Below are 72,089 nucleotides of genomic sequence, written 5' to 3'. Positions count from 1 at the left end.
GGGTTTAACATCGTGAGTGCATGTGTTTCTGGAGCAATGCTCATCTTGGGCTGGGTGGTGCCTACACAGAGAAAGACTCTGGCCTCTTCTCACCCACATGTATCTGTCTTGTGCCTGGTTCACATTCCCAGATCCTTGCTGAAACAGTGAAGGGTGATGGGCACCTCAGGGCAACTAAGTTGCTCCCTAAACATCTTCCCCCTCCCAAATGCTCCTGTGGTCTTTAGCATTTAAGAGGAGTCTCTCACACTCTCAAAGGGTGATCCTCTCATGGAAGGCCAGTGGGGAAGAGGCTGCGGGAAAGGTCAGGCTCTGTGCACTTCCCTGACAGCTGCAAATGGTTCTGTTTCCAAGCCCACAGGTCACTACAAAGAAGGCAATGTGTTTGATATAATAATGTCATTCTTTGGTGCCTCAGTCCACACTGGCATTTTAATACTCCTCGAGTGGATTGCATGGTGGTTGATTAAAAGATATGTCTAACTGGAACTTGTGAATGTGCCTTTATTTGGGAAACACTCTGCAGATGTAATTAAATCCAGCACCTTCAGATGAGGGCATCTCATCTTGGATTAGGATGGGCCCGAAATCCAATGACAAGTATCTTTATAATAAAAGCGGCAGGTAGGGCCCAGTGGCTCACACATACAATCCCAGCACTGAGGAAGGTCCAGTTGGGAGGATGGCTTGAACTGCAGGCGTTCAAGACCTGCCCGGGCAACATGGTGAGACCCTGTCTTTCCAAAATATGTATAAAACATAATAGCCAGGCATTATGGCACCTGCCTGTAGTCCAGCTACCAGCTAATCAGGAGGCTGAGGTGAGAGCATAGCTTGAATCTAGGAGGTTGAGGCTTCAGTGAGCTGTGATCATGACACTGCCCTCCAGCCTGGGTTGCCCCTGGCCCCTCCACAACCTGCGCTAGAAGAGCTGGGCCCTGGCTTTGGGAACCATGCGGCCTCTGAGGTGGGGCTGAGCGCCAGTTCCCTTCCCCCTGCAGCTGAGGACCAGCACCCTGACTTCGGTGCCCTGGAGGCTTCTGGCCCAAGGGACCGCACTGCTGGTGGCGCTGGCAGGGTCGGAGTTTGCCACAGCTGCTGCAGGTTGCCACTGCAGCTGAACCTACAGCAGAGGCACGCAGAGTGTTCCCAGACCGCCTGGGGATCGCTGAGGGCACGGCCCTTTCACCATAGAGTCAGCTCTTTCTTGCAGGCACCCAGAGCAGGGTGTTCATGCGTTGGGCATAGGGCAGCCTCCAGGAAATGGTTGAGCAGCCGGTTCCCACCCTCCTGCAGCTGAGGCCTGACCACCCGAATTAGCCGCTGGGCGGCATCTGGCCCTGGGGTCCGCCTGGCTGCTGTAAGAGCATGGTCTTGGGTGGCCACCAAGGCTGTTGCACCCATGTGCAGTGGCTGCTGCAGCTGAGCCCATGACGGAGGCTGGCAAGACGTTTCCCAGACAGCCTCAGGGTCATGGAGTGGACCACTATCCCAGCCTAGGGTTCGCGGTTCCTTTGCCTGCGCCCAGAGTTCCGGGTCACGGGCACTGGGAACTGTGCAAACAGGGGGACTGGGCCGAGGGCAAAGGTTTCTGCCCTTCGGCAGCTGCAGGGCTGATTCCTGAATTCGGTGCTGAGATGGCGTTGGCCCCGGTGTTAGGGCTCTTGGTGGTGCAGGCAAAGTGCCCGGTTGCGGGCGAGGTGGCGGGCGCCTTTAGTCCCAGCTACTCGGGAGGTTGAGGCAGGAGAATGGCATAAACCCGGGAGGCGGAGCTTGCAGTGAGCTGAGATCCGGCCACTGCACTCCAGCCTGGGCGACAGAGCGAGACTCCGTCTCAAAAAAAAAAAAAAAAAAAAAAAAAAAAAAAAAAAGTGCCCGGTTGCTCTGCTGCTGCCGTGCCCTTGTACAGGTGGCAGCTGCAGCTGAGCTCTCAGGAGAGGCCGGCAGGGTTGGTCCCATAAAGCGTGAGGATCCCCCAGTGCACCGCTGTCCCAGCCTAGGGTCCATTCTTCCTTGGCCCGCGCCCAGAGCTCGGGGTTTCAGGCGCTGGGCCCTGTGCGGCTGCCTAGAATAAGGCAGAGCGGCAGGTTCCTGCCCTGGAAAGGCCTCCAGCCATGGAATCCTCACTGCTGTTGGCAGGCGCTGAGCACAGTGCAGGCGACGGGATGGGGCTGAGCTGCAGGTTCCGCCCTCTGGGGGAAGGTTTCCGCTGCTGGGGACCCGACCGCCTGAGTCAGGTGCCTCAGAGGCTTTTGGTCATGGGGTCTGCACTGCCAGTGGCTTGCACAGGGTCCGCGGCTGCCACAGCTGCTATAGTTCACTGTGTGCACTTGGCAGCCGCCCCTGACCCCACCGCTGAGGCTGCAGGGCTGGTCCGGTCCCAGATGGCCTCAGGGTCATTTGCCTGCACCCAGAGCACCGGGTGGCGGGCGCTGGGCACTGTGCAGCCTCCAAGAATCCGCCGAAGGGCAGGTTCCCACTCTCCTGCATGACTTTGCCACTACGTGGCATCTGGCTCTAGGGTTTCGGGGCCGCTGGTGCGGCGGGCAGAGGCCGGGTTTGCCACTGCTGGGCGCCACGAGCAGGTAGCAGCTGCAGCGGAGCATTAGACCGAGGCTGGCAGGGCTGGCCCCAGATGGCCTGAGGATCTGAGAGTGCAGGGTCTTCCCACCCTAGGTCCGCTCTTCCTTTGCTCTTATCCAGAGCGCGTTGTGCGGGCGCTGGGCTCTGTGCAGCCGCCAAGATGGGGCTCAGCAGCGGATTTCCGCCCTGCTGCAGCTGGAGGAGGAACACCTGAATTAGCCGCTGAGGGGGCATCTGGCCCTGGGGTTCCTGCTGCTGGTGATGCGGTCAGGGTCAGGGTTGGTTCCAGGTGGCAGCTGCTGCTAAACCCATTGCTAGCCTTAGGGTCACCAAGTTCACCGTCCTTTCATGGTAGTATCTGATCTTTGGCCCGTGCCCAGAGTGCAGGGTCGCCTCGCTGGGCATTGCATAGCCTCTGGGAGCTGTGTCAGCGGCAGTTTCACGTCCTCCTGCAGCTGCGTGGCCTAAGGTCTTAGGTGCGGAGGCACACTCTGGCCCTGCTGTCCACGCCGCTGGTGGCGGGGACAGGGTCAAGGGTTGCCACTACTGCTCCCATGCGCTGTCGGCAGGTGGCAGTTGCAGCTGAGCCCACAGCTGAGGCTGTTGAGGCTGTTCCTAGATGGTCAGAGTGTCACCGAGTTCACCGAAAAGCCACCCTAGGTTCCGCTGTTTCTTGGCTTGCACCCAGAGCGCCCGGTCACGGGTACTTGGCCCTGTGCAGCCACGGGGATGGTGCTGAGTGCAGGCTCCCGTCTTCCTGAGAAGTGAACCGACTACTGGAATTAGGCCCTGTAGTGGCATCTGACCCTACGGTCCGAGCGGCTGGTGGCGTGGGCAGGGTGGAAGCAGCCTCCCTTGCTGCTGGGCGCCATTTGCACTGTCCTCCGGAACAGGCTGGTCTGTGCTGTGTATGGTCAGTGGAGTCTTCTCTGGACATTCTTCACTGATATCTGCTGACGTGGCTCATCTTCTCTTTGATTTTGCATGTATTGGCACCCACTGATGCAGTTTCTGGTCACCCAATGCCATTTCCCTCTAGCCTCCTAGACGTCACATTCTGAGGACAGCATGTCCCACCGGGGGCCTCCACTGGTCCAGTCAACCCATTTATGAGTCCCCCTCCCACTAAGCTTGGAGAGACTGGATTTTCAGGCAGCACTCACAAGCTGAGAGTGAGGGAATTGATCTCTAAGGCACCTCCCGCTGTCCTGCCACTCTGTCATTCCTGGACCACCCTATGTGCACTAGAGAAGACACCAGCCTCCATATTTTCTCATCTTTCTTGGTCTATTTTTTCTTATCTATCTCTTTGAGCGAGTCCCAGGAGGATGCTGGGGCTGAATACCTGATCAGAGACACAGGCAGAGCCATAGTCACTGAGAAAGTTCACATCTCCTGGGAACTTTCTCCTTCCTGTGTAGTTCAAAGCTCTTCTCTTCCTCTTGTTCATAGAAATTCCCCTTACATTAAACCTTTGACTAAAACAATCCCTTCAGCTTGATAAAATTTTAGACAGGATTATTTCTGATTCTAGGCTCCTTTTCTTTTCTTTTTTTTCTAATATCCTAGAAATGTTATCATTGTAAATTCTTTCTCTGCCTCTTTGACATAGACATCTTTGTAAGAGCTCACTTGCCAGTTTTACACTTCAGAAATGTCCATTTCAAGAACCTCAGTGCCATCCCTTTGAAATATAATTCTCAAGAAAGATAACACCATTATCTCCCAGACTCCATGAGAGAGTAAGAGCAAAATTTTGGTGGGCATATTGATCTAATTTGTAAAATTACCTTCTGTCATAAAGATAAAAAGATAGTTTCGCATTCCTTTGGAAAAAGACAACTAGCAAAGAAAGGTGGTCTATGATCTCCCCCTCATCCCAACTCTTAAAATCTCTACTGCTGTTTGTTTCAGTGGAGCTGAGTTCAGACTAAGTACTGGCCTCTTTACCCTTTTGCGATAACCTTCAATAATAGCTTTTTTATGTGTTTAACTTTGTCTGGTGCAATTTTTTTCTTTGACAATTTCCACCCTAACTAGAACTTCCATTAAAGTCATAGTAGGATTCAAGGCAGCCAAACTTGACTCACATACGTAAAAAATCTCTTTAGGATTTAGAAGCCCACATTCTCTTCAATAAATTGTTTCTTGAGACTATTGCCTTATTAAAACTGTCTAGGTCTTATTTTGGCATTGAAAAGGAGAATGCCAATTTTTAAATAAGTCTCTGCTCACTTTTAATTTCTGCTATCACAATTTTATTGCTTTCCATGGCTGAACAAGGAGAAGAGTAGAACACAATTTTAAATTAAATTTTATTTAATTTTTACTATTACAATGGTTTTGCTTTCTGTGACTGGAAAGAGAAAACTCGAATAAAGCAGTCTAGTCTATAAAGAGACTAGAACAAAGAATCACATCTCATTAATACATTTCAGAAAGTTACTTCCATTTAGCATCAATGGTGTCATTTAATATTCTTAACCTTCCTATCAACTAGACACTATTATTACCTCTATTTTATAGGACATTAAGTCTTATATATCATATCTAATCAACTGAAGGTCATGTAGCATAGTGGATATGATAGGTGTACAAAGAAACAATGACATTAGAAGCAGAGGAGGGAGAAGGATTAAAAGATTAAACTTGGTCGGTTAAGAGAAAAAGAAAAACAAGGAGGAGACAAATTCTTGTTAGAAAAAAATGATCGAGGCTGAGCAAGACAGTGGTGCAGACCTCTCCTGCTATCACACCCCTATAGAAACATCAATATGAGCAACTGTCTACATGTGAAATTACCATTACGAGAACAGAACCTCAATGCATGAACAAGGTTATGAAGCACGTTTGGACTGTGAAGATGAGTAAAACCATGGCTTAGACAGTGAGCGAACCAACTCTGTGACTGTGATACTCCTCCCTCAGGCCATTATGGTACCATCTGCAGAACCTCCCACAGGGCTTATAGTTTTACATTGAAAAAAGTCAGCAAGAGGTTGATATTTGGTTTTTTCACTATACTGAGTGCCTTCACAGTAGACTCACTCCTGTATCAGCCCACAAGTGGCATCATGACTGCCAAAAGGGATGAACCATGTGAGGATGCTAAGGACATAAGAGGAGGTGAGGCTAGCAACAGCCTCATGTGAAACAACACACAGACTCTACAGGCTTGATGGCCTTACGTGTTCACCCCATAGCCAGGGGACTCTGTGGATCACCCGTGGGCCCATTCAGCAAATGGTGCATCAGTGGTGCAGCCATCGCAAGACTTACGTCTAATGCGGGATCTGGGCTATCTCTAATGCTGCAATGGAATACAATTGCGAGTCCACTCAAAATTTCTTAATAAGTCCACTGAAAAGTAGTCACAAAGAAACCCAAACTGAGAAGACTCAAATATCTAATTCATCAATGTGTAGACGGAGATGTATATCTAAAAATATTAATAATAGCTTAGGAAAGTTGCCTCACCAAATGGAAAAAGCAAGGTGCCAGCAACTGACCTTAAAGACATACAGATGAATGATCTGGCAGGCAAAGAATTCAAAATGGCTGTTTTAAGAAGAACCTGTGAACACTGAGAAAGTAGAAACACAATTCAGAAATCTACCAGAGAAATTCAACAAATAAATCAAAATAATGGGAAAAAATCAAATGGAAATCATGGAGCTGGAAAGTTCATTGAACACATTGAAAATCCAATGGAAAGCATTAATAGTAGAACTGATCAAGCAGAAGAAACAGTGAGCTCAAAGACAAGCTCTTTGAAAATACATATTCAGAGTAGAATGAAAATAAAAGAGAATGAGAAGAAACAAAGAAAGTTTATGAGATTTGGGGGACAACAACAAAAGAGCAAATCTACATATCATTGACATTAAAGGGGAACTAAGAATGAAAAAGTGATAGTTTATTCAAATAGATAACAGAAAACTTTTTAAACCTGGTGAAAGATTAAAATGTTTAGGATGGTCAAAGTCACCAATCGTATTTAATCTGAATAAGGCAACCAAGGACATATTACAATTAAACTCTCAAAGGTAAAAGACAAAGAGAAGACCCTGAAAGGACTAAGAAAAGGGAAACAAATAACACATAAGAGAATTCCCATATGCCTGGCAGCAGATTTATCAGCAGAAACACTACAGGCCAGGAGAGAGTAGGATAATAGATTCAAGTGCTGAATAAAAAAAACTGTCAACCGTGAATACAGTATCCAGCATAGCTATCATTTAGAAATAAAGGAGAGATTGAAACATTCTCAGACAAACAAAAAGTGAATGAATTCATTGTAATCAAACCAGCCTTACAAGAAATGCTAAATATTGTTCTTCAAACTGAAAGAAAACGGCAGCAATATGTAACATAAAATATCTGAAGGTATAAACCCACAGGTAGAAGTGAGGATTCAGACAAATTTGGAATGCACTAATATGGTAATAATTGAATGTAAACCACTTATATATCCTTAGTAGGAAGGTTAAAATACAATACAAATAATAACAATTACAATAATTTGTTAAGAAAGAAGCAATATACAAAGATGTAAATTAAAACATCAGAAATGCAAAATGTGAGGGATTGATGGAGTTGAAGAGTAGAGTGGTTTCTTTTCCCCTTGTTTGAATCAAAATTAAGTTGCTATCTCTTTAAAATAACTTATTGTAAGCATAAGATGTTCTTTGCATGCCTTGCGGTAACCACGAAGCAAAAACTTGTAGTAGATACTCTAAAAATTAAAAAAATAAAACAAGAAACCAAAACACACTGATAGGGAAAACTTAACCACAAAGGAAGATAGTGAAATCAATCAACCAATCAATCAATGAAAGTATAAATTTTAAGAAAAACATGAAAACAAGTAATAATGTGGCAGTACCAAGTCCTTGTCTATCAGTAATTACCTTGTATGTAAATAGATTATCCCATTTAAGACATATAATGGCTACACTGATTAAAAACAAGACCTAGCTATAAACTTTCTACAGGAAATTCACTTCATCTGTAAATATATACATAAATTGAAAGCGATCTGATGGAAAAATATATTTTATAAGTATGGAAACCGAAAGAAAGCTGGGTATAGATATATTTATATCAGATAACATATACTTCAAGCAAAAATCTATAAAAACAGACAAATACGGCCATTATATAACTATAAAGGGGTCAATATCACAAGATAATATGATAATTGTAATTGTATATGCACTCTATATTGAAGCACCTAAATACATAAAGCAAATGTTAATAGATCTAACAGGAGAAATAGCAAGCAAGAAAATAATAGTAAGAAACCTTAACATTCCACTTTCAGCAATAAACAGATTATCAAGCCAGAAAATCAACAAAGAAACGGCATATTGAAACTGAACTCTGGACCAGAATAACTTAGCAGTCATTTACGGAACATTTTATCCAACAATTGCATAACTCACAGTCTTCCCAACTGTGCATGGAACGTTTTCCATGATGGGTCATATATTAGGCCACAAAATGAGCAAATTTAAAAAAATCAAAATTATATCACATGTCTATTCTGACAATATAGAATAAAACCAGAAAGAAACAACAAGAACTTCAGATATTGTGCAAATAAATACAAATTAAACATGTCCCTAAACAACCAATGGGTTAAAAAATAAATTGTTTCATTTTAAAAATTCTTAAGACAAATGAAAATGAAATCAGAACATATAAAAATGTATGAAATACAGCAAAAAAAGTCCTCAGAGGGAAGTTTGTAGAAATAAATTTCTACATGAAAAACAGAACACTCTCATTAACAATTTAAGAATGTATTTCAAGGAATTAATAGAAATGTGAACAAACTAAGCCCCAAATTGGTGAAAGAATATAAATAATGAAGACCAGAGCACAAATAAACAAAATGGAGACAAAAATATGAAAGATCAATGAAATAAAGTTATTTTTTGAAAAGATAAACACAATTGATATATCTTTAGTCAGATTAAGAAAAAAAGAGAGAAAAGTCACATAAGGCCGGGCGCGGTGGCTCAAGCCTGTAATCCCAGCACTTTGGGAGGCCGAGACGGGCGGATCACAAGGTCAGGAGATCGAGACCATCCTGGCTAACACGGTGAAACCCCGTCTCTACTAAAATATACAAAAAACTAGCCGGGTGAGGTGGCGGGCGCCTGTAGTCCCAGCTACTTGGGAGGCTGAGGCAGGAGAATGGCGTAAACCCGGGAGGCGGAGCTTGCAGTGAGCTGAGATCCGGCCACTGCACTCCAGCCCCAGCGACAGAGCGAGACTCCGTCTCAAAAAAAAAAAAAAAGAAAAGAAAAGTCACATAAATAAAGTCAGAGATGAAAAAAGACACCAAAATGGTTACTACAGAAATACAAAGAATCATGAGAAAGTACTACAATTATATGCCAATAAATTAGAAAACCTAGAAGAAATAAACAATTTCCTGAACACATGTAACGTATCAAAATTGAAGAATGAAGAAATACAAAATGCGAACAGACCAGTAACAAACGATGAGACTGAAGCATTGTTTGTCAATACAAGAAAATCAGGAGGGCTTGGCACAGTATCTGACACACGTAAACTCACACTTTGGAGGCCAAGGCAGGAGGATTACTTGAAGCCAGAAGTTCCAGATTAGCCTGGGGAACATAGTGAGACCCAGTCTTTACAAAAATAAAAATAAAAATTAGCCAGGTGTAGTGGTGTGCACTTGTAGTCTTAACAACTTGGGAGGCTGGGGCAGGAGGACCACTTAAGACCAGGAATTTGAGGCTGCAGTGAGATGTGACTGCACCACTGTACTCCAGCCTGAGTGACAGAGAAAGACCCTGTCTCTAAACAAAAATATTTAATAAGAAGAAAAAGAAGGAAGGAAGGAAGGAGAGAAAGAAAAAAAAGAAAGAAGGAAAGAAAGAAACAAAGAAAGAAAGAAAGAAAGAAAGAAAGAAAGAAAGAAAGAAAGAAAGAAAGAAAGAAAGAAAGAAAGAAAGAAAAAGAAAAAAGAAAAGTTCAGGACCCGAAGCTTATACTGCTGAATTCTTCAAAACATTTAAAGAGGATCTTATACTAATTATTTACAAACTCTTTCAAAAAAAGTGAAAAGGAGGAAACTCTTCCAAACTCATTCTATGAAGACACAATTACCTTATTCCAAAATGAGACATGAACAGTGAAAAACTAAACCACAGGCCAATGTCACTGATGAACATGAATGCAAAAATTCAAAACCAGCAATGCTAGCAATCGTAATTTGAAAGCACATTGAAAAGATCATTCACCATAATCAGGTTGTATTTGTTCCAGGGAGGCAAGGAGGGCTTATGATATGTCAGTCAATAAATGTGATACACCACATTTGATAAGGGAAGATAAAAATAATATAATCATTTAAATAGATACAGAAGAAGCCTTTGACAATATTCGATGCTTTTCGTAAACATAAGATCTCTTAACAAATTAGTTATAAAAAGAACATAACTCAATAAAATGAAGGCCATATATGATAACCCACAGCCAACATGATACTGAATAAAGAGTAGTTGAAAACCGTGTCTCCAAGATCTGGAAGGAGACACGGATGTTCACTTTACTAACTTCTCTTCAACACAGTACTGGAAGTCCTAGCCAGAACAATTAGGCAAGAGAAAGAAAAGACATCCAAATTGAAAAACAAAACGAAAGCCAAATTGTCCCTGTCTGCAGATGACATGATCTTATGTATTAAAAAAACCTAAAACAGAAACAGTAAACGAATACAGTAGTTTTAGAAAACAAAATCAGCATAGAAAAATCAGTCGCATTTCTACACCCAACAGCAAACCATCTGAAAAAGGAATCAAGAAAACAATCGCATTTAAAACAGCTATAAAAAAATGGCTGGGAATAAACTAAGCAAAGAAAGATGTCTAAAATGAAAACTATAAAACATTCATAAAAATCAATTAAACATAGACATAAAGTTATCCCATTTCTATGAATTAGGAGTATTAATACTGTTAAAATGACCATCATACTCAATCTATAGGTCCAATACAATCTCTAACAAATTTCCAATGTAATTCTTCACAGATGTTAAAATAGATTTTAAAGATTGTTCTGCGATGTTAAAAAGATTTTTAAAACCGTTTTTTTCGTTCTTGAGAGGAAGGCTGTGGCTGCGCTCCCGCCGGCCAGTTCCCAGCAGCAGCGCATCGCCCCTGCTCCGCGCCTTGGCTCCAGGCCCGCAAGGTCACAGCCCCGCGGGGATCGGCACTGGGCCGGTCTCGCCGCAGCCCCAGTGTTCAGGCTGCGACTGCGGGCAGCCGATAGCCCAGCGCTTGGAGGAGGGCGACGAGGCCTTCCGCACGGGGAGTGCCACATAGCAGCCGGGCTCTTCCTCTCCAGGCTGGCCCCGCTGGCGCAGCCCGACCGCGGCCGGTGCCTGAGGCTGGGGGACGCGCTGGCCCGCGCCGGCCGCCTCCCGGTGGCCCTGGGAGCGTTTGCTGTCGCCGTGCGGCTGGAGGCGCTGCGGCCGGAGGAGCTGGGGGAGCTGGCGGGCGGCCTGGAGCGCCCTGGCCTGAGCCAGCGGCCACTGTTCCCTGGGAAGCCGGCGGCAAGCTGGAGACGCCAGGCTAGGCAGGGCCCGCCCCAGCGCCCAGCGCGCCCCGCGACCGGCTCTGCTGCCCAAGGCTGCTGCACAAGCCGGTGATGCTGCCCTGCGGGACTGATGGTCTGCAAGCATTGCATGGAACTGCCCCCCCCCCCCCCCCCCCCCCCCCGCCGCCCAACCACAGGCGCGGCGCGTGAACCTGGTGCTGAGCCGCCTGCTGGGGAGGTGATTCCTGGCCTAGTGCCCGCTGTGCAGGCTGGAGGGTCAGGCGTGGAGCCTGCAGCCCAGCAGCAGCCCCAGGCCGCACTGCTCAAGTGAGACCAGGCCCTGGAGTTGTGACTTGGCTGTGGGGCTGGCCCGCCTCCCTGACCCCTGTCAGGCCGAGTGACTGGAGCTGACCGGTGGGCCTGGGCTTTCCAGCGCTTTGTCCAGGCGTAGGGGATCACTTCGCTTGCTAAGGATGGGAAGGTGAAAGGTGGGGGCGGCCACATCCTGCAGTCAGGGTGGCAGGTGTCAGAGGCCACATGCAACCCACTGGTTTTGTCTTTTCCAGGATGCTGATAAGTTTCCCGCGGCCCCAGAGCAGCTCTGTAAGGCCCTGTAGTTGCCTTTGGTTCCCTTCTGTTCTATTGAGGGGTGGGAGGATGACAAAGTGTTTTTGCTCACCCCGAAGGAAAATTGCCATGGAAGGACACGCCGGTTAGTATTTGACTAGCCCAAGCAGGAGACCCGTGGTCTGCTCCAGCCATGAGACCACCTCAGGTGAAAGTAGCCTTGTGGTTGTTTTACTTCTTTTCACCAAATGGGTCTTTTTGGGGTTTGTGGCGTGTCCCATGTAAGGATGATCTCTTGGTTCTCCTTTCTCATTCACACCCGGGAGCTGAGGTGGATGGGTGCGGGGCGGGGAGGTGAGTGGCCACCTGCGCCAGGTGTGAGAGAAGCCGCACCTGAGACCAGCCCCTCTGTCCTCCTCCTGCCTCTGCATCCAGCATCCCTGCAGGAGGCAGAAGGGATGAAAAGTAGCCTCGATGTGAAAGTGCTTGTGTGTCCCTGAGGGGAGAGGCAAGTCACAGTCGAGACACTGATTGCTATCATCAGGTACAGCACAAAGAAGGACCCCAGGACATGGGGTGCAGACGGGAGCACAGAGAGGGTGGCTGCTACTGGGGTGCACAGGCAGCTTGAGGAGGATGGAGATGGCAAACTTCATTTTGTCACACCAGGTTCACGTTTAGGGCCGGAGGACCACCAAATCCCCAAAGCCCCCAGTGCTTCTGAGGCAGAGGAGAGGCAAGGCCGGTGGCCATAGGCATCCAGGGACCTGGCAGCCACCACTGAGGCCCACCTGCTTGTCCCTCAGCTGGATGCCCACTGGCGGCCACAGTTCAGGTCTCTGGGCTCTGCCTAGGACTTGTGTTGGGGCTTCTCTCCCGAGCAGAAGTCATCTGCGTACCCTCTGCATCCCACGGATTTGCTTTGTTTCTGAGGGAATAATTATGGAGTCTTAGTATGATATCAAAAATTAGATAATTATGGCAAAGAGCTAACGGGACGATCTGGGAACTTGTGGAGCTCTAGTTAGTGATGACAGAAGACGAATATATTTGACTGTTTTGTGCTCCACCCAGGTTCTCAGGAGGCAGCGAGGGAGGAGGCTTGGCAGTGTGCCATGCTCAGAGCCCCTGGTCCCGGGGACTCTGTTTCTCTGTGGGGGTTTAGAGGAAAGGTGGTGGGCTGAGAAACTCAGGATGGAGTGAGGAAAGAGAACGACTTGAGGTGCTTGGGTTGGAGAGTTCTAGTGCCCCAGGCAGGACTGGCTGTGGCCTGCACTCACCCCAAACTCACATATTCTGTCATGCTCACACACAAGCACACACACACTCATAGGCTCAAGCTCACACACCACACTCACATGGCTTATTCACACACACACACACACTAATACACACACACACACTCATATTCACACTTTCACACACAGTTATATTCCACATACACCCTCATACTCCCATGTTCAAACACACATTTCTCCACATTCACTCAATAACTCACATACACACTCTCACACATGTACACACTCACCTACACACTCTCCATTACACACATTCACCTGTCCGCTCTCACACACATGCACAAACACACACACTTCAAGCCAAATTAGAGCCCCTTTCCTGGTCCCACAGAAACAAAAATGATACCTCAGTTTCTTGGTCTTGACCAGAGCTGGGCGCGTGATTCCATCCATCCACAAGGTGGAGCAGGAATGAAATCCTATCACGTCCTCAGATCGTGGAGAACAACACTATGTCAGGCCGCTCTAATGGCTACCACAAATGAGCAGGAGGGGTTGAAACAGAAAAGAGGTTCCTCCTGACGTGTGGCATTGACGGAGCCCGGTTCTGCCTCATGCCAAGCACCACCTTGCCCCTCGATGATGGAAAATGGTTGTGTCTTGTTTCCCGGCCCCTGTCTCTGTCTTGGTACAGAGTAGAGACTTGAGTCTCGGCTCCAAAGCCAGGAGTCCCGCTGAGCTGACCTGCCAGCCCACAGATGAAGTCTTGCCATCTGTTGACCAAGTTCCCCAAGGCCCCTTGAGACACAATTTCTGAAGAGGGTCTGCCCAGAATTCCCTGTCCCCGTGCTCTGCCCAGCTGTCAGGACACTTGTGAGCCTAGTCTGTGGGGAGTCCCTTTTCAGCTCAGTCAGCAGGTGGCTCTTCTCTACAAAGAAGCAGGGGATGAACCTCCTGTCTAGTTTTGGCAGCAGAGGCCAGAGCTGTGCAGGTTGTAGGAGGTACCACTTCAGGGATTTCAAATGGAGGAAGGTACTTTCCAGAGAGTACTGCAGGGGACCAAGCCATATCCACCATAGCTGCAGTGAAACCTCTGAGGCTCAGCTTAACCTTGACCCTAGAAATGATGTCCCAGCACAAGCTTTGCAGGAGAAGCAAAATTTAGAGAAGAGAAAATGCAGACCCAGGCAACGATAAACATAAGTCATCTGGACCAGCACAGAGCAGATACAGTACCTTCTCCAGGTGCAGTGAATGATGTTCTCACATCTGTTAGTGTGTGGAATTGAACATCAATATCAGAATCATTCTGTGTTACCTACAGCTGATTTTATGTTGTTATGCCTGTCACTTGATGAATGTGTATCTTCACCCCAAAGCTCCTGCCCCAACCCCTCCTCCTGGAAGTGCCCATCTCTGGTCTCGGCAGGAGGCTGTCCTTCCCAGCCTGTGGGGTGGCCACCTTGCAGTCTGTAACCCTCTACAAGGAATAAAGTCTTCTCTCCTTTTCCAAATTTCGATATTCGCTGAATCCTTACCTTCTATTTTTTCAAGCTTTTAAGCTGCTTTTAGGTCGTGGCCTCTTCTCTGTAGGGTCTGGAGGCCGAGAGATGTCCAGCGGGAAAGAGCTGCTAACTAAGTCCGGTAGCGCTGCTTTTCTGCCTAACGGAGGTGTTTAAATGTTGATTATGAAAAAAATCTATGAGCAGGTTGCTCCCCCTCTCCCGAGATCTCTCACAATACTTTGTAAAACTCAATTTAGCATCATCTGTGAGGGCAGCTTTTACTGGTTCTGCAGCAATGTTCCTTACTCAGAATCCTTTGGAATATTGGAAAGCGATGCAGATTTGTGGCATGTGAGGAGAGTGTGTAGACCCACGCTCCACTGTCATTCAAAGTGCCCTAACACCTTCCTCTCCCCTGCAAGTTGTGATAGGAGGGTGCTCCGGGTCACTGAAGAGAGGGAGTCATAAAGGAGCAGAGGCCCTGCGTCGTGAGTGCCATCTGACCTTGAGTGTGGCCTCTTGTTCTAGCCCATGGGCTCGCCATGGCCTGACTAAATGCTGGCACTGCTCATACATCCACTTTTAAAAGTTGGGTTGAATATGAGAACATAATCATTCATATTTTGTCCATTTGCATGTATTTGATAACATCCTTTCTCTGTTCTTATCTCTACTTTACAGCCTTTTTCTTTAAAGAATGAATGTTTCCATGTTTAAAGCCACAGAATTTCTGGTTTTTCCTTTTGGAGCCCAAGGAGCAATGACAGAATGAGGAACATGCTGTTCCTTACAGACAGTTACTCATAAGGCCGCAGCACAGAAACTGCAAGAAATGTCAGTCATAAAGTGTCCCAGTGCATTTTAAATTGATGGTTATTAAAATCCTTCTTTATCTCTAGGGGATCTAAAAAATTAAACAATTCATCATTTAAACACAGTTGCCAGGTAGCCTGAGTCAAAAATCAGGAGAGGCTCCATGGTCTGAAGTCTCCTAGTGCTCACCTTGGTGAGGGTCTAGTTGCCTAATGGGTTGGCGTAATGACGTCATTCTAACACAAGCAAAACACAACTCTCTTAGAGTTGTTCAAAAAATCAGGAAATTGAAAAAAAAAATGAGGGAGAATAAAGTACTGACAGGAGAGAAAAAGAAGAGTTACTTGGAGATTTGAAGGAGGTGAAATGGGCAAAAAGTAAATTTAGCAATTAGATTTTAAAGTCAACGGATAATTAAGTCAAATAATTTATTCTTATGTCCATATATTTTGGTTTTAAAGTTTTGATTAATACTCACGCAACACTAATTTATAACAAATTCAAATATTTTCCCATTGTCTATTTTTACTAGTGAGTTTGTAATAAAGATCCGCTAGTAATTTTAGTACACCATAACCCTTCAAAAGAAGCCCATAGAATAAACTAATTTTTAAAGAGTCACATTTTATTCAATGTCTATTTATACATGTTATTAGCAATAAACTCTTTTATCTTTAATTTTGAGAAGCTTTACAAATACAGAAAAGTAGAATGACCAATAGTGCCCATAGCCAGGACTCAGATCTGGAAAAATAGGTCTAATCGGTTGTTATACTGTGTTTATATCATACATTTCACTTATTTTTATCAAATAAAAATTAGAATTTATAAAATGTTGATGAAAAGGAAAACATTCTGAGTAAAGTTTAGTCCCATGTTTCTTCCTCCAAATCTCTTTGTTCTACATTAACAGGTCAGGATAAGTATGAATGGGGAGGCTGCAAAAGGGGTATCCTTGCCCATGTGGTCCCCAGAGCCATCTTCTCCAATCGGGACTTGGGGAACATCTTTCTCCATCCAGGACCTAGGGGACATCCTTTCTCCATCCAGGACCTGAGGGATGTCCTTCTCCACCCTGGACTTGGGAGGTGTCTTATCCACCCAGGACTTGAAGGGGATCCGATTCCATTCAGGAGTGGAGGAAATTCTTCTTCATCTGGACAGGGGGTCATCCTTCTCCATCCAGGACTGGGGTTTGTCCTTCTCCATATAGGACTTGGGGGACATCCTGCTTCATCCAGTACTGGAGGTTATCTTTCTCCATCCAGGACTGGAGGTTGTCCTTCTCCATGTAGAACTAGCGGGCATCTTTCTCCATTCAGGAATTGGGGAGCATCCTTCTCCATCCATGACTTTGGGGACATCTTTCTCCATCCAGTAACTAGGGGGCATCCTTCTCTATCCAGGACTTGGGGGGCATCCTTTTCCACTCAGGAACTGGGGTGCATCCTTCTCCATCCAGGACTTGGAGGACTGTCTTTCTCCATCCAGGACTTAGGGGACCATCTTTCGCCATCCAGGACTCAGGAGACATCATTTTCCATCCAGTAACTAGGGGGCATCCTTCTCCATCCCAAAAATGGGGGGCATCCTTCTCCATCCTGGAACTGGGGGGCATCCTTCTCCCTTCAGGACTTGGGGGACATCCTTTATCATCCAGTAAACTAGGGGACATCCTTTTCCTTCCAGGACTGGGGGGCATCCTTCTCCATCCAGGACTGGGGGCATCCTTCTCCATCCCAGAATTAGGGGATATCCTTCTTCATCCCGGAATTGGGGGGCATCCTTCTCCATCCAGGACTTGGGGGACATCCTTTATCATCCAGTAACTAGGGGGCATCCTTCTCCATCCATGACTGAGGTGGGCATCCTTCTCCATCTAGGACTGGGGGGCACCCTTCTCCATCCAGCATTGGGGGTCTTCCTCCTCCATCCAGGACTTAAAGGGTGTCCTTTTCTGCACTTCTTTGGATGGCAGCCTTTCCTGTGCAGTCATTCAGAAAGTCAGGCTGACACATGTTGTCATCTTGAACTCTGGCATCTCATCTCTATTCTGGGTGAATCCCTTTATGTTTACAGTGATTTATCATTAAATCACTGTGCCATTTTTTCCTAAAATATCTGGGGTGTGTTTTTGTTCTGACTTCTGTTAGTCCTTTGGTTCCCTGCTCTGGTTTTTTGTAATTTCTTTTGCAACCGAATATGGGTCTCATTTGGTAAGTACTACATATACTAGAAAATGATGTATGTTCAGCATTTGTTGTGATTTTATAACCTTTTATAAACACATAGCATCTTTGTCTATTTCCCATTTAAATTCAGAAGTATGGGTTCCAGTGTCCCTCTCTAGACCTGCTCTATCCTGTTAGTTTCTTTGTATGTCCTGGAGGTGAGGCCAGCATTGGACTTGACGTTGCTTCACCTACACGGTTCTATTGTCCGTCCATGTGCAGTGTCTCTCCTGTTGTTTATGATTTCTTCCTTACATTTTATTTGAACTAAAATTGATTTTGTGATAGCAGCTTGCTTTCTGTGAATATTTACTTAAATTTTTATACAGTATTTATTTTATTTTTTTTCTTTAATTTGAAAGTGCTGCTTTATTATTGATACTTTTGTATTTTAATATATGAGGTTAATCCCTCTATGTTTGGTAGGAAACAGTGATATATTTGAACTTATTTCTATCATTTGATTTTTGAATTTTGTATTTGCAAAGTTTTATCCTCAATTCTCTTTTCCTTCCTTCAGATTTCTTTTCTTTTCTTATTTTTTGGGGGGGGACAGAATTTTGCTCTTGTTGGCCAGGCTGGAGTGCAATGGGGAGATCTCGGCTCACTACAACCTCCACCTCTCGGGTTCAAGTGATTCTTCTGCCACAGCCTCTGAGCAGCTGGGATTGCAGGCATGCGCCACCACACCCAGCTAATTTTGTATTTTTAGTACAGACAGAGTTTCTCCATGTTGGTCAGGCTGGTCTCAATCTCCCGACCTCAGGTGATCCACCCACCTTGGCCTCCCAAAGTGCTGGGATTACAGGCATGAGCCACTGTGCCCAGACTTTCAGATTTATTTTCAATCAACGTTTCATTTTCCACTTCCTTCCTATGCTGGCTTGTAGGTTTTCCAGGCTATTTACCTTTATCTAGTGTCAAAAATTCTTTTGGGCTCTTTTGAGTTGTCACCCAGTAGTTGTAAGTATATTGGATATTGCTGTTTATCTCCCGGTGCTCTGGTTATAATCTCCCCTATTAATACCTTGTAGTCTTATTGTTGTATTTTTTTCAATTAATTTCTGAGATATAAGAATTAGAATTGTCATATTGTGGATTTATGCATTTATCCTTTTAATTCAATAACTTTTGCTTAATGTATCTTGTTATTTTTCTTGGGTGCGTGCATGCTTATGATTATTAGGTGTTCTAAGCAAATGGACTCATTAGTATAAAACATCCTTCTTTATCCCTGGTGATGCTTGTCTTTCTTGTAATCTGTCATATCTGCCATTAACACACTGGCTGCAGTTTTTGATAACAAAGATTTGCATGGTGTATATTTGTCCATCTTTTCAGTTCGAATCTATTTGTATCTTTATATCATAAGTGTATTTCTTTTTAAAAGCAGATATTGAGGTTTCCTTTTTACCTACTTTGACAGTCTCTGTTCCACCTTCCTGGTCTTCTTCTGGATTATTGTAGTTTTGGTTTGTTTGTTTGTTTGTTTGATGGGGTTTCTTTCTTTCTTTTTTTTTTTTTTGTATGGATTTTGTACTTTGATTTTTTTTTTAAACTATCACTCCTTGTTTCATTTATTTATGTTTGGTGAGTTCTTTAGAAATTAAAATATGAATACTTAACATATATTAAATACCATAACACTTATATAAAACACAAAAACCTTACCTTACCCTCCTCTCATCTTTTGTGCCATGTTGTCTTGGATTTTTCATCTGCACATGTTGTAATTCCTGGAGGATGTCATTAAAATAGTAATTTCCCCTTCACATATTTACTATTTTGGGCACACTTTGATCTTTTCTGTGAACTATAATTTCCAATTATTGTCATTTCTCTTCACCCTGAACAAGTTTCTTTTGCATTTATTATGGTTTGGGTGTGATGGCAACATAGTCTCTCAGACTTTCTTTAACTGAAAATGTACTTTTCTCATCTTCAGTTCTGAAGGCTGCTTCAGCAGGTTCATAATTCTAGGGACTCTTTCGACTTTGAACAGCATGAAGTCTCTGCTCAGCAGTGCTCTAGGCACCATCTAACACATTATCATAGCCAGTTGTGTCAAATCCATCATGGGTCATAGAACCCTTTGACAGGTGCTTCTTGTTGCTTAAGTTCTAACATTTCATAGTCTTCAGAGACATGGAGAAGTAGCAGTGCTAGTAGCAGTACTAGCAAAACCAGGTTAAGCCCTAAAAATAATTAAGAAGCCATTGCATGCACACACATGAATGTTTAACTTCAGCTAAAACGCTTTCAAATGTACTATTTTATCTTTATACAAGGTTATAACACAAATTAAAAATTTAAAAATATGTTCACTTTACATATGTGAAAACTGCAGCTCAAAGAATTTAAAAGACATGATTGAAACCCCATAACTAGGTAAAGATGGTCAGATCTGGAGCCCGCGTGTCTGGGTCCCCCCACGCCCTGGTACAGAGCGTGTGAGGCTTCACCAGGAAGCTCTTTCAGCTCAAGGATTAGCTCTGGGGAAGTGCAGCAGGCAGGCCCGCTTTGCGCCCTTTTTCCAGCAGAAATCCAATGTTTGTTCAAGTTTCTAGTAATTTGTTTTGTTCTGTTTCTTACCAGTATGGCTCTGAGAGTTATTTATAAAATTTAGTTTTAAAAGAGACAGTCCCATCATTAGGGTTCCTTGCAAACTTATGCAAAAACAAAAGAATACTGGTAGATGAGAAACTTATGCAAAATTGTTAGTTATACATAGATATACATATATAATTGTAACTAAAGAAATGTATATCACAGTAATAATTGAATTTATTACTGTCATTTTTTGGCCAGATTTGAGGGCAATTTTTTAAGCTCTCCACATGTGGTTTACTGTGGACCAAACACTGGCATACTTCAGGCTGACAATCTGCTGACAACCCCTTCTTAGTTTCTTCACTTGAAAAATGTGAGCGTGCCTTGTTCATGTGCCTGGCAAGCTCATAACCCACTCAGGAGAAGGACAGTGGCCACTCAGGTCATCAGGTGAACTTGTGACGAGGCCATCAAGAGGCTGCACATGAGCTCCAGAAAATGAAATTCCCACTGTCTACCTATTCCCCATTTCCAATCAATGCCCCGCCCCTGCTCCAAAGCAAGGTCTCCACCTCCTAGGCTTGATTTTCAATATTGCTGAACAGGGGTCATAGAAAACAAACTGAACAAAGAAACAAATGAAGCCTTTAACTCAGTGAGCAAAGACACAGCACCTCCCCACCCCCACAACAGCTCCAGAGCCACACAGCTGCTGCCAGAGCCTGAGCACAGGCCTGAGCTCTGGCCCGTGGATCTCACCAATGCATTTCTTCCCTCTGTGTCAAAAAATGTATCCATACATGGGATTCGTTTACTTTGGACATAAAATAATGTATACCTATAATTTTGTCCCAGAACTGTGTAAACCGGCCTGCTGTCTGCCACAATACAGTCCTCACCCTGCATCAGGGGCTTAGATGGGGGAAGCCAGCAAGGTTGGAGGCCTGGGAGTCACAGGTGCTTGGACAGGAGAGAAAAGCACCACAGAGAGCCAGGACTTGCCTACAAGTCACATTTGTAGGGGTCTAGTGGTCTGGGCAGGCTGGGAGATGCTCTCTACAGGAAAGGCAATAAATATTGCCCCACATCTCCCACCACCAAACAGAAAGTGCAGGTGGTCAGCCCCAGGGCTCAGCTGCCGTTTGCCAGGGTCACAAGTCAGGCCCAGGCTGTGCCCTCCACGCTACCCTCAAGGGGACTTCCTGCCAGGCTGGGACAACTGCACCAGGCCCTGATGCCCTGGGAAGGACAGGGTTGTGTTTAACAGAAAGAGCTAAACCTGTCGGGATGAACTTGCCTCTCCCCGGGGCCATGGGATGATTTATAGAAAGTTCTACCCATCAGGACAAGACTTCACATGACACCATCAGATGAACTGATTTCATGCCACAGAGGGAGGAAGAGGGCACATGCCATAGGTCTGCTGGTCACAGCACACACACGCTCCTGAGAGCTTCAGACCCAGCAGTGTGGCTCAGGTGCCAGGTCCAGATGTGGGAGGACACCGTGTCCAGGTGAATCTATCACCTTTGCTAGCTGCCTTGTTTCACCAGGTAGAAGATGTGGCAATGAGAGCATTGTAGCAGGAAGTCCAGTGTCCCCCAACCTTCCACATCACACCCAGGACCTCTGAGGTGCATCTATATCCTGCACATCTGGGCTCTGAAAAGTAGGAGGTCCTGGTTTCCACAGCTGTGGGGCTTCTAGCCAGGGCAGGTCCAGGTTCTCTGAAAAAAACAAGCTCTGGGTGCTGCTTTGTCCTCAGGCTGCTCCTCCATGGGACCTGCGGGCAGAAAAATGAGTACCACCTGGACCGTGGTGTCAGCTGGAGCAGGACTGTGCTGCCTGGGGAAGGAGGGGCTCCACACAAGTGCCTCTCGGTACACAACATTTGATGGCATGTGGACAAGTGCGGGAGCTCTAGACCAAGGACTCTGTGGTGAGCAAGGCTCAGGGCCCCTTAGGAGTGAGGGCCTGGGTTACACCACCAGGGGGTCACCCGGACCCTCAGCAGAAGGTGGAGGGGGTGGTGATCATTACCTGTGCGACCTTGAGATGGGTGGCAGCCACAAGACAGAGGGTTCATTGAACCCACATTTTGTAACTAGCACCCAGGAAAAAGCCCAGAATTTAATAAAGACGAGGCCCCTGTCAGTGCAGTGCTGGCTGGGGTGCACCCCCTGGTGCACACCTGATCCTCCCCCAGGGCCTCAGCTGTGAGCTTTGATTGTAGACACACTTATGCCACGGCCCCTTCAGACTGTAGGGATCATGGTGCTTTCCATGCAGTGATTCTGCAACTGTAGGCACCTGCCTCTCAGAGGAGGAATTTTCAAATCTGTCACAGCTACACTTGCAAGGGTGTCCTTTGTCACTTTTTCTGATGGAGAACTCAGTTGTTGTGAAACATAAAGTTTCTGATATTTTGATCCTCACACTTCCCACACTAAACAGCGGCACTGCATTCTGTCCCCCAACTTTGAAAGGAGAAGCAAGAGGATAGGTCCTGTCTGAATCTCGAGGTACTCCTTGAGGAATGTCCAGCGACTGCTGTGGCTTGGGACAAGCAGTGTCTCACAAGACCAAAGAGTTGTCAACCAATAGTTGTAAGTATATTGAATATTGCTGTTTATCTCCCGGCGCTCTGGTTATAATCTCCCCTATTAATATCTTGTAGTCTTATTGTTGTAGTTATTTTGTTTTCTATTAATTTCTGAGATATAAGAATTAGAATTGTCATATTGTGGATTTATGCATTTATCCTTTTAATTCAATAACTTTTGCTTCATGTATCTTGCCAGTTCACAAATGGACGGATTCTTAGTTCCACAGACCTCGTGTCTACAGTTGCGGTAAGCAAGACTGAACTCAGCCAGCCACGCTCACCTGCAGACACTGAGATGCTTGCCAGGAGGCTGTGGAGTGGAATACAAGACACGAATGCTGACAAGGATGGGAAGAGCCTCCCTTTCCTGGCTGGGGGGAGGGGGAGACTTGGCCAATTCAAAAATAGATAACATAAGGTCTCAGAGCTCCTGAGGCAAGAGCTACTTAGGCATTCAGAGATACTTGGATGATGGCATTGTCTTCATTAGAACCCTGAGAAAGCACCAGAGACTCCCAGGCAACTTAGCTTAAATCTCTCTTGAGTAGAGCTAGTCTTTGAGATCTTCATCAAGTGGAGGAGCCTTCACCACCATGACAGCACATAATAAAGTCGGCCTTGTTAGCAGCAGGGACAGGCCTGATGTCACTGATCCTGAGGCAGGAATCTTGTAAACCCATATACTCTCTTGCCTGACTGCCCTGGCTAGAACTTCCAGTACTACATCCAACAGGAGTGGTGAGAATGGGAATCATGTTTTGTTCTAGTTCTCAAGGGGACAGCTTCCAGCTTTTGCCCATTCAGTATAATGTCAACTGTGTGTCTGTCACAGATAGCTCTTATTATTGTGAGGTAGGTTCCTTTGATGCCTACTTTATTGAGGGTTTTTTTTTTTCTTTAACACCAAGGGATGTTTAATTCTATCAAAAGCTTTCTTTTTTGCATCTATTGAGTTTTGTTTTTAATTATGTTTACGTAGTAAATCACATGTTTTGATTTGCATATGTTGAAACAACCTTCATTCCAGAAATCTACAGGGTGACGATGAACTTTTGGTTGTGCTGCTAGGTTAAGTTTGCTAGTATTTGGTCGAGAATTTTAGGTATATATTTATCAGGGATATTGGCCTGTAGGTTTTTTTTTTTTTTTTCTTGTGTCTTTCCTACGTTTTGATATCAGGTTGACACTGGCTTCACAAAGTAGTTAAGGAGGAGTCCCTCCTTAACTCAGCGGGCCTCAAGAGGTTGCTAGGATTCCCCCGCCTCGCCCCCAGATTCCTGAGAGTTCAGCACAGCCTGTGCCCTGGGTGTCACAGAGAGGGATGCGGGTCCCTCTCTCCGGGAATGGGCGGGCCTGGGTCCTGTCCACAGGGCCCCTCGCAGGCGCTGATGCTGGATGGATCATCGTGCATGAGGTGGGGGCAGCGCTGGACCCCAGAGCCCCTACCTGCCTCCTGGGGAGCCCGGATGACCCAGGCAGCCCTGGTAAGGCCGCAGGTGTCTGGGCCCTAGAGAGGCCCCCGGGCTCCCACAGGACAGATGCGGACAGTGGGGCCGGGGAGGCCCTGCTACCCTCGGGACTGTCCCTCCAGCCCCAGCTTTCTGTGATTCTCTGGGCCCCCTCTGCAGAGGGGCAGGGGATCCACCCTGGATCCTGAGGTGCCGAGCTTGAGGGACCCCAGAGTTTCAGCCAGGCCGCTTCCTTTGGGGATGGTGAAGCTGAGGTTCAGAGGAGGGCAGGGGCAGGTCCCGGGGGCTCCCCAAACAAAGGAGCCTATCTCGTGGCCCGGGTCACAGGGAGCGCTCCTGCGACCTCTTGGGCCCTAGAGCCAGGGAGGATGAGAGACTAGGGGCCTTTCGTCGACCCCTGGGACTGGGCAGAGGCTCAGCCTGTGCCACAACCCTAAGCTGCCTCTGGCCCGTCTGAGCCGCGGGCCCTTTAAGAGGGGGTGGTGCTTCAACCTGGCGCGAGGGACGCTGCCAGCGTGCATGTGCCCGCGTGCATGTGCCGCCCCTACAGAAGCCGAGACTACACTTCCTGTGAGGCCTCGGCAGCGGCGGCGGAGCGGCGTGGTCAGAGAGAGCTTCAGAGAAGCCGTGGTGGGTTCGGCGTGACGGTGGAGGAGGAGGCGAGTCTCGGTAAGTGTCCGGGGCATGGACCCCACCGGAAACCCTCTGGACCTCCCTGCTCCTCCCCGGTCACTCCTTGCTTTTGGGCCCTGACTTATTCTGGGCATCTGGGCCCAAGTCGTCTGCATGTAGGCAGTTGTGGGGTCCCGGCCTTGTCAGCGTCCGCCCCCCTGCCGCCCCTTGGCCCAGAGCCCTGGCGGTGAAGCGCGGGTCCTGGGTGCCTCCGAGCCCCATGGGCTTCTGAGCTGGGGTCTAGGGTTATTTTTGATGCCTCAAGACCTTTAGCAAGAGACCTCCCTAGGGCAGGGGACACGTGTAGTTTCAATTCTTTGAGGAGTCTCCAGCTATTTAGCTGTTTTCCATGATGTATATCCTGATTTTCAGTTCCACCTACAGTGTATGAGTTCCCCTTTCTCGAAAACCACACTCGCATTCCTATGTTTTTCTTTTCGTTTGCTTTGTTTTCTGAGACACAGTCTTGCTCTGTTGCCCATGCTGGGGTGCAGTGGCGTGATCTCGGCTCACTGCAACCTTCGCCTCCCCGGTTCAAGCAATTCTCCTGGCTCAGCCTCCAGAGTAGCTGGGACTTTGGGCACCAGCCACCACACCCGGCTAATTTTTGTGTTTTTAGTAGAGACGGGGTTTCACGATATCAGTCAGTCTGGTCTCAAGCTCTTGACCTCAGGTGATCCACCCACCTTGGCCTCCCAAAGTGCTGGGATTACAGGCCTGAGCCACCGCTCCCGCCCCCCCCCCATTTCTTAAAAGTTTTTTTAGGAATATTCAGTAAGTGTGAGATTATCTGGGTGTGGTTTTGAATTACAGTTTTCCAATGCATAGTTAATTTTGAGGACCCTATATCGTATCCGTTGTTCTTTTTCATGAGTGTACAGAATTGTCCAGGTTCTTTGCGAAATATTTGTTTGCGAAATATTTGATTGGATTCTTTTGCTACTTTGCAGTGTTTTTTGTGTACACATCAGATGAAAACTCGTGAATTACAAGATTGCCTGAAATTTTTTCCTAATCTATAGGACGCTTTTTTATTTGGAAAGTAGTTTTCGTTGATGTGCAGAAACTTTTGAGGTTGATATAGTCCCATATGTTTATTTTTGTGTTTCATGTATGTAATTTTGGTCGCCCTTATAAGAAAATATTTATCAGTGACAAAGCATTTAGTTGTTATTGAGGTTTTTCTTCAAAGGTATTTGTTTGTTTTCCTCTTTGCAAAGGTGAGCAGAGATTCAAGTAACCCAAAATACATGTTCATCCTGTGTTTTAAAAACCTTTTTGTGGTTTATGGTCTTTTGGCCTTCAATTTGGGGGAGGGGGTTTTGTTTTTTATACGTCGTGTAAAACAAGGATCCTGTTTCTCGCTTCTGCGTCTGGATATCATTTTTCTCAAAGGTATTCATTGAGCAGACTCTGCCTTCCGCATTGTAGTGTTCTTTATGAAAGTCGGTTGACTATGTCCATATTTGTGTTGATTATGTTTTTGCTCTCCCTGTTTTTTCCCACAGTTCTAGGTATTTTTATTTATGCAAGTACCATATTTCTGCTACATAACTACAACTTGGCCATATAATTTGATATTGAGGATTGTGGTTCTCACTTTGATTGTATTTCTGAGGGTTCCTTTAGATATTCATTGCCTTTGTGGCTCTTTGTGATTTTTAGCAATATGTATTTATTGCTGTTAACTTTATTTCACAACACAAAGGTCTATAGTTAGGGGTACATTTTCATACATATAGATGGGGTAATGATCAAATCAGGGTACTTGGGAGCTCTATTGCCTCACACAGGTATTATTTTTGTGTGGAGAGAACATTCAAAATTATCCCTTCTTGCTCTTTAGAAAAATATAATATTGTTAACTCCAGTCACCGGGGCTGAGGAGAACATTCAGATGTATTCCTTTAATGTTAAGATAACTTTGTTTCCATAACCAATCCTTCCCCATTCCCCCTCTAGCTCCCAGACTGTGGTAATTAATATTGTGCTTTCTATTTCTTTAAGATAAACATCTTAAGATTTCACTGAGTGGTATCATGCAGTGTTTGTCTTTCTAGGCCTAGCTCATTACATTTAGCATAATGTTTTCCAGGTTCATCTGCGTTGCTCTAAGTGACAGTGTTTCATTGTTTTGATGGCTGAAGAATGTTCCCTAGTGTATGTATATGAGAGTTTCTTGATCTCTGTATCTGTGGATGAACAGGTGGGTTGAATGATACCCAGTAGTGGGACTGCTAGATGGTTTGATGTTTCTTTTTTTTCCTATTTGCAGGACACCTCAACTGTTTTTTATAGTGTTAATACTAATTTATGTTTCCACAAACAGTTCCCCTTTCTGGAAATTCATACCAGGATTTTTTTTTTTTTTTTTCTCTGAGACAGAGTCTAGCTCTGTCACCCAGGCTGGAGTGGAGTGGCAGAGTTCAGCTCAGTGCAAGCTCCACCTCCTGGGTTCATGCCATTTTCCTGCCTCAGCCTCCCGAGTAGCGGGGACTACAGGCAGCCGCTACCACGCCCGGCTAATTTTTTGTATTTTTAGTAAAGATGGGGTTTCACTGTATTAGCCAGGATGGTCTTGATCTCCTGCCCACGTGATCCACCCACCTCGGCCTCCCAAAGTGCTGGGATTACAGGCATGAGCCTCTGTGCCCAGCCTAGTAATTGTCTTTTTAAATACTTTAATCTTTTTGTAATGTTCATTCTAGTTGGAGTGAGATAAATTCTGAGTGTGGTTTTGATCTACATTTTTCCCACGAGTAGTAATGTTAACACCATTTTTGCAAACATTGGTTCAGTTTCCTGTCTTCTTTGCAGAAATATCTACTCAGGTTATTTGCCCAATTTTGATCTGGTTATTTTTCTGTTGTTTTGGTTTTTTTTTTTTGCCAGCTGGCAGTGTTACTAGCTTGTACATTTTCAAAAACAACCCCTTATCCACTGTATGTTTGCCCAAACTTTTCTTATAATTTTCAGTATGCTTTTTCATTTTGTTCATTGTTTTCTTTGTTGGGCACAAACTCTTCAGTTTGACATGGTCCCACACGTGTAGAATTTCTTGATTAGCTGCGCTGTTGGTTACTAATCAGGAAAAAACAAAATTGCTACCAAAGCAGTCCATTGTCAATGATTTTTTTCCTTGTATTTTTGTTGCTTTTTGCAAACTATGAGCATACATTCAAGTTACCCTACATATACACACACCAGAGGTTGTCTTTATAGGAGCTTTATGGTTGCAAGTTTGGTGTATAATCTTTAATCCTTTTGAGTTGATTATTGTGTATCTAGTACCATAAGAGTCCTGTATTGCACATGGATATCTAGTTTTGGAAACCTTCCCCATTGTGTCATTTTGGTGGTGTTTTGAAAAATGTGTTCACTCTGTAGAATTTTGTGTTGATTCTTGAGCATCCTCATTTTTCTCACTGGTCTGTGTTTCTCTGTGTATGCCAGTAACATATGGGTTGGTTAACCAGGGATTTTCTAATAATTAGAACTCAGAGAATGTGATGCATCCCATATGGTTTGTATTTCTCAGGATAGCTTTGGAAATTCAGCATGTTTCACATTTTCACATACATTGTGGCATTATTTCTATTTCTTAAAACACTATTTGCCATATACTAAATGTATGTGATCAAAGGGTACAAGGAAAATTTTGATACATGTATATGTTGAGTAATGATAAAATCGGGTTATTTAGCATCTCTTCACCTCATATAGTTTTTATTTTTTGAGTGGTAACAACATTCAGAATCTTTCCTTCTAGCTACTTTGAAACATATGATACATTTGTGTTAAGGCTAATCACCCTGCTATGGAATAGAAGACCAGATTTGATCACTCTCATCTGAGAGTGACTTTGTACCCATCACTGATTCCTTCCCAGACCGCCTCTACCTCCCCTGCAGACTCTGGTGACCCCTATTGAACTTGTTACTTCTAGGACGTAAAGTTCTTTTCAGTCTACATCCCTGAGATCACATGGCATCAGTCTTTCTCGACCAGGCTCATTCATTGGACTTGATGTTCTCCAGGTTTCTTCATGTGGCTGCAGATGGCAGGATTTTCCAAAGCTTTGTGGCTGAAACATATTCTGTGGTGTATCTATACAGCAGTTTCCTCATCCCTGCAACTGCGTATGCATAGGTAGGTTGGTTCTGTACCTTGGCCACAGTTACAAGTGCTTTAGTACTCCTGGGAAGGCAGATAGCTCTCTTCAACCTAGGATTTCAACTGCTTTAAATGTGGAACCACTGGTGGGGCTGCTAGCTGACATGGTAGTTGTACTGTGAATTTGTTCAGGAATCTCTAGCTGTTTTTCAGAGTGTGTATACTAATTTACATCCCCACCAATAGTGTTTAAGAGGTTACCCTTGTGTAAGTCTATACTGGATGTCACTTTCAAAAAATCTGTGTTTTGTTTGTTTTGGGTAGTATTCATTCTGAGTGGAATGAGACGGAATCATAGTGTGGTTTTCATGGACTTTTTTGTGAGGATTAGTGATGTCAATAAAGTTATTTGAGAAATCCCCACATTGCTCTCCATGGTGTCCAAACTAGTTTTCATTTCCACCAACAGCTGACCAGCATCCCTTTCCTCCCGTGCCTCACTGGCATTCATTCTTGTGGACTGTGTCACAATCATCATTGAGACCAGTGTGAAATACTATCTCGTGGGTCTTTTGCTTTACATTTCTCTGATGATTACTGAGGTAGAGAAATATTGTCCTGTCTGTTGGTTGCTGTAAACCTTTTTTGAGATGCTTGTTTTCATGCTCCTTGCCCTTTCTTCATTGAGTTTTTGTTTTGCTGATTGATTTGCTTAAGGTCTCTGAGGTAGATCCTGGATATTAGACTTCATCAGATGCATACGTGGAAACATTTTCTCTCACTGTGTAGGCTGTCCGTTTACTCTGTTGGTAATTTCTACTGCTGTGCAGCAGCTGTTTTGTACATTAGGCCCCACTTGTCAATAGTTGTTTTAGTTGCACTTGCTTTTTACACATTTTGTAGAAGAACACCAAAAGACACAACAAAGAAGGGGGAATCTGCTTAATAAAGTGTTTTAAAAATTGGATATCCCTATATAAAATAATAAAATAGAACCCCTATTGTGTAAAAGGCACAAGAACCAACTCAAAATGAATTAGAGACTAATACACAAAGCAGGGACATAGGCATATCCGTGCTGTGCCAAATTCTCTGTCAAGAAGGGCATTTCCTAGGTTCTCTTGCAGGCTTTTCATAGTTTGCAGTCTTGCATTACATCTTTCATTCATCTTGAGTTAGTTTCGGTACACAGTGAGACACAGGGGCCCACTGCCTTTCTTCTGCAACTGGCTAGCCATTCATCCCAGCACCCTCTATTGAGAGGAGGGAATCCTTTCTCCGAAGCTTATTTTTGTGGATTTTGTTGAAGATCAGATGGTGTTAGGGGTGCGGGTTTACGTCTGGGTTCTCTAATCTGTTCCACTGCTCTGTGTGGAACAGGGTCCCTAACTTTTCAATGGAATGTAAAATCAGGAAGTGTGACACAACTGGTGTAGTTTGTATTTCTCAGCGTTGCTTTGGAAATTCAGGGTGTTTTGTGGTCCACATGAACTTTAGCATTGTGTGTTTACATATTTTTTAAAAGGTTGTCCATACAGTAATGGCATACAATGGGGGAAGTTAGAGCGGGGCATTTTGGTTAATGCAGATACAGAGAAATGTTAAAATCAGGATATTTAGGATCTCTGTTATCACCAACAGTTGCTAATTTCTTTGTGATGGAAACATTTGGAATCTTGCATTTACAAGAGTCTCTATTATCACAAACAGTTGTTAATTTCTTTATGGTGAAAATGTGTGAAATCTTCTTTTCCAGATTTTGTGAAAAAGGTGTGATGTTGTGTTAATTTACTCTAGTCACTGTGCTGTGGAACAGAGAGGAACAATTCATGCCTCTCATCTAAGTGTAACTTTGTACGTATTTCTGATCCCTGCCCATGCCCCCTCTTCCCTCCAACCTCTGGTAACCAGTATTGTGCTCTCTAGATTTATGCAATGAAGCCTTTTATTTTGGATTCTACATGAGTGAGATGTGGCAGTGTTTTTGTTTCTCTGCCTGATTTAGGTCATTTACCATAATGTCCTCCAGATTCAACAGTATGGCTCCAAATGATGACATTTCATTCTGTTTTTCTGGCTGAAGACTATTCTATTTGTGTACATCCATCGCAGTTACTTTATCCCTTCATCTGTGGCTGGACAGGTAAGTTTATTCTTTATCTTGGCAGTTGTCAGTAGTGCTGCAGTCCACATAGGATGGCAAATATCTCTTGCATGGACTGATTTCCTTTGCCCTGAAAGTATACTTAATGGTAGAATTGTTAGATGAAGTGGTAGTTGTAGGTTTAATATTGGGAGGAACCTCCCACTGGTTTCTGTAGTTTGTATACTAATTAACATTCTTACCAAATGAATTGCTCTCTGGAAATTTACACCCACATTTGTGTCTGTTTTAATGTATATTATAACTTTGATAACATCCATTTGAATTACAGTAAGATGATGTATGTGTTGTTTTGATTTACATCTTTCTCCTGATTTGTGATGCTATCCAAGTTCTTAAAACTTGTTTTCAATGTTATGTCTTCTTTGCAGAAATGTCTATTCAGGTTCTTTTGACCCATTTTGTTTGGTTATTAGTTTCTCATTTGTGTTTTTGCTAGTAAGTAGTGTTAGTGACTTAGACATTTTGAAGACAACCTTTTATCAGATGTATGTTTGCCGAAACCTTTCTCGTAAATTTGAGGATGATTTTTTTATTTTTTTCATGTTTTTTTTTTAATCTGCTTGGGCACAAACTCTAGAGTGGGATGCATTCCCACGTGTGTCTGTTTTCTTGGTTCCCTGTGACATAGGTGACTGATGAAGAAAAACAAAATCATGTCCGAACTAATCCATCTCCCATGAGTTTTCCCCCTGTATTGTTTGTTTGGTTTTGGCACACTGTGAACACAGATCCACATTGACCTAAATATACCCACACTGTATGTCTTCTCTTTGTGGGAGCTTGATGGTTTCAAGTTTTGTGTATTAGTCTCTAATTCATTTTGAGTTGATTGTTGTGCCTTTTACACAATAGGGGTTCTATTTTATTATTTTATATGGGGACATCCAATTTTTAAAACAATTTATTAAACAGATTCCCCCTTCTTCATTGTGTCTTTTGGTGTTCTTTTACAAAATGTGTACACTACCAAGGAGTTTGGGTTTGTGATTAAGCTCCCTCATTCTGTCTGTTGGCCTGGGTGTCTTGGTTAATGCCAGTCATCTGTTATTTAGAAAACTAGCTTTTCAATATAATTTCAAATGGAGGACAGTGATGCATCCCACATACTTTCTATTTCCAGAAATGCTTTTGAAGTTTAGGGCATTTCATGGTTCCATGTGAATTTTAGCATCGTTGGCATCCTTTATTCTTTTTTTTTTTTTAAATAAAAGAAATTGCCCTAAAGTATATGTACATAAGTAGAGGATGCAGGGGCCATTTTGATATAGTTACTCTTAGCATATTGATGAAATCACAATATTTTGCATCTGTGAAGTCCTCTGGGTATTATTTGTCTGTGGAGAGGATATTCAGAATCCTTTCCAGCTATTTGGAAAATTCACTACAATATTAACCCTAGTCTTTTTATTTTTTTATTTTTATATTAACCCTATAGAAGAGAAGGGTAGGATTGAGTTCAGTTTTCTAAGTGTAACTTGGTAACCATTACCAATTCCTACCCAGGCCCCTCTTCTCCCCAGCCTCTGGTAACCACTGTTGAACTTTCTACTTCTATGAGATCAAGTGTTTTAGATTCCACATAGGTGAGATTATGCAGTATATGCCTTTCTTTGCCTGGCTCATTTCATTTAACATAATGTCCCTCAGGTTTTTCCACATGGCTGCAAATGACTAGATGTCACCCATTTCTATGGTTGAAGAATACTCTGTTCTGGATGCATATTGCAGTTTCCTCATCCCTTCATCAGTGAATGAACGGGTAGGCATATTTCGTATCTTGGCTATTGTGAGTACTACAGTACACAGGGCAAGGGAGGTATCTCTTCCACTTAGGAATTTCATTGACTGTCAATGTACAGCCAGTGGTGGGAAGGCTAGATGAAATGGAGTTTTTACTTTGCTAGAGGAACTTCTAGCTATTTTTGCTAGAGTGTGTACCAGTTGATATTCCCACCAAGGGTGTAGGAGAAGAATTTCCCCTTCTGCAAGTCTATACCAGTTGTTTCCTTTTCAAACTTGTATTTTTGTTTTCAGTAACATTCATTCTATGTGTATAGAAGTGGTATCTCGCTGTGGTTTTCCTTGACATTCTCATGAGGATTAGAGCTTTTGGGAAACTTTTTCTTTTACCTATGAGTGAATTGCTCATCTACTTTTCAGATATGTCTGTTCAGGTCCTTGGCCCAGACTTAGCTTGGGTATTTGTTTTTGTTTCTGTTTTTGTTTTCTCCCACATCGTAGTGTTAGTTTCTTGCACATATTTTATAAGAACCCCTTTCAAAGACAGGATTTTCCATAATTTTCTTTCAGTGTGTGAGGTGCCTTCTCTTCTGGTTCATTGTTTTCTTTTCCCTACATAAGAGCCAATGTTTTCCGTAGTCCCACATGTTTATATATTAGTGGTGGCTTTTGTGTACAATTAAAAACAGTGAAAAAGTTTGCAAGCCATGGCATTGTCTATGGGTTTTTTCCTTCTAATTTTTCTTTTCTTTTTCTTTTTATATTTTACATTTTGCAAATTGTGTGCATAGATTAGTCTTCTAAAATATATGCTCACCCTATGTTTCCTAAGGGAAGTAAGTGGTTTCAAAACTGAGTTTAAGTCTTCAGTGTAATTTACATGGATTCTGTCCTATTTCACTGTTTTTCATGTGGTTATCCAGTTTCCTGAAAATCGTTTATTGAGCCGACTTTTCTTTTCCCATTGTGTCATTTTGTGTTCGTTTGAAAACTGTGTTCACTGTGTATATACATTTGGGTGGCACATGGGACTCCATCATTCTGTCCATTGGGTAGGCTCTTTTTCTGCCAGTAGCAGATTGTTTGGATCAATATAGGTTTTAGTTGTTTCATCTTTTTGCCCACTTAGTACCTTTAGTTTCTTGTGTGTGTTAGATAATGGTTCCTTTGAGATACATAATTTTCTATAATTTTATCCCAATCTTTAGGATGCCTTTCCTTTTGGTTCATTGTTTTCTTCTTGTTTAGAAATTTTAAAGTTGTCCTTTATCTATGATACTTATATTTGCTTTTGTTGCCAGTGATTTCTGTGTCCCATTGAGAAATAAAAAGAGATGGTGAAGCCGTTGTATTGTGTATGTGTATATTCTCCCTAATTTTTTCTTTTTGCAACTGGTGTGCACAGATTCAAGTTTCCCCAAAATAGACACTCACTCTGTGTTTTTTTCCTGGGAGCTTTTTGAGTTTCAAGATTAGACTTAAGTGTTCAGTTTATTATGTGTTGATATTTGTGTATTGTGCAACATAAGGTTCTTCAGTCCTTTGCACGTGAATATCCAGGTTTCTCAACCTGGGTGCCTTTGGTGTGTTTCTGAAAAATGTGTTTACTCTATATAATTTTGGTCTGATGATCTGCCTCCTTCATTTGGTCCATTTTGTTATCTTTCTGTGTTTATGCTACTAATGGATGGAGAGGGACAATGTAAGTTTTATTTTGTTTTCCTGTGTGTGTGTTTTTCTTTTTTTTTTTTTTTTGTTTTTGATCTTTCAACTTTGATTTTCTAAAAGCATACCTACTTTTACTGTGATTAACAATATTATGAACATAGTACCAGTAAGGTGGTTCATCGGTTTAGAATCTCTATCTCAATAGGGGTAAATTTTAGTGAAATAATAGAGATAACAAAGACGTTTATCAAAAGAGAACTCTCATAAACAAATAAGTTCCAGTATAAAAAAGTTTAGTATGCCAGGCGTGGCGGCTCACATGTGTAATCCCAGCACTTTGGGAGGCCAAGGCGGGCAGATCACCTGAGGTCAGGAGTTTGAGACCAGCCTGGTCAACATGGTGAAACCCCTCTCTACTAAAAAGACAAAAATTAGCCCGATGTGGTGGTGCACAGCTGTCATGCCAGCTACTCAGGAGACTGAGGCAGGAGAATAGCTTCAATCTGGGAGGCAGAGGTTGCAATGAGCCATGATCACGCCATTGCACTCCAGCCTGGGGGACAGAGTGAGATTCCATCTAAAAAACATAACAAAAGAAAAAACAAACAGAACAAAACAAAACAAGACAAAAAAACTTAGTAAACAAATGTCACTTAAACTGTGTAAGAGTTATAAAGCGGTTAAATGTCCCCCCCAAAATTTTGGAGGGCCACATAAGATCATTAACTGGACTGAGACCCACAGAATACTACAGACAAATAGGACATGTGGGTATAAAAGTAAAAGTTATAAAATATTAGGAGCCATTGTATCAACACATTAGTATATCATGACCAGATATCCTTTATGGCAGGAGTGCAAGTGAGATTCAGCATTTGCAAATCCTATAATACTATTAAGCACATTCACAGAGTTAATGAGAATGCCATGTGTTCATGATCGTGTATGTGAAAAGACACTGTCAGGATTCTACAGCATGGTATATTTTTAAAATTTCACAAAATTAGAATTGCTGTAAAAATGTATAAAATATGAAATGGATTTGTACAGATAAAATGTAATGAAACCACAATTTTAGGAATGTATAATAGTATGAAGAGGTCAGTGATTCTTTAATCAATTGATAAATTGAGCTTGACTTCAATGTAGCTACTATCTGTGCATGGAGATAAAATTGATTGCAAAGAAGAATAAAAATATCCATAAAAGTCTGAATATAAAAAATAACTTTTCATGTATTTTAAATACTTGGAAATCAAAAGTGTGATGTTGATTCATTACTAGACTGAGAGAAAAATGAAGCACAGAATTTAGAGAATAGAATGAAACGTATATGGAAATGTTCTGTACAATAAAAGCAGCAGTGGTAACAGAGGAGATGTAGGCTCTGAGTGTCTCACTGGAGACTGAAGCCCACAGATATGCAGCAAAGCCTTTGTCTCCCTGTTGTTTTTGCCTCCTGCCGGTCATGTGGTTTCACACATGGAGAGAGGACATTTAACCTTTGAGCCAGGGCGTCATTTGTTGTTGTCTGGTGGGTGAGCCTTTTGCTGGCATACTCCATATTGTTATATGTTCTTGGGGCCCACAGGATTAGTCTTGGTCATCTAAGATGTTACATCTTATCATCTTAAGATATTACTGACTTTATCACCTTCAACTGACTCCTATTTATTCTTTGAAATAACCAGGCCCACACGTTGTTTCAGTAATTCTTTCAGTTGGTGATTTGCCTGGTGCAGCACTACGTGAGACACCTCCTCTCAAATGACCCACAAGTGATAAGAGGCTGTGAACAAACAGTTCACAGGAGGGACCAACCACGTGCAGACATGGAGTGGGTCATTTCAAGGTGAGGTGGTCAACCTGTACCCTAAACTGGCACAGGCCAGAGAAGCCACGATCCTTTAGAGAGAAAAATTGCAAAGTATAAATATCCTTTGTTAAGAGAAATAGAGACCATCTTCAGAGGTTGTAATAGTATTAAAATGTGTTCTCATTGTTCAGCTCCCACTTATGAGTGAGAACATGCAGTGTTTGGTTTTCTGTTTCTGTGTTAGTTTGCTGAGAATGATGGCTTCCAGCTTCATCCATGTCCCTGCAGAGGACTTGATCTTATACATTTTATGGCTGCATAGTATTCCATAGTAGGATGTCTAGCACATTTTCTTTTTCTACTCTATCATTGATGCGTATATGGGTTGGTTTCATGTCTTTTCTATTGTGAATAGTGCTGCAGTAAACATCCGTGGAGCAGATAGTGCTGAAAGCAAGAGAAACCTCTGAGCATGATGAGCCTCAAAACATGATGGGGTTCAGGCAAGATGGAGCTCTGAGCACTATGAAGCTCAGAGCAGATGTTGCTCAGAGTAAGATGGAGCTCCAAGCGTATGGTCTCAGAGCAAGATGGAGCTCAAATCAAAATGGAGCTCCGAGCAGATGGTGCTCAGAGCAAGATGGAGCTCAGAGTGACTGGAGCTCCAGGCAAGAAGAAGGTTTGAGCAGATGGTGCTCAGAGCAAGATGGAGCTTGGGGTAATTGGAGCTCTGAGCAAGAAGGATCTTAGAGCTAATGGAACTCCGAGCACATTGGGCTTAGAGCAGATGGTGCTTAGAGCAAGATGGAGTTCAGAGTGATTAGAACTTTCAGCAAGATGAAGCTCAGAGCAGATGGAGCTCTGAGCAGATTGTGCCATAGCAAGATGGAGCTCAGAGTAGATGGAGCTCTGAGCAAGCTGGAGCTCAGAGAAGATGGAGCTCTGAGCAAGCTGGAGCTCAGAGTAGATGGAGCTCTGAGCAAGCTGGAGCTCAGAGTAGATGGTGCTCAGAGTAAAATGGAGCTCTGAGCATTTGGTGCTCAGAGCAAGATGGATTTCAGAGTGATTAGAGCTCCAAGCAAGATGGAACTCAGAGAACATTGAGCTTGGAGCGGATAGAGCTCTGAATAAAAAGGAACTCCAAACAAGATGTAACTTGGAGCAGATGTTGCTCGGTGGAAGGTGGAGCTCAGAGCAGACGGTGCTTAGTGCACAGAGCAACATGGAGCTCAGAGTGATTGGAAGTTAAAAACATTGCTCTGTAGTATTGGAGCTCTGAGCAGATGATGCTCAGAAGCAAGATCGACCTCGGAATAAATGGAGCTTTGAGCACAATGGGGCTTGGAGCAGATGCAGCTCCAAGCGAGATGTAGCTCAGAAGACATGTTCCTCACAGTAAGATGGAGCTTGAGCAGATGGTGCTTAGAGCAGAACGAAGTTGAAAGCAATTGGAGTACTCAGCAAGATGGAGCTCAGAGCAGATGGTTCTCTGAGCAAGATGGAGCTTGGAGCAGATGAAGTTCTGAGCAAGAAGGAGCTCTAAGCGAGATGGAACTTGGAGCAAATGTTGCTTCGTTTCAGATGGACTCAGAGCAGATAGTGCTCAGGGCCAGATGGAGCTGAGAGAACAAGCCGCTCACAGTATGATGTAGCTTCGAGCAGATGGGGCTCAGAGCACAATGGAGCTGGAAGTGACTGGAGATCTCAGCAAGATGGAGCTAGAAGATGGAGCTCCGAGCAAATGGAGCTCTGCGCAGAGGATGCTCAGAGCAAGAAGGAGTTTGGAGTGATTGGAGCTCTGAGAAAGATGGAGCTCTGAGCAGTTGGTGCTCAGAGCAAAATGGAACTCAGAGTGATAGCGCTGAGTTAGTGTAGTAAGAATTAGGAAGTGTATATGTAAAGCAATGAGCTTTACAGTCAGTGTGCTTTTTATTATCTTTATCATCATTAGAAACAAGTAAGTTTCCCCTAAGTGCTATTCCTATATTTAATGTAGTTACCAGTACCTGAACTATGGAAGTTTTTGATTCATTTTTCTCTTCATCTTTCTAAGAAGTGTGATAATGGCAAAGCTTTTTGTTTTCTTTTGAAAACACAATTCTGAAATCAAATAATACAGCTGACAACTTTGAAACTTAAAGAAAACCACTAGAGTGTAACATATATAATGTTCCTGCTGCCTCTCACCACATTATGTTCAAGGAAGATGATTCCAATCAGAGGAATAATTCCTCTTGTTAAGTGTATTTCCTAGGATCTTTTCCAATTTTACACTTTAAGATTTTTGATGTAATGAAATCGATTGCAACCTGATTGCTTTCTATTTCTCCTATTTTATAGTTAGTCAATGCTTAGCCATTTTATCTTCTTCTTTAAAAAAAAAAAAAACTCTTTAATCTTTCTGTAATTTACTTTGGCTTGTATCAGAAGATGAGGTTGTAAATTGCAGTCCACCCTAGTGGGTTTCCCAAATGCCATTTATTGCTTGCAATTCATTTTATAGCCAGTGATTAACAGTTGAATTAATACTGTTCCAACAGATTGTACCTCTTATCTTTTTTACCTCTGTTCTAGTGCCCAGCCAATAGAAGGTAGCCAATATTTACTGAAAGTACATGAGGATGGTTTTAATATGTTTGCTTTGTTTTTGAATCTCCCCGGCACCTAGAAGTGTAGCACACAGTGGGGTCTTTAATCTTCTGATGAATTAATGAGCTGAAAGATCTGACACTAGGGGACTGCAGTTTTGCTTTTTCTCGGCAACCAGAATGACCTTTTAAAAATTATTATCATGTCACTTTCTAGCTTACCATCCTTTAATGGCCTCCCATTTTGTTGAGACTGAACCCAAGTTCCTTACTAGACCTCTGACCTCGTCTTTGACAGTCTCTGATCTCATCACCCTGGTCCCTCTCCCTCATGGTGCTGAAGCTGTTTTTGGAAAGGGATCCTGATCCAGATCCCAAGAGAGGGTTCTCAGATCTCACACAGGAAAGAATTCAGGGCAAGTCCATAGACTAAAGTGAAAGCAAGTTTATTAGGAAAGTAAAGGAATGAAGAATGGGTACTCCGTAGAGCAGCCCTGATGGGTGCTGGTTGCCCAATTTTATGGTTATTTCTTGATTATATGTTACACTAGGGTTGACATTTGTAAACTGCCATGGCACTGGTGGGAGTATAGTAGTGAGGACAACCAGAGGTCACTCTCATCGCCGTCTTGGTTTCAGTGGGTTTTGGGCAGCTTCTTTACTACAACCTATTTTATTAGTAAAGTATTTATAACCTGTATCGTGTACCGACCTCCTGTCTCATCCTGTGACTAAGAATACCTAAACCATCTGGGAATGCAGCCCAGGAGGTCTCAGCCTCATTTTACCCAGTGCCCATTCAAGATGGAGTTGCTCTGGTTCAAATGACTGACAATGCCACATTGACCTTTTTTTTTTTCCTGTTCCCAGAACATTCTAAGCTCTTTGCTTGTTTTGGCCCAGGCCTTTGCACTGGCAGTTTCCACTGCCAGGAATACTGTCCTGTGACTTGTTACTATCACCTGTGTCCAAGCTGAAACATGACCTCCTTGAATTCTCTTCCTGACCACCCTGTCTAACCCTGACCCCTATCTTACCCCATCTGGCTGGTTACTCTCTGTCACATTTCCCTGTTTTATTGTCTAATCGGCACTCATTGATATTTGACTTTATAAGTCCATTTACTCATTTGTTGTCTGTCTTCTCCACTAGAACATAAGCTCCCTGAGGGCAGGGATTTTGTCTGCTCTGGATGATGTCTATCTCCCTCTCGAAGGCCAACACATCTTCTTGTGCTATTAGAGCAGAGATAGGCAGCCTTTACAAGATCTATGAGATCCACCTGATCTGACTCAGTCCCAATTCCCCATAATTGTATCCATTTTTGTCTCCTATGCCCCATACTCTCCCCATTTGTGCTCCCACTAAAAGAATATTTAAGTGCTTTCCAGAAGCTGGAGGGGATGGGGTGAGGGAGGATGCTGTGGGAGAAGAAAGACACTGTGAACCAGACCAAGGCCACAGAGCAAGGGCCTCATATGTATATTAAGAATTTGGTTTCAAGAGCAATGAGAAGACAGATTTGCATGGTGAAAATAGAGTCCTGCTTGTAGAGAATAAAGGTGTGGGAGGATTGGGAGGAGACACAGGGAGAAAATCTGGAGGCTCTTCTGGAAATGGAGATGAGAGATGCAGGGTACCTGAACTTGGTCAGTAACAGTGCAGATGGAGGAAAGTATGTGGATTCAAGAGACATTCAGAAGGCAACAGTTGTAGAGAAAAATGTTTGTTTGTTTTTGAGACAGTCTCTCACTCTGTTGCCCAGGCTGGGGTGCAGTGGTGCGATCTCGACTCACTGCAACCTCCATCTCTTGGGTTCAAGCGATTCTCATACCTCAGCCTTTGGAGTAATTGGGACTACAAGCATCTGCCACCACACCGGGCTAATTTTTTGTATTTTAGTGGAGACAAAGTTTCACCATGTTGCTCAGGGTTGTCTTGAACTCGAGCTCAGCTAGCCCACCCAACTCAGCTTTCCAAAGTGCTAGGATTACAGGCATGAGCCACCATACCTGGACAAGAAAAATATTTTTTGATATTTTGATATCTCCAACAGTTCCTTCAAAGAGAAGCAAGAACTGATTTCACTCTTTTTGTTTTTGTTTTTGTTTTTTTTGAGACAGTCTTGCTCTGTCACCCAGGCTGGAGTGCAGTGGCCGGATGAGCTGAGTTCACTCTTATTTTTCATTTGCAAAATACTTATTGAGGATCGACTATGCACCAGGCAGTGGATTATCAATGGTGAGGAAAGAAAAGTCTCTTAGGATATTCTATCTAGTGTAGTAGAGACACACTAATGAAACAATAAGAAAGATAAATATAAATGGAAAATCTGAATAAGTTACAAGGAAAAATGCTAAGTATTATGAGAATTTATGACAGCGAGTCCTCATCTAGCCTGGTGAAGAGTCAAGGAAGTCCTTCCTTGGGTCATTCTGAAGGATGCATTTGAGTTAGCCAGATGAGGAAGAGAGGGTAGGAATCGGAGTGAGGGAGGCCTGCCGGAAAGAGTGAAGAGCATGAACAAAGGCCTGAGCTGGAGGAATATTGGCCATTTGGATAAACTGAAGACGAGCATGGCTAAGGAAAGAAAAGAGAAGAATGGCAATGAGCTTAGAGAGGTTGCAGGAAACAATCAGCATGATCAAAGTTTTATAGGTCATGTAAATGATCTTGGTCTTTTTTTATTATTATTATTATACTTTATGTTCTAGGGTACGTGTGCACAACATACAGGTTTGTTACATATGTATACATGTGCCATGTTGGTGTGCTGCACCCATTAACTCGTCATTTACATTAGGTATATCTCCTAATGCTATCCCTCCCCTCTTCCCCCTCCCCACAAAAGGCCCCGGTGTGTGATGTTCCCCTTCCTGTGTCCAAGTGTTCTCATTGTTCAATTCCCACCTATGAGTAAGAACATGCGGTGTTTGGTTTTCTGTTCTTGTGATATTTTGCTGAGAATGATGGTTTCCAGCTGCATCCATGTCCCTACAAAGGACATGAGCTCATCCTTTTTTATGGTTGCATAGTATTCCATGGTGTATATGTGCCACATTTTCTTAATCCAGTCTGTCATTGATGGATATTTGGGTTGGTTCCAAGTCTTTGCTATTGTGAATCGTGCCGCAATAAACATACGTGTGCATGTGTCTTTATAGCAGCATGATTTATAATCCTTTGAGTATGTACACAGTAATGGGATTGCTGGGTCAAATGGTATTTCTACTTCTTCATCCTTGAGGAATCGACACACTGTCTTCCACAATGGTTGAACTTGTTTACAGTCCCACTAACAGTGTAAAAGTGTTCCTATTTCTCCACATCCTCTCCAGCACCTGTCGTTTCCTGACTTTTTAACGACCGCCATTCTAACTGGTGTGAGATGGTACCTCATTGTGGTTTTGATTTGCATTTCTCTGATGGATAGTGATGATGAGGATTTTTTCATGTGTCTGTTGGGTGTATAAATGTCTTCTTTTGAGAAACGTCTGTTCATATCCTTTGCCCACTTTTTGATGGGATTGTTTTTTTTCTTGTAAATTTGTTTAAGTTCTTTGTAGGTTCTCGGTAGTAGCCCTTTGTCAGATGAGTAGATTGCAGAAAATGTCTCCCATTCTGTAGGTTGCCTGTTCACTCTGATGGTAGTTTCTTTTGCTGTGCAGAAGCTCTTTAGTTTAATTAGATACCATTTGTCAATGTTGGCTTTTGTTGCCATTGCTTTTGGTGTTTTAGATATGAAGTCCTTCCCCATGCGTATGTCCTGAATGGTATTCCCTAGGTTTTCTCCTAGGGTTTATATGGTTTTCGGTCTAACATTTTAGTCTCTAATCCATCTTGAATTAATTTTTGTACAAGGTGTAAGGAAGGGATCCAGTTTCAGCTTTCTACTTATGGCTAGCCACTTTTCCCAGCACCATTTATTTAATTGGGAATCCTTTCCCCATTTCTTGTTTTTGTCAGGTTTTTCAAAGCTCAGATGGTGGTGGATGAGTGATATGATTTCTGAGGGCTCTGTTCTGTTCCGTTGGTCTGTATCTTTGTTTTGGTAGCAGTACTATGCTGTTTTGGTTACTATAGCCTTGTAGTATAGTTTGAAGTCAGGTAGCATGATGCCTCCAGCTTTGTTCTTTTGACTTAGGATTGTGTTGGTGATGTGGGCTCTTTTTTGGTGCCATATGAACTTTAGTTTTTTCCAATTCTGTGAAGAAAGTCATTGGTAGCTTGATGGGGATGGCATTGAATCTATAAATTACCTTGGGCAGTATGGCCATTTTCACGATATTGATTCTTCCTATCCATGAGCATGGAATGTTCTTTGATTTGCTTGTGTCCTCTTTTATTTCATTGAGCATGGTTTGTAGTTCTCCTTGAAGAGGTCCTTCACATCCCTTGTACGTTGGATTCCTAGGTATTTTATTCTCTTGGAAACAATTGTGAATGGGAGTTCATTCATGATTTGGCTCTCTGTTTGTCTGTTATTGGTGTATAAGAATGCTTGTGATTTTTGTACATTGATTTTGTATCCTGAGACTTTGCTGAAGTTGCTTATCAGCTTAAGGAGATTTGGGGCTGAGACGATGGGATTTTCTAAATATACAATCATGTCATCTCCAAAGAGAGACAATTTGACTTCCTCTCTTCCTATTCGAATATGCTTTATTTCTTTCTCTTGCCTGATTGCCCTAGCCAGAACTTCCAATACTATGTTAAATAGAAATAGTGAGAGAGGTCATCCTTGTCTTGTACCAGTTTTCAAAGGGAATGCTTCCAGTTTTTGCCCATTCAGTATGATATTGGCTGTGGGTTTGTCATAAATAGCTCTTACTATTTTGAGATATGTTCCAGCAATACCGAATTTGCTGAGAGTTTTTAGCGTGAAGAGGTGTCAGATTTTATCAGAGGTCTTTTCTGCATCTATTGTGATAATCATGTGGTTTTTGTGATTGTTTCTGTTTATGTGATAGATTACATTTATTGATTTGTGTATGTTGAAGCAGCCTTGCATCCCAGGGATAAAACTGACTTGATTGTGTTGGATAAGCTTTTTGATGTGCTGCTGGATTTGGTTTGCAGTATTTTATTGAGGATTTTTTCATCAGTGTTCATCAGGAATGTTGGCCTGAAATTTTCTTTTTTTTGTTGTATCTCTGCCAGGTTTTCATATCAGGATCATGCTGGCCTCATAAAATGAGTTAGTGAGGAGTCCCTGTTTTTCCATTGTTTGGAAATGTTTTGGAAGGGATGGTATCAGTTCCCATTTGTACCTCTAGTAGAATTCAGCTGTGAATCCATCTGGTGCTGGGTTTTTTTTGGTTGGTAGGCTATAAATTACTGCCTCAATTTCAGAACTTGTTATTGTTCTATTCAGGGATTCGACTTCTTCCTGGTTTAGTCTTGGGAGGGTGTATGTGTCCAGGAATTTATCCATTTCTTGTAGGTTTTCTAATTTATTTGTGTAGAGATCTTTATAGTGTTCTCTGATGATAGTTTGTATTTCTGTGGAATCAGTGGTTTTATCCCCTTTATCATTTTTTTATTGTGTGTATTTGATTATTTTCTCTTTCTTCTTTATTAGTCTGGCTAATGGTCTGTTTTGTTAATCTTATCAAAAAATCAGCCCCTGGATTCGTTGATTTTTTGAAAGGTTTTTCGTGTCTCTATCTCCTTCAGTTCTGCTCTGATCTTAGCTATTCCTTGTCTTCTGTTAGGTTTTGAATTTATTTGCTCTTGCTTCTCTACTTCTTTTAATTGCGATGTCAATTTTAGATCTTTCCTGCTTTCCTCTGTGGGCATTCAGCGCTGTAAATTTCCCTGTAAACACTGCTTTAGCTGTGTCCCAGAAATTGTGGTAAGTTGTGTCTTTCTTCTCACTGGTTTCAAAAAACTTACTTATTTCTGCTTTGATTTTGTTATTTACCCAGTAGTCATTCAGGAGCAGGTTGTTCAGTTTCCATGTGGTTGTGTATTACTGAGTGAATTTCTTAATCCTGAGTTCATATTTGATTGCATTGTGGTCTGAGAGACTGTTTGTTATGATTTCCATTCTTTTGCATTTGCTGAGGAGTGTTTTACTTCCAATTATGTGCTCAATTTTAGAATAAATGTGATGTGGTGCTAAGAAGAATGTATATTCTGTTGATTTGGCATGGATAATTATGTAGATGTCTACTAGATCCCCTTGGTGCAGAGCTGAGTTCAAGTCCTGAATATCCTTGCTGATTTTCTGTCATTGATCTGTCTAATATTGACAGTGGGGTGTTAAATTCTCCCACTCTTATTGTGTGGGAGTCTGAGTCTCTTTGTAGGTCTCTATGAACTTGCTTCATGAATCTGGGTGCTCCTGTATTGGGTGCATATATCTTTATGATAGTTAGCTCTTGATGCATTGATCCCTTTATCATTATGTAATTCCCTTGTCTTTTTTTTTTTTTTAATCTCTGTTGGTTTAAAGGCTGTTTTATCAGAGACTAGGAATGCAACGCTGAATGTTTTGCTTTCCTTTTGTTTGAAAAATTTTCCTCCATCCCTTTATTTTGAGGCTACTTGTGTCTTTCCACATGAGACGGGTCTCCTGCATACAGCACACCAAATGATCTTGACTCTATCCAATTTGCCAATCTATGTCTTTTAATTGGGGCATTTGGCCCATTTGCATTTAAGATTAATATTGATATGTGTGAATTCGATCCTGTCATTATGATGCTAGCTGCTAATATCGCCCATTTGATGATTCAGTTTCTTCATAGTGTTGATGGTCTTTACAATTTGATATATTTTGGCAGGGGTTGGTACTGGTTTTGCCTTCCCATATTTAGTGCTTCCTTCAGGAGCTCTTGTAAGTCATACCTGGTGGTGACAATATCTCTCAGCATTTGCTTGTCTGTAAAGGGTTTTATTTCTCCTTCACTTATGAAGCAAAAACTGTGGGAAAATGACATTTATGTCTTTCTTTCCTAGGGAGCATAGGTCTTCCTCCCTTCCACTTTTTATTATACATCACCTATACACACATATGTAAATACATATATATAATCAATTTATAGTATCTACTTGAGTATTGAATATGAGATGGTACTGAGATTTAGCAGGGTCAGAATAACATTAGAAGCAGAATCAGAAATGATCAGGATAGCACTGTGAGTCATGTCTGCTTAACTTTGTTCGTATTTTCTTGCCGTTCAAAATTAATAAATTACTTTTTAACTTAAAAATAACTAAACCAATTACAACTTTTTTTGTAAATTATAAACTTGGGAGTCTTTCTTGTCATCTTCATTAATTATATACAATGTTATCACTACTGAATTTTAACTAATATTAATATTAACATAATAAAATATTCTATGTTTAGTCTTACTATCCCTCATTTTTATTCATGTTTATAGTGGAACATCTGTTTGGCTGACATTTTAAAGCACCTGCACTAAAATAGGCTAACAAATGTCATTTAACACTTTGTATAACTGAAAGTACTAAGTCTAAAATTTGTCATAATAAAACAAAGTGATATTTACATCATTAAAAAAACTACATAAGTTGTATAAACATAATTCGCTTTTTTTTTGTTTAAGTGGGTTATATAATATTTTATTTATTTTCATGTTCTTCTTTTCTGTTTTGTTTTTATTGTTTTGTATTTATTCTGTTTTTGTTTTTCTGTTCTGTTTTATTTTATTTAAGTTTTAGGGTATATGTGCACAATATGCAGGTTTGTTACATATGTATACATGTACCATGTTGATGTGCTGCACCCATCAACTCGTCAGCACCCATCAATTCGTCATTTACATCAGGTATAACTCCCAATGCCATCCCTCCCCTCTCCCCCCTCCCCATAATAGGCCCCGGTGTGTGATGTTCCCCTTCCTGTGTCCAAGTGTTCTCATTGTTCAATTCCCACCTATGAGTGAGAACATGCAGTGTTTGGTTTTCTGTTCTTGCGGTAGTTTGCTGAGAATGATGGTTTCCAGCTGCATCCATGTCCCTACAGAGGACACAAACTCATCCTTTTTTATGGTTGCATAGTATTCCATGGTGTATATGTGCCACATTTTCTTAATCCAGTCTGTCACTGATGGACATTTGTGTTGATTCCAAGTCTTTGCTATTGTGAATAGTGCCGCAATAAACATACGTGTGCATGTGTCTTTATAGCAGCATGATTTATAATCCTTTGGGTATAAACCCAGTAATGGAATGGCTGTGTCATGTGGTATTTCTAGTTCTAGATCCTTGAGAAATCGCCATACTGTTTTCCACAATGGTTGAACTAGTTTACAATCCCATCAACAGTGTAAAAGTGTTCCTATTTTTCCACATTGTCTCCAGCACCTGTTGTTTCCTGACTTTTTAATGATTGCTGTTCTAACTGGTTTGAGATGGTATCTCATTGTGGTTTTGATTTGCATTTCTCTGATGGCCAGTGATGACGAGCATTTTTTCATGTGTCTGTTGGCTGTATGAATGTCTTCTTTTGAGAAATGTCTGTTCATATTCTTTGCCCACTTTTTGATAGGGTTGTTTGTTTTTTTTCTTGTAAATTTGTTTGAGTTCTTTGTAGGTTCTGGATATTAGCCCTTTGTCAGATGAGTAGATTGCAAAAATTTTCTCCCATTCTGTAGGTTGCCTGTTCACTCTGATGGTAGTTTATTTTGCTGTGCAGAAGCTCTTTAGTTTAATTAGATCCCATTTGTCAATTCTGGTTTTTGTTGCCATTGCTTTTGGTGTTTTAGACATGAAGTCCTTGCCCATGCCTATGTCCCGAATAGTATTAACCTAGGTTTTCTTCTAGGGTTTTTATGGTATTAGGTCTAACATTTAAGTCTCTAATCCATCTTGAATTAATTTTCGTATAAGGAGTAAGGAAAGGACCCAGTTTCAGCTTTTTACTTATGGCTAGCGAATTTTCCCAGCACCATTTATTAAATAGAGAATCCTTTCCCCATTTCTTGTTTGTCAGGTTTGTCAAAGATCAGATGGTTGTAGATGTGTGGTATTTTTTCTGAGGACTCTGTTCTGTTCCATTGGTCTATATATCTGTTTTGGTACCAGTACCATGCTGTTTTGTTTATGTAGCCTTGTAGTATAGTTTGAAGTCAGGTAGCATGATGCCTCCAGCTTTGTTCTCTTTGCTTAAGATTGTCTTGGCAATGCAGGCTCTTTTATGGTTCTGTATGAACTTTAAAGTAGTTTTTTCCAATTCGATGAAGGAAGTCATTTGTAGCTGGATGGGGATGGCATTGAATCTATAAATTACCTTGGGCAGTATGGCCATTTGCATAATGTTGATTCTTCCTATTCATGAGCATGGAATGCTTTTTCCATGCGTTTGTGTCCTCTTTTATTTCGTTGAGCAGTGGTTTGTAGTTCTCCTTGAAGAGGTCCTTCACATCCCTTGTAAGTTGGATTCCTAGGTATTTTACTCTCTTTGAAGCAATTGTGAATGGGAGTTCACTAATGATTTGACTCTCTGTTTGTCTGTTATTGGTGTATAGGAATGCTTCTGATTTTTGCCCATTGATTTTGTATCCTGAGACTTTGCTGAAGTTGCTTATCAGCTTAAGGAGATATGGGGCTGAAACGATGGAGTTTTCTAAATATACAATCATGCCATCTGCAAACAGGGACAATTTGACTTCCTCTTTTCCTAATTGGATACCCTTTATTTCTTTCTCCTACTTGTTTTCCCTAGTCAGAACTTCCAACACTATGTTGAATAGGAGTGGTAAGAGAGGGCATCCATGTCTTGTGCTAGATTTCAAAGGCAATTCTTCCATTTTTTCCCATTCAGTATGATATTGGTTGTGGGTTTCTCATAAATGACTAGAACTGCACCATGTACCCTCATGGACCTTCATCCCTGATAGGGTAATAAGACTCCGTTGATGAGGCCAACCAGTTTATCATATAAGTTACTAAAGTCTGATATGAAGGTTTTAAAAAGTAATTGGGACCGGGCGCGGTGGCTCAAGCCTGTAATCCCAGCACTTTGGGAGGCCGAGACGGGCGGATCACGAGGTCAGGAGATCGAGAGACGATCCCGGCTAACACGGTGAAACCCCATCTCTACTAAAAAATACAAAAAAATAGCCGGACGAGGTGGCGGGCGCCTGTAGTCCCAGCTACTCGGGAGGCTGAGGCAGGAGAATGGTGTAAACCCGGGAGGCGGAGCTTGCAGTGAGCTGAGATCCGGCCACTGCACTCCAGCCTGGGTGACAGAGCAAGACTCCGTCTCAAAAAAAAAAAAGTAATTGGAATCTGTTCTTCTATTTCCACCAGAGAATACAGATCCTACAATCATACCTTCCTTGTATTTTCTGCTTGACTTTGCCTCTTCACCTTGTTCTGTCCTCCAAGGAATCTCTTTCAGCTCCCTCAGGAGCATTCAAGTGTTTTATTTAACTGACAATTTCTAAATTGGTGAAAGGCATTAGACTAAAGTGTCCATATTCATTGGTTCCTCTTCCTGGGTCCATATTCCCAGGACCTTATTCCTAGGTCCATAGTCCTAGAAAGACATTTTGATCCTGAGTCTCAGTGTGACCTTCTGAATTTTCCTGACCCTCCTCCAGATGAGATGCTGGTCTGTGTGTTCTTGCCCCTTACCCTGGGGTAGAGTCCTCCTGTTTTCCCCAGGTGTTCCCTCCCACAGCTCCAGTGTTCTCCATCGGTGTCATCACCTTTCAGATCTGCTATCCTGCCCTGCAGATTAAGGCTCTGATTCCATAAGAAGAGAGGGGAGCTGCTTCTTAAGAGTACTTTGGTTGGGACCTGTGTTCCCATCTCAATTCCGGAGAGGTTGCACCAGTGCCCTAGCATTCTGGTTTACATGACTTGGCCCTGCAGAGTAATTCCTTACTTCTGTAGTGGGTTTAAGGTAGGTAGGTCTGTGTGCATTTCAGAAGTGTAGACTTTCATTCTCTCCCAGACAGACAAGTTGGAAAAGGAGGAATTTTGTGACTCTCCCCATTCTAGTGGAAAGGGATTAAAGAGGACAAAAAAGCTATTTTTCATGTGGTCCGTGAGAATTTCACACTACAACACTCTCACCACACTCAACTTCAAGCAACCCAATATGTGTTCATATTTTTATCTTGTAATAGTCTGCATTTTAAATGCCAGACTGTGCCTCAAATAATCTCATACCCTGGCTTTGTTACTCCAAGAGCTTGCCTCTCCCTAGATTTCAGATTTGTTATTTTTCTTAAAATTTCAATTATCTGAAGTATAAATAAAATTTGCAAATTTATATCTCTGTCTTTAGCTGTTATAGTTCATGTTGTTGTGAAAAATAAGAAAAATCTATTTCTCATCTATGTACATTTCTGAGTAGCAGATTTGTTAAGTAAGACTCCAAATAATAAAATAATCCAAATATTGTTCAGCTGCTTAATAGAAAAACAAATAATGTTGTTATTGTTCACTGTAATACTGCCCATTATGTATAATAAATAAATGTCTGATACACATGACAACAAGGTTAAATATGTAAGTATTTATGTTGAGTAAAAGAAGGCAAACAAATGAGATTATATACTATATTTTTTTATTTTTTAACATCTTGAAAATGAAAATGTATCTGAAGCATAAAGAAGATCAGTAGTTAACTGGGAAATGCTAGAAGAAGGAAAGAGGGAAGGAGGAGGAATACAGCAGAACAAGAGAAATTGTTGAGAATAATGCACTTGTCTACTTTCTTGATAATGATGACACATCATGTTTATTAATTGTACACTTTACATATGTGAAGTTTATTATCTTTAAGTTAAACCTCATAATGTTTATTACAATGAAACAAATGGAAACTTAGACAAGAAAGGAATGATAGGAAGATAGGAAAATATATTAAAGGTCAGAGATACCTGAATTCATCTGCCTGAAAACCCTTGTTCTTTCCATATTGTCTGGTGAGTGCTGGAGTGCAGCAAAATCACTTATGTTCTCCATACTGGAAGTGGGTTCTGCAATCCACACTAGGCACATCCAGCTCTGTCCTAGATTTGGTTTAGGGAGATGTCAGAGCTAGCAATGAGGAGCACAGGGCCAAATGCTGGAGCTCACTTATTGCAGACATGAACTCCTAGACACATACTTAGCCCCTCGATTTGTGGGTTCAGGTCCACATCCGTAAATGAAGAAACTGTTGACTCCTACAGAGTATAATTTGCACAAATATCTAAAAATGAAATATGGTGATCAATGTAAAGTGTTTATCACAGCACAATTTCATAATAAGACAGAATTTATACAAATACCATCATTGTTACCAAACTCCTGCAGGACACCATCATTTTATCTGGGTGTTGCCTTCTCCTCATGTTTCCTACTCCAGAACTTCCTGTATAGTAAGAGACATGCAAACAGGTTTCTCCCTCTGCTGATAAAAACCAGCCCAGCCCTGACCCTGCAGCTCTGGGAGAGGAGCCCCAGTCCTGGGATGCCCAGGTGTTTCCATTCGGTGTTCAGCACTGAACACAGAGGACTCACTGTGGAGATTGGGCTGGCCTGGGTTTTCCTTGTTGCTGTTTTAAAAGGTGATTCATTGAGAACTAGAGATACTGAGTGTGAGTGGACATGAGTGAGAGAAACAGCAGACACATCTGACCATTTCTGCCCAGGGTGTCTTTTTGTTTGCAGGTGTCCAGTGTGAGGTGCAGCTGGTGGAGCCTGGGGGAGGCCTGGTACAGCCTGGAGGATCCATGAGACTCTCCTGTGCAGCCTCTGGATTCACCTTCAGTAGCTATGGCATGAGCTGGGTTCACCAGACTCCAGGGAAGGGGTTGGAGTGGGTCTCAACTATTAGTGGTAATGGAGTTAGCACATGGTACCCAGATGCTGTGAAGGGTCAATTCACCATCTCCAGAAACAATACCAAAAACTCCCTGTATCTGCAAATGAACAGCCTGAGTGTTGAGGATATAGCCGTGTATTACTGTGCAAAAGACACAGTGAGCAGAAGTCACTGAGCCCAGACAGAAACCTCCCTGCAGGGATGCCGGGGACCCCCAGGGAGCGTTGAGTCACTGTACACTAGGCTGACCCCATAGGGAGGTGCAGATCTTGCTAAGGGCTGGCTTTCCCTGGGGTAGCGGTGTCTGGGGCTGCCTCATTGTCAAATTTCCCCAGGGAATTCCTCCAGCTTTACAATTCTATATTCACATTTGATGTCTCTGAATGCAAAACTGTAGTCTGTCTGTCTTTCTCTCTCTTTCTTTCTTTCTTTCTTTCTTTCTTTCTTTCTTTCTTTCTCTCTCTCTCTCTCTCTCTCTCTTTCTTTCTTTCTTTCTTTCTTTCTTTCTTTCTTTCTTTCCTTTCTTTCTTCTTTTTCTTTCATCTTTCTTTCCTTCTTCGAAACAGGAAGACACATTCTCACACCCACAGAACGCAGAGTGGCACTCTGGAGCAGAAATAACCCTGCCGTAGATACCAGAATTAGAGTTCCCAGGAAGCAGAGCAGAATCTGGGAAGTGTTTTCCAGTCAGACTTAGGGCAAAGACCTCCATGAGAATCTCTGATTAGAACAGGCTTTGGGATTCAGATTGGAGCCAAAAGGGATCCTTAAAGCCTGGCCATTTTTACAGATGTTTTTCCTCCTCTTGTAAAACTGTGCACATCTGACTCGGAACTGATCCAGTTGTCCCTTTCTCTGCTAATCCATTTTTCTTCTCTCTAGACTAGTCTCAGAGTTCTCTTTTCTCTTTCTTTTCAATGAAAACAAAGGGTGTGTTTTCTGTGGTCTAAATCCCAGGACTTGGGTCTGTTACGTGTAACTCAGTAGTGGTTCTGGTTGTGGCTCCTGCAGGACCTGGGAGGCTGAGGGGATTTTCTCACTCACCATTGCCTGGATCCTCCTGTTGTCTTGTGTGCTCGGACTAATTTGGGAAATGAAGTGAACATTAGTCACTAAGGGGACAATGGTTGTTTTCTCAAATTGGATATTGATGGAGAGCTGGTCTTGTGCTTCTCGCATTGTCACAGAGTCCCCTCTCTCACCTGTGGCTTTGTGGAGAGGTGAGAATTGACACTTTATTGTGCTGTGAGCTTTTTGTGACAGCAATTCTAGGGTCCCGCTAGGCATGCCCTAAGGTCAGTAGTGCTGGCCACTGGAAAATACAGGCTGGAATTCTGGGGAAGACCTGTAGCTGCGATTCACAGTGTGCAGCTCTGGGAGAGGAGCCCCATCTCCTCTATAACTCCTCATTGAGTTACATCGTCTTCTCTTATGCTTTCATTGAGTTCCTCCCACCAAGGTGATCTAGGACAATCTTCCTGACTTAGGGAAAACTAATGACAGGCTTTAATAATACCTGTATTGTAACATCACAGTGACATCTAGATGTGTGTGTGATTCGGGAACTAAGATGATGGTCTAGTCAAGGTGATATCTAGAATTAATTGCTGCTGTGATTATTTTTTATTTTATGTTTGGTAATATGGTCATGCTCAAATTACATATAATATAATTTTGTGAAAATATTTGTGTTATCATTGGTCTTATGAGCAGAAAACTTCAAGACTGGATTATGTTTGCACACATGCCTTTTTGAGGGAAAATGCACAAGAGGTGAAATGAGGCTGGGGAAATTGAAGGCATATGAGGGAAGTGTGTCCCTGGGTGAAGGAGAGAGGGAGGGAGGGCTGGGTAGAACTTTCCTTTATTTCTGTGCTGTGAAAAGAAGGTGCAGAATATAATTGAGTCTTCTGCAAGTCAATGTTACCCCGCAAGGGACCTCCATGACTCTCAGCAATGGCTCTGATTCAGAATCACTGCAGAGGCAGTCCCTTCATTCAAGTTGACCACACAATGTGGACTTCAGCACAAAGCCATGCCATGGACGTCAGAAAGCAGCAGGTGGGCACCTGATCCATGCGCATTGTGTCGCCTGTAGAAGGAGGGAGGAAAATGCCTTCTGAAATGCTGTTTCTGAGCTCTTATAGAGAACACTGGCTTTGATGTTATTTTATTGGAACCTATATGAACAACTGTGCAGTCTGCAAACAATTGTGATTTTGACATTTACTCCTATTGCATTGCATCCTAATTCTGCAAGACATCATGGCACAGAAGTTGTGTTTTTCATGGATGTTGTTCAATGTGTCAGAAAAATGCATTTCCCACTTTTTTGGTTTTTCTCCGTGTACAGAGACTTTCAGTAGAGTATGTCTTCTGCTTATCCTAATCATCACTTGTTTTCCTAAGAAAAGAGCAGAGATTAGCCTGACTGCATAATCTGGGATAGGGGCTACTCCTGTACACCTCAGAGCCTGGAGAGATTCCCAGTGTAGTTTTATGGAGTCAGAGAGTTTTCCCTTGTTGGGGGATCTTTAGATGCCTCGCTAACGGGGATTGCTGGTTGACTGTAACTGAGAGGTTAAAAATTACAGCATCTAGTAGCTTATCTCACCAGAGCTCCATTATGTAACTTACCACCATTAGACTGCAAGTAAGAACTCAGTCTTGATTTTTCTGACCCCATTTTCTCATCTTAGTCAGTTGTAAGTTTGGTTAAAGAAAATGTTATTGTTTAGTTTTCTGATTAAAATCTGAGAATGACTGAACTAATGAGAATTAATAAAAAAAAGTTTCCAGGTTTTGGGAAATGTAAATGAAAGTCCACGCATAGTTTTTTTGTGTGGGTATGAGTCACTCAGGCACATTCCTATGAGTATGATTGCTGAATCATATTGTCAAACTACAATTAGATTTGCTAAAAATTGTTTCCAGTAGTATCTGTGAAGGAAGGGCCACTCATCTGACCTTGTCACCTTGCTGCAAGGAAGCACAGTGCACAAGATGAGGTCACATGGGGGAGATCCAAGGCGCAGCTCCCCGTCCTGGCTGAGATGCTTGCTGGGGGCCAGATGTACAAGTGAACATTTCAGAAGCAGATCCCCAACGCCTTCTTTATTTGGGTGCACAGGCAGCAGACGACCAGTAGGAGGTGCTCAGAGCCCATCCAAGGCAGAGACCCAGTGAGGAGCAGGTGCAGAGAGGAACAAGCCAAGGAAACTGACCACAATTTAGGCTTGCCTTGCTTTTCTTAACAGCACAAAACCCTCAGGAGACCACCGACTATGTCATTTTCAATGTATGCCCTTCTTGATCGAAAGCTACACTAAAATAAATATGACTCTGCAGTTAGTTTTTTGAACCTGGATGTTTCTGAGAATGCCATCAATATCATCACGATCATGTTCATGATGTCAAAATCAATACGCACATTTAGTCACCACGATGACGATTTGTCTCACAGTAGAACTGTTTCTTGAATTGAAAATGACATTTCATTGGAATGGGTCTCTAGGTGAGAAATGATCAATTAATGAGGTAGGTACCAAAGTATCGGAAAACTTAAGAACACCATTGTCTTTGGTATCCAGTTATCCTAGAAATCATCTCAATATTCATTTTCTGAGAGCTCTAGGATAAGTTTGGGCAGTATTTAGTCTATAAGAGGGCGGTGTTTTTCTTTTTATATGGGCGTGTCATAAGTAATCGGTAATCGACTGTGTTATGAAAAACATTGTTGAGTGACTGTTTCTACATCAGTTTCTTTCATGATCCATTTTTTCTTTTTCACGAACAAATCACTCTAAGGATTATCATTATCCCTTGATTGAGAAAGAGTTTACCAGACACATCCAGGTACACACCTTCCTGAATGAGCCATCACTCTCGGAAAGGCACAACCTGTTCCATGTGGAATCTTGTCTCAGAGCGGTACACATATTACCACATGGTTAGGTTTATACACTGAGGCTATGCCCCATGCGGGTCCCTGCTTTTCTGGTGCAGGTTAGTGTCTCCATCCTCAAAGACACTGGCGCTATTGATGTTTATGGCCTGCTACACCCTCTCTGTCCCTCAATGTCCAGAATGGTGAAGCAACCCAACAAAGGAATGTAGGAAGATCTCAAATTTTCATGTGGAGGAGACAGAATGCCAACCACAGGGATCGAAATCCCTCACATGCCTGCTGGGTCACATTCTGAGTGGGGCCTCATAAAGCCCACTGGGGCAGTGTCCTAGAAAATGCCTCAGTATTTCCATAGGGGAATTTCATTGAAAGAAAAATTGAATTTTTTTTATTATGGAATTTTAGAACTTTTGCTTTTCTCATGTGACAGTTGTATAGTATTAGTTTTACAAAATATTACATGTGTGTGTATATGTATATGTGTGTGTGTGTGTGTGTATATATATATATGCTTTATAATTTCTATAAAAATTCTGTTGGAATTTAGGGTTGAATATCTATATGTATATATTCCAAGATAAATCTCAGTAGACATCATAAAATTAGTTTGACTATCTGTAGGCGAGATGATCACTTTCAAACAAGGTATAACAAGTGAGACTAGATGTATCTTTCCACCAGAAAGAACTGGAAAACACAGTGAAATACCTTAAACACATTTTTAAGCTGTTTGACATCAGGCAACAAAGACAGTGGCCAATGAGAGAGGGAAAATAATAAAAAGGAGCCTTCTGATGAATGCACAATCAGGTACTTCCCTAAGGAAGCTTCCAGGCCACAGTGTTGGCATAGAACCAGGTAGATTTGGAGCTGAGGAAAGGGAACTGGAAACCCAGGTAGGCCAAGAGGTGTGAAGACCACAGAATAGACAATGGGTTGCAGAACACTGTTCATAGAAAGAACCCCACAGAAGGTAGGAGAGAGACCCAGGCTCGACAGAGTGCAGATCAGTGTGTGGGAGACAGGGCAAGTTGGACACGAGGACACATCCTAATAGATGGAGCTCTCTTCAAAATATACAACTATCCAAAAATATACAAAATATTTGCCTAAAAAGTTTAAATTATACAGAAAGGTACTATAATAAAAACAAATAAGAGACAGGTGAATTCACCACATGAAAACCTAGAGAAGTGTATTTCCAAGCAAATGATAATACCAACGAGGGAGAACAAATTAATTTCACCATGGCAATCGGCTTAAGAGAAAAACATTCAGAACATGAAGAAGCTTCAAACACAAATATAAATGGAGTTATCTAATTACCAGAGTGGTGGCATAAGGAGCCCTAAGCTTTCCATTTAAACAATCACATCTGGTAAAACAAACACACAAACAAAAAACTGTAAATCTCAACCATTAAAAATCAATGCAAATTATTCTAAGAAAATGCAGTAAATAAAAATTATTGATTGATAAAATGTACTGCTATAGACTGAATGTTTATTACCCCCCACAATGCCTTTGTTGGAATTCTAAACCCAAAGTGATGATGTTAGGAGGTGGGGCCTTTGGTAAGTGAAGAGGTGTTTTTGGGAGGTGTTGAGGTGTCATCTTTATAAGTAGGATTAGTGCCTTTGTGAGAAACTTCAGAAACTTTTCTGTCCTCTCCCACCACGTGAGGACACAGTAGAAAGATGGTCATCTATGAATAAGGAATTAGGCCTTTACCAGATACCAATTTCAAAGGCATCTTGATCTTTAACTTCCTAGCCTTGAGAATTCAGAAAAATATGTTTATGTTATTTCTGAGCCACCCATTGCACGGAGTTCTCTTATAGCAGCTGAAACAGACTAAAACATTTACCAAGTCTCAGTAAGGGCAGTGAGGATCCATCATACTTGAGAGATGAGAATTACTCTCTCATTTGCAGCTCAGGATGACAGAAGCCTGATGTTGAACTGATCTGACAAGAAGATGGTGGTTCCTTTCCCCAGATCTCAGTTGAGGCCCTGGAGTGAGATCTCTGTGGTGGAGACTAAATTCCAGTCTGTGATGAGATGGATCCCTATCTCCTCCCAGCCCCACTTACATGACAGAGCTTCTATGCCATGTACTGTAGGACAAGAACAAGGGGCCCCCAATTATTCTCACTCCAGCCCACTTGTAGGGTAGAGGATCTGGATAGTTTTCTGGGAGAGGCACAACGGGGGTATAGGAGTCCTCCATTCCCATGCGGATTTCTATTCTTAAAGCAGGAGTGTCCCTCTGAGATACAGGAACTTTTCTTCCACACCAAGGCAGGGGCAGTTATATTTTTATAAAGTCGCAGGGCATGAAAAGCAGAGATACAAAAACTTTCTCTAAAGGGTGCGAGTTTATTTGCAGTTGAATGTGAATAATTTCTACCACAAGGTTCTCCTAAAACATATGATATATTGTTATGGTAAATAATTAATGGAAAGCTGACAGCTCCATGAGAGCAATATGTTAAGCGATAATACACTCAGTTTAGCTGAGAGAATGAGAGAAATCATAATTTAAGAATAATCATCTGGGCACATGACTGTATTTCTAACTAGTCAGGACGCTATGCTGGAAGGATAATCTGAACCAAGGATTTCAAGGCTAGTCTGCGAAATATTGCTACACCTAATTTCTAAAAAAACAAAACAAAACAAAACAAAACATTGTGGGTCATGACAAATCTCAAAACCTGACCCTCCAAATAGGACACATTTAATTGCATTTGACTGTGGATCAATTTATGACACAAAACAGTGACACCATGCCAGCAATGAGTGCGAAAAACATCTAGTTGTTATGTTGAGAGACAGAGACAGCTAAACAGAGACATCAGGTAAACAGGCTGTCAAAGACAACACTGCCAAATGACAGATTTTCCATGGATGTTGTGTATATATTCAGGGATGTGCCTGTGAATAATGACATCAAGCTTTTCATAATGTGAGGTAAAGAAACATCACCCCTCTGACAAAGGATTAATAATGAAAATATGCAAGGATCTCAAACAACTCTATAGGAAAATCATCTAGTAAACCAAACAAAAATCAGGCAAATTTTTTTTCTCAAAATACGACTTACAAATGGCAAACAGGAATATGAAAATGTACTCTACAACATTGATAGTCAGAAAAATGCAAAAGAAAACTACAAGGAAATATCATCTTACCCCATTTGAAATGGCTTTTATCCAAAAGGCAGGCAATAACAAATGCTGGTGAGGATATGGAGAAAAGGGAATCCTCATACCCTCATAAACTTGGTGGGTATTTAAATTAGTACAACCATTATAAAGAACAGTTTAGAATTTCCTAAAAAAAGGAATAACAGAGCTATCATATGATCCAACAATTCTATTGCTGGTATATATGCCCCCCAAAAAGAAAATTAATATATCAAAGGAATATCTGCACTATCAGGTTTGTTATGGCACTTTTTATAATCACCAAAATTTGAAAGCAATCTAAGTGCCCATCAACAGATGAATGGATAGATAAAATGTGGTACCTATAGGATATGGGTTAATATTATGTCATAAAAAAGAATGAGATTCTGTCATTCACAACAACATGGATGAAACGTGTTCATTATATTGATTGAAATAAGCCCAGAAAAGAAAGACAAACTTCACATGTTCTCATTTATTTTTGGATGCTAAAAATTGAGACAATTGAACTCGTGGAGAGAGAGAGTAAAAATATGGTAACCACAGGCTGGGAAGGTCTGTGGTAGATGGGGGTTATTGGCAATGGTAAAAGGATACAAAAGGTAGTTAGAAATAATGAATAAGATGTAATATTTGATAACACAACAGTGTAAGCATAGTCCTTAATAATTAATTGTAGATTTAAAAATAACTAAAAATGTACAATTGTAATGTTGGTAACTCCAAGGATTAATGCCTGAAGGGATGTCACCCCTTACCAAAGTGTGACTATTATGCACTTCATGATATATCAAAGTGCTTCATGTACCCATAAATATATACATATGCTATTTATTGGCAAAAATTAAAAATTAAACTGTTTATGTATCTAATCTTCTGTATCCATATTACATTCAACATAAGAACACACTGATGTGTTCACCCTACTGTGATCCACATAGACATTCATAGCCTTCCTTCTTGGCCTGTCCATAATCCCACACTCAACAGTGAGGAAACCTCTCTTACCATATGACATTAATTTACTTAGTGCACAATTTCAAGATACACAAACTGTGTTAGAATTGTTTAACTGAAGCTTGTTGGAAATGTGTTTATCAAATAGAATACAGTGCTTACATGCAGCTTATTTATACTTTACAGTCAGAAAATTGAATTCTTTCCAGAGTTACTTGTGTCAGAGACTTATGCCCCACCTTCTCCAGTGAAATTAGTTCAAACAAACATTTTAGTAGTTGTGAGATGTTTTCATACAGCTTTCATTTCTTCCAGCGTTTCATGACCTGCTAGATACTTTTTATGTTGTTATGCATTTAGGTTAACACTGTGTCTCAAAAAATTCTGAGGTTTCACAAATTATTTATGCCATGTGTTCATCATTGGCCATCATAAAAAATAGTTTCACTGTGATTAAAAAGCATCTGTGTTTCACCTATTCCACACACCCTGTCCCTAAATTCCTGGAAAACCTGAAAGGTTTACTAGATCTACATTGTTTTATTTGGCAAAGTAGCCTGGCTGTTCTCTGGGTCTCTTTGCAAAGCACCGAGATTCCCCTCCACTGACTACAGCATGAATTGAGTCCAGATGTCTGGAGAACGGAGGCTGGAGTGGATGGTAGCAATGAGTGATTCAAGCAAAAGTTCTCAATGCTGTCCTGTGTCAGTACAAAGACGACTCAATTCCCAGGGACAACACTTACCAGCACAATCTCCCTAAAAATGATCTACCTGAGAGCTGAGGAGTAGGCAGTGCATTACTGTGAGAGACGCAGTGAGGGGACAACTGCGTGAGCCCAGACACAAACCTCCCCGCAGGGAGACAGGAGGAGACCTCATAATAAAGGGTGCTCAGGACACCAGGGGGTGCTCAGAACCACCAGGAGGCACTGAGGACACCAAGGGGCTCAGGACAAGCAGGGGACACAGAATCACGATGGTGCATTCTAGACCACCAAGAAACACACAGGACCACCAAGAGGTTCTCAGAAACCACCAGGAGTAACAGGACCACCTAAAGGCACACAAGACCATCAGGAGGCACTCAGGATACCTGAGGGAATTCAGGACCAACAGGGAGTGCTCAGGCCACTAGGCAGCTCTCAGCAACAACCAGGGAATCACTCAGGACACCAGGGTTCTCTTAGGAAGCAGTTTCATCTCAGATTCCTGGGGACGGTGCGGTTTGCTTTTTGATCTTGCTGATTCTGGAGCTGGTCAAGCAAATGTTTTCTCAGGAGCTCTCTCCATTTCTTCCTTGTAATCTATGGTTTCTTTCACCTGCAAATCATTAACTTAGAACAGGGATTTAATTCAACTTTTGACCTTTCACATTTTTAGAATAATACTAGCAATACTAATACTAGCAATGCTTAGTATGATTTTGATAATATAATAAGAAACTGCATATGCCTAATTGAAACTCTGCTTCCATGCATGGGTTTTTTATTTCTGCGCTGTGTCTGTCACACTCTTGTAAATGCCTTTTTAACAATAACTCAGCATCTGCATGGTGTTGAGTTTCTTTACCTTTCATCTCCCTTTGTGGGGTTGAAACACCACCTTAAATGCTCAGTTCCTCTGTCTTGGCTGGGTGCTGATGTTCTGCTCTTCAGATTGTTTATCTACTTTTCATTCTTCTGTAAATGCCTTTAGTCTTCCTCAGCCTCCTGGCAAGGAAGCAGCAAGTCTTTCATTTTGTCTCTTCCATGTCTGGTGAATCAGTTCTCTTCTCTTCATGATCATTGAAGCCAACTATGTTTAATAGGGTAACAGTTATCCTTAGAACACGCTCATCTACCTGTAGACTCTGCCTCTTCACCCTTTCTACAGTCCTTCAGACATCACCCCACCCCATCCCTTCTCTTCCCTAAGTACCACAAAGTGGGCTCTGCAGCTCCTGCTGCCCTCTGTGTGCTCATCCCTGGGACTCACTAGTGCTTTGATGATGAAGTCCAAATTCCTACTGTGTTGGCACACTGCCAGAGTGCGCTCTAGCAAGCTGCCATTGTGAGGAAATTCTGGGAATCCTGGGCTGATTTCAGTTCCATACTACTGGAGGTTCTCTAGCATCCAGTATTGTCAAATAAACATCCAGAATTTGTATTGAAAATTCATGCAAAAACAATCGTCAAAAGCAAAGCTAATTTCTAAATAAAATATTTTATCCTGGGTTTTATAAAAAATACAATATGAACTTAACCAAAAATGTAATAACATTTAAAAGTGTTTATCTTATTGGTTATTACATGTATTAATAGTTGACTGATATTTAAAAATTATATCAGCTAATTTTATATATATATAATTATATATATATACCGATAACATAAATGACAAACAAGCCAACACAGATTTTATGCATAAATACCACATATATTTTATTAATGTATGTGGCAAGAATGGCATTTACATTTAGTTTTACAGAAACATGCATTTAGATATATTTGTTTATTGGCATTGGAATAGAGAATCACATAGCAAAACATTATTTTGCACTACAACATGATAGTATAAAACAAAATAATTTAAATTCAATTCAATAACTATAGTAATAATAAATACAAGTTTTGCTTTGGTATTTGATATGTGTTCAGTTTTGTATTTTCACATGTACCTGTAAGTACTAGGCATATGTGTGTATGTGTATATGTGATTATGAAGTTCTGAAATATATCATTAACCTGTATAGTTGTGTAAACCGAAGAGGGGAGACTTGGGCTATGTCTGAGTCAGGGGTAGGGGCTGGTCCTGCACACCTCAAAGCCTGCGGAGAAGCCAAGTGCAGTTTTATAGACTCAGCTGTTTTCTCATTCAGGAGGAGTGACCTCCACAGTCTCCAATTTCTGCTAAGATATTGCAGAGGTCTGTGAGATATTAAGATATTTTTCCATTATTGTATTTTTTTCTTTTTTACCCTTCATGTCTCTTAAAGTTTGCTTAATGCAGATATATTTATATTTTTAAAAATATGTTAAAAAGATATAAAATATATTGCTAAGTAAAATTTCATGGTACAATCACATATTAAGTAATTATGCTTCTCTAAACCCTTTTATTGCCACTAAACTCTAGGAGTCTCACATCTGCTCTGGGCCCTGCCCTATCCTAAGGCATCCCACCTTTGAGCTTGCTGTGTAGTAGGAGACGTTCCAATCGGGTTATCCCTCTGCTGATTAAAAACCAGCCCAGCTCTGGTCCTGCATCTCTGGGAGAGGAGTGCCAGCCTGGGATTTCCGTGTTTCCACTTGGTAATCAGGAATGAACACAGAGGATTCAGTATAGGCTTTAAACTGTGCTAGATTTTTCTTGTTGCTATTTTAAAAGGTTATTCATGCTATCTAAACTGTGAAAAACACATATACATTTTTATATATATTATATATAAATATATATACAGATATCTAGATTTTGCTGTTGTAATTATAGAAGAAAACAATGACCTCTGTGCCATTAAAAAAGCATTTGATTTTTCCACTTTTTTGTCTCTTTCCCTTAGGGACTCAGAGTTGCAATGAAGTGATTTTTGAAGTTTCTGTCTTGTAATATTGTCCTGCTGTTATAGAAACTCAAAAATGCTTCGTAACAATAGACTTTATTAGAGTTAACATACCTGTATTTTTACTTTATTTTTGCAGAAGACCAGAGTTTATTATTCAAATTTAACTTCCTGAGCATTTGGGGATCTAAGTTTTGTTTGTTTGTTTGTTTGTTTAATATGGAGTCTCACACTGTCACTTGGGCAGGAGTGCAATGGCATGATCTTAGCTCACTGCAACTTCTGCCTCCCGGGTTCAAGTGATTCTCCTGCCTCAGCCTCCCGAGTAGCTTGGATTACAGAAGTGCCACCACGCCTGGCTAATTTTTTTTGTATTTTTAGTAGAGATGGTGTTTCACTATGTTGGCCAGGCTGCTCTCGAAATCCTGACCTCGTGATTCACCTGCCTCGGCCTCCCAAAGTACTGGAATTACAGGTGTGAGCCACCACACCCAGCCTACGTTTTTAAAGACAATTTGACAGGTAGGGGCTAGGGAAGTGGGGAGTGCTGATTGATCAAGTTGGAGATGGAATCACAGGGGGTCAAAGTGAGGTTTCCTTGCTGTCTTCTGTTCCTGGGTAGGATCTCAGAACTGATTGAGCCAGATTACCATTCTAGGTGGTGTCACCTGATCTATTGAGTGTAGGGTCTGCAAATTCCTTCCCAGGGTTAGTTTGGCCTGTGTCCAGGAATGAACAAGGACAGCTTAAAGGTTAGAAGCAAGATAGAATCGGTTAGGTCTGATCTCTTTCACTGTCATAATTTCCTCAGTTATAATTTTTGCAAAGGCTGTTTCAATCCCTCCCTTAGGGTTTCATAGCACCTTATTCTTAAGGTGTGGGCTATGAAGATGGAAAAAGGCCGCCAATTGCTCTGGATTCCTCCTGCTGACAGGGGGCTTGGTGGGATAGGTGTTGACCCCAAGGTGAGAGAAGCAGAACTGCTTTGCAGCTATCTGAGCTGTTTGAGTGTACACATGCAGGCCGGGCTGAGGTTCCAAGGCTTTCATGACAAAGGCATTCATATTCTTATCTACAGTTTTAGTACAACATTTAAGAAAACAGTGTACAATAAGATGAATAATGAGTTCTAGGACAAGGAGTGCAATTCACAGTTTTAAAAGTAAAGATTTAAAAGCATGAGTTAGGGCACTTTTAGCCTCCCAAAATTTAGGTTTCAGTTTAAATGGCAGGAAAAAAAAAAAAACCCTCAAAAGCAACTAATAACACGTGTACTATAGTTTTTGAAACATAATTTTTTCTTTCTTCAGTCCTTATTTTTATTAAAAACAAATCCTGATAGGTCCAATTTGTTTGTGAAATAAACTTTAGTTTTATTACACTTGGCATGATTATCTGCATAGAGCACAGCAAGAATAATTATTTTTCACATAGGCCTTTTAAATTGGCTTTGTTGGAACTCTGTATAAAGAGCCTTAGATAAGACTTTTTTAAAGCCCATCCCAGCCATGGGTTTGTACTCTCAAATGCCTATGAGTTGGGTACATTCCTCTCTTCTTGAGATGCCAGGTTAACTTAAGATTCCTGTGCCTGTTGGAAAGTGATATTCTTTACATACCATAGGTTAGGAACCCTGTACAGGGACTGCGTAGACAAGGTATGAGGCCAGTTTTCCCTAGGGGTTTTTATTGGCTCTAGAAGTCAAATTTGATTCCTTAAACAAAAACATGCCATTCCAGTCAAAACCTTGGTAAAATAAACAGTTTCTCCAATTGTGTCCTGTTGCAAAAGAAAACATTTTTATTGCACTTATGCAAATAATTATGTAGCCATAAATTAAGAATACTTGCAAATAGCTTCCAGATTCTGGACAAATCAGGTAGAGAGAAACAAATATGCTCCCAATTTTGTTCACAGGAATATATTTTATTCAGTTGTTAAAAGCTGTAAGTAGCTCAAAAGAAGTTTTCTTGGCTCTCTGAAAAACAAAAAGGATCAGCCACGTTTTAAGCAAAAAAACAAAACAAAACAAAACAAAGCAAAGGACAAGATTAGCTCAGTTTTCTGTTAGTTCAGTAAGCCCTTGTTCTGCTTAATATTCATGAACATTTCAGCTCTCCATGGGAGTCCTGAAGGTTTTTTCCTTTATTCTAATGTTGCAATCTCCAAAGCTATCAGAAACTTGCATTCAAGAGCACCTGTCCAAGTTTTATTACTGATTATAAAACCATCTTCTAAAGAGTATCAGAACAAGACAACAATTGTCTGTGGATGAGAAGACATTTCAGGACAGCCAAAGTCAAACACAATTGACAAGAACATTAAAATTGTTATGTTAAATTATTATGTGCCACAGAGGTTACAAATGTCCTTGTCAAATGTGTGCTAAGGCATATCAAAATTATAGGAATCTTATACAATTTTGAAATACATGCTAATAATGTATTTATATGAATATAGCCCAAAGAAAGCTAAGCACCATTTTATATTTGGCCATGTTTTCTGCATGATTTTAATACATTAAATAAGCAGACTGTGTCTTTTTGGACTTTAGGGGACCTATTTTTTTATCTTTGAATTTGATCTTCACAGATTTGTCAAATATCAAAGGTTTAAAACACTGGATATCACAAAATAGAACCCTAGGTTACCTTAAGTCATTTGTTTATCCAAAATGATAACTCATAAAGTTTTAAAAAGGAAAAAACCTTTAGTCTGATAGAAAAGAGACTCATTTTCTCAAACTACAAGACCCAGTGAAGACAGCATGAAGCCTGTTGAATTGGTCTCCTCCCTCTCCCCTCCCTTGAAAGGCAAACAAAATTTTTTCGTTGCCTCTCAGTATTACTTAAGAATCTTTATCAAAAGAGAAAACCAAAGTTCATGTTTACATTATTGCATCTTTAATGCTAAAGATAGTTTTTATTAAAATTCTATAAATCTATCCAGTGTTAATTAAACTGTAAGTTAATGTTTCTATAAACTTTTTATAGCCCTTTCCAATTTAGTTATTATTCTTACAGAGCCTAACCATGTTTTAAGAAAACTCTGTTATGCTTTTATTCCTATGTTCAACTTATGGAAACATTGACTAATACCCCTTTAACTTTAGCCAATATGTTTACACACAAAATCTCTTTTAAAATTAATTTTTTATAAACCTTCCCCAACTTGCTTAAACCTTTAGATTTTTCCTATCTCCCTTAAAGCAATACTTTAACCCTCTAAACTTGGGCAAGAAATCCATATTCCCATGTCTTCTTACAATCTTTTACCAAAAGTACATTCTACTTTTCTTACATGCTTTGCATGTGGAACTGTTTCTTCAGTAGCCTCAAATACATGCTACACTGTTAACTCTGTGCAACTTCTATTTTTGGTGAAAAACCTGGTTAGTAGGTCATTTTAATTATGTACCAGGTGTGGAGCTTAGGACAGACACAGGACAGAAGTGCAGATCAAATCTGTTCTTACTTTTCTTTAAACCAATTAATTAGAACTCTTTTATGTAAACATCACACACATATCACATATAAATACAAAGACAGACAGAAAATCCAGTCGTTGTAAGATTTTTCATTTGCCATTTCTTAAGTTACCTAATGGGATTACTGGAATTGAGCTAGAGCCCTTTGAGAAGCAGGGCTAGGAAAGCATGCAGTTTCTAGACCCTAATAAGCAGACATAGCTGGAAGGCAAAAACAGATCCCCCAAATTAAGGGTGCCATTTTATATGGAATCATGGACTCCTCCCATAGGGAAATACTGCAGAAGAAACTACTGCAGTGCTTCTACCCTGCATTTTATTGCAAAAAAAATCCAAAGCCAATCAGCACATTTTGTAATCAGCCCATCCCCCATGGATTCTCATCTCACAGTGGGATTAGGGATGTTTCCATACCTTCTAGGTGGTCAAGAGCATGCTTCTCTGATCCAAGCATGCAAGGAGCCAAGTATTCTTCCTAATTGCCATTAACAGTCCCTTATAGTGTATTTCTCATCTGCTTATTGCAAACTATGGCTAAAAGCTCTCTCATAATGTGAAGGAATTTCTGATACACCCCCCAAAAAAATCAGGTAACAAAATGTAAAACTGAAAATTAAACCAAGACTTAGATTTCGAGGGAGATCAGTTCCTGAGGTTCCACGAGGAACACAGGTTTTTCTCAGAATGGGGTCTGTGGCACCTCCTCTGTTTTTCCCTATGAGTCCCAGGCTATTAGAATTTATCTAGGTTCTCTCATGTGAGCCTCAAGAGTGGCAAGAAGAAAAAATGGAGGAAAACAATTCAGAAGAAAAAAACTTTTTCCAGAAAGACATGAATCAAGAAGAGGAAAAGATAAATGTCTTATAAACAGATACAGTTTGGATACTTTATTTATTTATTTATTTATTTATTTATTTATTTATTTATTTTTGTAATGTGGTCTGACTTTCTTTTCCAGGCTTATCTCAAACTCCTGAGCTCAAGAAATCGTCCTGCTTTGGCCTCCTGAACTACTGGCATTACAGGCATGAAAATAGATATCCAGCGTTACCCCATCCAACTCTGGATATCTATTTTTAATTAAACCACTTTTAATTACAGAGTTCTTTTGTTAAAAAATCTTTTAAAATCTCTTATTACCAGGCTCTGATGAGCATAGCCAACGTTTCTGACTTTTGAATTCCATACCAGATAACCTCTCACATAAAATGAATACGTATTAACTAAGGTTATAACTTAACCATGAACTCATGAAGTGTTTCAAAGAGATGCTAAACAGTTTTTTTAAAAAAAGTTTAGAATTTCCCCATGATATTTCAGAGAAAGGAAAATTCAAGACAGGAAATCAGAAGCTATCCATGGGGTGGGGAACCCTCAAAAAATGGCAGAGTTACACAAATAACAAACCAGAAAGGAATCAATCCCAAAGCCATGAATTGAACCTGGGGGCAGCCACTGTCCAAAGACCAAAGCCTTGGTTACTGAGCTACAGCATTCAGCAGGTTCTGTTGCTCTTCCCAGAAAGAGCCTAGAGGAGTCAGTTTCAAGCTTGCAAAGGCTTTTAACTGCCCAAGATAATGTTTAGGGCTATAAATGAATCCCCAAATTCCTGTCTGCTGGATGGCAGAGACCAAGAGAAAGTATCAAGTTTTCTTTCTCACATGGTCACAAGGTTAAGCTCTCAAGTAGATAAAACAAAAAGAGAGAAACGTCATATGGCACTAGTCTCAGGGACCCCCAGCAACTTTGTAAATGACCAGCTGCCAGGCTGGCTTGAAAAGCAGGCTTATAGTGGTCCTAAGCCCATCTTCTCTCCTGTGATACCTCTCTCTCCATTAAAGAACAAAACAGAAAGACAAATTCTTAGAAAAAATTGCTCCAGATTTGCTACAGCCTAAGACTAGTCTCACAAATCCTTTTTTCTATTAAACCTTTGCAGAGGAGACAATCATGTTTACATTTGCACTCACACACATATACACACACACACACACACACACAAACAGTGGGAGGAGGAGGGAGAGAGACAGAGAAAAAAAAAGATGAGAAACTTGGTTGGTAAGAATTTCTTGCCCCCCTTTTTTTTTTGCCAGCAAACCAGGTTTCTGGGTTCCCTTTCTCTGCAGCTTTCAGAAGAACAGAGCAGCTTTGATGTCCCCGTTCACTGTATCATAGATATGGGAGCCAAGCCCCATTACTAAATAAAATCATCCTTTTCTGTTTGATGGAACCATAAGCAAAGCTTCTCAATTTTGCAAGATGCTGCCCAACAGGCTGCATGGGGAATCAAATTAATATTTTCCTTCCCAGCCAATGTAAAATACATGCAAGAAAATAGACACAAGTCACTTTGTTCAGCACCAGTATTCACCTGGCAAGGCTCAAACTTTCTCCTTTTGGCCCCTGTTACCTTTGATCCACACCAGGTGTGTGTGAGGGGGATGATCTCCAAATGGTAATTCAATGTGTAATCTCTAGGCAAGAAGACAAACCTGACAAAAACAAGCAATGGGGAAAGAACTTCCTATTTAATAAATGGTGTTGTGAAAACTGGCTAGCTAGACACAGAACTTTGAAACTGGATCTTTTCCTTACACCCTATACAGAAACTAACTCCAGATAAATTAAAGTCTTAAGTGTAAAAGACAAAACTATAAAAACCCTAGAAAAAAATCTAGGCAATACCATTCAGGTCATAGGTATGGGCAAATATTTTATGTTGAAATCGCCAAAAGCAATTGTAACAAAAGCAAAAATTGACAAATGGGATCTAATTAGACTAAAGAGATTCTGCACAGCAAAAGAAACTATCATCATAATGAACAGATAACCCATAGAATGGGAAAAAATTTTTGCAATCTATCTATTTGACAGAGTCCAATATCCAGAATCTACAGGGAATTTAAGGAAGTTTACAAGAAGAAAACAAACAAACACATTAAAAAGTAGGCAAAAGACATGAACAAACACTTCTCAAAAGAAGATATAGATGCGGCCAACAAACATATGGAAAAAAGCTCAACATCACTGATTGCCAAGACCAGCTCGGATGGGGAGACCTTAACCCAGTGGCGCAAGAGGAATTAAAGACACACACAGAAATATAGAGGTGTGAAGTGGGATATCAGGGGTCTCACAGCCTTCAGAGCTGAGAGCCCTGAACAGAGATTTACCCACATATTTATTAACAGCAAACCAGTCATTAGCATTGTTTCTATAGATATTAAATTAACTAAAAGTATCCCTTATGGGAAACGAAGGGATGGGCTGAATTAAAGGAATAGGTTAGGCTAGTTAACTGCAGCAGGAAGACGTCCTTAAGACACAGATCGCTCCTGCTCTTGTTTTGGCTTAAGAATGCCTTTAAGTGGTTTGCCGCCCTGGGTGGGCCAGGTTTTCCTTGCCCTCATTCCTATAAACCCACAACCTTTCAGCTTGGGCGTTAGGGCCTTTATGACCATGTCACAGTGCTGCAGAGATTTTGTTTATAACCAGTCTTGGGGCCAGTTTATGCTGGATTTTGGTGGGCTTGCTCCCAACACGTATCGTTAGAGAAATGGAAATCAAAACCAAAATGAGATACCATCACATACCCATCAGAATGGCAATTATTAAAAAGTCAAGAAACAACTGATGCTGGTGAGTTTGAGAAGAAACGGAAACACTTTTACACTGTTGGCAGGAATGTAAATTAGTTCAGCCATCATGGAAGACACTCTGGTGATTCCTCAAATATTTAGAATCGGAAATACCATTTGACCCAGCAATCCCATTACTGGGTATATACCCAAAGGAATATAAATTTTTATTTTATAAAGATGAATGCACCTATATATTCATTGCAGCACTATTCACAGTAGCAAAGACATGGAATCAACCCAAATGCCCATCATTGATAGACTGGATAAAGAAAAAGTAGTGCATATAAATCATGGAACACTATGTGGCCACAAAAAGGAATGAGATTATGTCCTTTGCAGGGACATGGATGAAGCTGGAAGCCATTATCCTCAGCAAACTAACATAGGAACAGAAAACCAAACACCACATGTTCTCACTTATAAGTGGGAGCCGACCAAAGGGAACGCATGCACACAGGCAGGGATACAACACACTCTAGGGCCTGTCAGAAGCAGGAGAGATCATCAGGAAAAATGGCTAATGCATACCAGGCTTAATACCTACACGATGGGTTGATAGGTACAGCAAACCACCATGGCACACATTTACCTATGTAACAAACCTACACATCCTGCACATGTACCCCAGAAGTTAAAATAATTTTTAAAAGATACATAAAACATCTGAACAGACATTTCTCAAAAGAAGACATATGAATGGCAAACAGGTATATGAAAAGGTGCTCAACATCACTGATATCAGAGAAAGACAATCAAAACTACAATGAGATCTCATTTCACCCCAGTTAAAATGGCTTTTTCTCTAAAAGACAGGCAATAACAAATGCTGGCGAGGATGTAAAGGGAACCCTCATACACTGTTGGTGGAAATGTGAGTCAGTACAGCTTCTATGGAGGACAGTTAGGAGGTTCCTCAAAAACTAAAACTAGAGCTACCATATGATCCACTGCTGGGTACATATCCAGAAGAAAGGAAATCAGTAGATTGAAGGGATACATGCACTCCCATGTTCCTTCTAGCACTGTTCACAATAGCCAAGATTTTGAATCCACCTTGTGAGTGTTCGTCAACAGACAACAGGATAAAAAAAAGGTGGTATATATATGCAGTGGAGCACTCTTCAGCCATAGGAAAACAAGGAGATCCTATCATTTGTAATAGCATGGATGGAACTGGAGGTCATTAAGTGAAATTAGGCAAAGAAAGACAAACAGACATCACATGTTCTCTCTTATTTGTGAGAGCTAAAAATCAGACAGTCAAACTCATGGAAATACAGAGTAGAAGGATGGTTACTAGAGGCTGGGAAGGCGCAGTGGCAGAGAGGTGGGGATGGTTAATGGATAAAAAAAGTAATTAGAAAGAATGAATAAAATTGAGTATTGATAGTATTGACAGCAATAGAATGCCTATGGTCAATAATAATGTAATTGTACATCTAAAAAATGAAGAGGATAATTGGATGATTTGTAACACAAAGGAAAACGGCTGGAGGTGATGGACACCTCATTTACCATGCTGCGATGATTACACACTGCATGCCTGTATGAAAGTATCTCATGTACTCCATTAAAATATACACCTGCCACGTGCCCACAAAAATAAATATTAAACATTTAAAAAACTATGAAAATTGTAATCAAAATTCACAATGATCAATAAGTACA

General features: G+C 41.6%; 1 long non-coding RNA gene across 1 annotated transcript; it reads left to right on the top strand.

The window, feature by feature from the left end:
• The first annotated feature begins 24,677 nt into the window (after positions 1-24,677).
• On the top strand, positions 24,678-68,375 carry LOC139358874 (uncharacterized). The gene is made up of 5 exons (XR_011614384.1): positions 24,678-24,807; positions 28,848-28,959; positions 30,953-31,066; positions 32,738-32,849; positions 67,739-68,375. It is a non-coding gene; the product is annotated as an uncharacterized lncRNA (long non-coding RNA).
• The last annotated feature ends 3,714 nt before the right edge of the window (positions 68,376-72,089 follow it).

Source organism: Macaca nemestrina, chromosome 15 (genome assembly GCF_043159975.1).
Source record: "Macaca nemestrina isolate mMacNem1 chromosome 15, mMacNem.hap1, whole genome shotgun sequence".
Taxonomy (NCBI): Eukaryota; Metazoa; Chordata; class Mammalia; order Primates; family Cercopithecidae; genus Macaca; species Macaca nemestrina.
This window is presented reverse-complemented; position numbering and strand designations above follow the sequence as displayed.